Source organism: Electrophorus electricus, chromosome 6 (genome assembly GCF_013358815.1).
Source record: "Electrophorus electricus isolate fEleEle1 chromosome 6, fEleEle1.pri, whole genome shotgun sequence".
NCBI classification, from domain to species: domain Eukaryota; kingdom Metazoa; phylum Chordata; class Actinopteri; order Gymnotiformes; family Gymnotidae; genus Electrophorus; species Electrophorus electricus.
The window spans coordinates 4,443,978-4,504,925 of NC_049540.1; the positions used below are offsets into that span (position 1 = coordinate 4,443,978).

The 60,948-nt window shown below is 38.2% G+C and overlaps 2 protein-coding genes across 4 annotated transcripts; both read left to right on the forward strand.

The window, feature by feature from the left end:
- Positions 1–8,958: 8,958 nt before the first annotated feature.
- On the forward strand, positions 8,959–26,139 carry LOC118241529 (nuclear GTPase SLIP-GC-like). The gene is made up of 10 exons (XM_035526872.1): positions 8,959–9,062; positions 9,147–9,369; positions 9,692–9,862; positions 10,025–10,229; positions 10,376–10,541; positions 11,077–11,134; positions 12,565–12,661; positions 22,866–23,067; positions 24,802–24,890; positions 26,084–26,139. The coding sequence occupies exons 1-10, from the start codon at positions 8,959–8,961 to the stop codon at positions 26,137–26,139; spliced, it is 1,371 nt and encodes a 456-aa protein (XP_035382765.1).
- Positions 26,140–30,029: 3,890 nt separating this feature from the next.
- LOC113567825 (nuclear GTPase SLIP-GC-like) lies at positions 30,030–48,495 on the forward strand. Of its 3 annotated transcripts, XM_035527677.1 has the most exons (20): positions 30,030–30,128; positions 32,613–32,633; positions 33,057–33,080; positions 33,156–33,254; positions 33,962–34,067; positions 34,165–34,387; positions 34,541–34,756; positions 34,890–35,084; positions 35,669–35,847; positions 36,122–36,164; positions 36,280–36,384; positions 37,020–37,116; positions 37,235–37,368; positions 43,935–44,105; positions 44,185–44,339; positions 46,429–46,573; positions 46,991–47,099; positions 47,184–47,317; positions 47,432–47,516; positions 47,647–48,495. In XM_035527677.1, exons 3-20 carry the CDS (start codon positions 33,068–33,070, stop codon positions 47,700–47,702), a joined length of 2,265 nt encoding a protein of 754 aa, XP_035383570.1. In that variant the 5' UTR covers positions 30,030–30,128; positions 32,613–32,633; positions 33,057–33,067; the 3' UTR covers positions 47,703–48,495. The 3 variants fall into 3 exon arrangements, with proteins under 3 accessions (XP_035383570.1, XP_035383569.1, XP_035383571.1); XM_035527676.1 differs by lacking the exon at positions 32,613–32,633; XM_035527678.1 differs by lacking the exons at positions 30,030–30,128; positions 32,613–32,633; positions 33,057–33,080 and having other exon boundaries at positions 33,169–33,254; positions 33,978–34,067.
- Positions 48,496–60,948: the final 12,453 nt, after the last annotated feature.

Below are 60,948 nucleotides of genomic sequence, written 5' to 3' on the forward strand. Positions count from 1 at the left end.
TTTTATGCACTCTGTGTCACGTTACGGCCCCGTCCCCTCCTCAAATGTCTTTGTGTGTGTGTTAGTCTGTGTTGCCACGCCCTCTCGTGTCGTCCACCTGTTCTGTATTATGTGTAATCGTCTTGAGTGTATATATGTCTCCTGTGTTGTAGTACGTGTTGTTGGTGTTTAAGGTGTGCACAGCATGTGTGCTGTCATATATGTATCACTTGTGTGTAAAATAAAGCGTCTGTCTGATCGTGCCTCTTCCCTGCACCCTGTGAGCCCGAATCGTCACACTCTATAGTGCCCAACAAATGTTGAACTGAAGCAGAAGTTGGAAGATTATAAGATAATATAACATTATGCTAATATAACATTTTGAGTAAGGAGGAAAAATACTCTGTAGGGGTTTCAATGCTTTTATTTAAACTTGCATAATAATTCTATAAAAAGGTTTAATCTAATGACCTTAAATTTTATTTAATAATAAATGTATGATTTCAAATGTAATAAATACAGTTACTTCATATTTAGAGTACCAGTCAAAATTTTTAAACCTAAGTGAATGTGTTTTTCATAGTCTTAAAGGAATTTTAATCTAATTGTTTGTTTAAATTTGTTTCTGATACAAACATGGTTGATAGCCTCTATATGAAATGATTTCCAAAATATGTATACATAATTTTATTTATTTTTTAAGTTTATTTTAAATACCCCCTCAACAAATATTTTTCTTTCTGAGCTTTTGCCCCTTACACTACAGATGCTCAATGTCATGCTCCCTGCCAACCCTGGGATTCCTCACTTCGGGTTCAGATGAGACTGTACAATCGTTTCTTTGACTACATCTCCCAGAATTCACCTGCCATGAACCTGACTGACACGCTACCCTGTTCTACCAATCCCAACATAAAGCCCCACTCAGTCTCCCCTGAATATTGATCATGCTTGCCTGTATCCAGGGTTTCCTATGTTATTGCTTTTCCTTTGTATTGGTCTGTTTTGTCTCATGATGTTTGATTTAGTCTTTGCCCTTTTTGGTTGGTGCTCGTTTTGATTTCTCTACTTGTGCTGTTTTCTTGACTGATAGAAAAGTATCATAGGTGGCTGTCTCGTGAAGCTGGTTAAGAGGAGGTCTCAAAAGGTCTGAAAAGGTCCTACATATGTTTTGTTGTTATAATACTTTCACTGATTTTCTAAAATATAGAAAATAGTTTACAAAAATGTCATGTTTTCTGATCCCCTTTTGAGCTTAATTTCTATATTCTAGTCTTTTACCACCAGAGCCTCTCTCATCAACCTCTGGTTGTGGTTGTGCATCCTATTTGGGAACACCAAGGGGCGGGTCCATATATACAATTGCAGGCTTAATGGACTGGACCCAACATATGGCACTGTTGCTCATCCTCAAGGCACCAGCATGTCCTAGGTCTGGTCTGTGGCCCAGGCGTCGAAGATAGCCCTCATTTTGACCGGATCAGAATTTCATCAGGGGAATAATTTTTAATCTATCTTCACTACATTATCTATAAATTGTAAGTGTAAGCCATTATTAAATGCTGATGTTTTAAACTTCACAATAAAGCTCCATTTTGGTAGCTATAAGAGTTAGTAAGTCATAATACATTCTGATGTGTTCTAATCAATTCTATTAAACAATGTGGGCAAGACATTCCATCTCACTATTGCTGCACTATTATTTTTGGCTGTTAGTAGTTGATACTGATGAAGGACTGTATTACATTCTGCTGGAGCAGGCCTTAAGAAGCACAGTGTTCAAGGAAGCAAAGGAACTCATGCTTAAAATGTTTGATGGTTTGTATTTCTGCCATGAAGGTAAATGAATAGCCTTCAATACATATGAAATCCAAATTCTATCTAAATGTAGTATTTAAATACTGACATGTTCCTTTAAAAAAAAATGAAACCTTCATGGAGATAAAAACAAGACGAAAGGAAGCAATGGAGTATTCACTGCATAATGCAAATACCTTGCTTTGCATGGGTGATTCTTAAATCTATATGCATGGCCATTTCTCACCATAATATTATTATAAGAGCTGTTTCCCACTTACAGTCAACACCTGCCATCTGTGCATGCCTGGGGTTGCACATTACTACATAGTAAATACCACACCCAGTTGTAGACAGCTATGAGTTTTATATTAGTTCAGCAAACTGCCCATCACCACTTATATAGCTGTTACAACTGCTGTTCCATTCAACACAACTACAGTAGCGAATTTATGTACTTTGTTTCTATAAATGGTTTAAACCTTTCTTGTTTAAACTTTGCTGCTGTTTTTGTGCTGGCCAATTTGCTTACTTTCTATCTATCATTTCATTGTCACCATCATTGTTACCACATTAGTGTGTAAAGTGGTATTTTCGCTATTGTCTGAACAGTAGAGTAGTGTTAAGAAATGCTCTATAGTCCAAGGTTCTCAGTACAACACTGTATGCCCACCACTCATGACTGATTATGCTGCTTCCTGCCTTAACACTCTTTGATCAGAGGGACAAGGTGGTGACTTGATTGTCCACATCCTCACTAAAAAATAACATAACTCTAGTTAAAATTTTGAATATCTATAAGCTGTGTTAGTAAGTCATTCATAAATGCTGATGTGTTTTACATTTTACAAAAACACTCCTTTTGGTAGATATATGTGTTAATATCCCGTTAACAAATGGTTATGTAACCCCAGCAACTTTGTATCTCAAAGCAATACACTTTTTAAAGAGCTTTAACTTTGACAAACAGATCAACACTTCTCTTTCAGAAGACATTCTCTCAGAGCACTGTTATTTTGGCCTTTGTTAGAAGGAATTTCTTAAAGATGAGTGTTTGAGAGAGAGAGAGAGAGAGAGAGAGAGAGAGCTCTCTTGCAAATTTAGATGAATACATAAGCATAAGTGTATAACTACACTTATCTGATTCCTTATAAGATAATTACTTTTCAGTCCATTTTAAGTTTCCAAGAGAAAAAGAGGTCAATATCCCTGGTCTGGTATAGTTTGTCGTGTCCGTTGATGCAGGAAAGAAGAGACAGGAAACAGTGCGTTACCTTGTGGCCTTTTATTAATACAGAGCTCTGGAGATGTCACTTCACAACGCAGTGCGAGTGAGATCTAAAGCATAACTTTGCAACAGACAGACTTATAGTTTTCTCGCCTTGCGCCAATTCTGCTTTTGTACTTTTCCATCTCAGCCGTCGCCTCTGCCTGACTGTCGCTTACACATGTCTTCTTGCACAATCACACATATGCACATCTAGGGCATTTCCTGTTATGTCTGGACATATAGTAATTATTTTAGTAATTCAGGCATTAGTCCTATTCCATTTTGCACATTATTCTCTATTAGTATAAGCTTAGCATTCATTTAATTTATGCAACCCCACAAGTTCCATATCAAAAACTAAGTTCAAAAGAATCTAATTTGTATTTATTAAATAATCAACACAACTCAGATTTTCTGTGTTTTCCTTTAACTTGATGAGCAAATTTTGATGATGCTTGAATGGGATCTACATTTGCATTTTGTGCTTCTATCTGCAGTTTTTATGCATATATTTTTTGAGGGAGGAGGGGTGAAGGGTCAAATCTTTTAACATTTTAACTCGGAAGCAACCAGAGGTAACCCTGTTTAACTGTTTTTTTGTTTGTTTGTTTGTTTATTTGTTTTACACTTTACATCACGCTGCATTTTAAGAAACCTAAGCATTACTAATGTCAGTTTACACAGTTATTCATTTTCAGATACTAGCTTTTTCATCATCAACATGAAATGGCAACAGCTCCCAAGAAAATGAAACTTAAGGCTTGTAAGCAGAGCTCTTTGGTTGGTTGTTACACAAAGCCTTTCCCCAGAAATGGTGATTACTCATTACTACTTAGTAGATAACTACTACCCATTGTAGTTGACCATGAGTTTTATATGAGTTCAGAAACCTGCCAGTGATCATTTATATAGCTATTACAATTATAGGAGAATTCTGAACTATACAAACAGAGTTAGAAGTACAAACTCACACAGACCTAAATATGCCTCATCAGTACCAACATATTGAATGTGTGAGCTAGGTAACAGTTAAATAGCACAGAAAATAGCATCCAGTGGTAACACTGGGTCCCTCACTAGGAGGTCATACTTAGTTTAAATGCATTTATTAACAAACTACCAAAAGAAGAACAAAGCAATTAGTTTGTGACGAAACCTTTAGTGTTAGCAGTGTAAAAACAGTAAAATTCTCAAAAGACTTGGCCCTTTAATGTCATATGTACTTAAAGATATAACAGGTCAGAAAATAAAAAGGGTTTTGGTAAACAGTTTATACTGCCTCTGTTGTGACTGGAAGAGAGTCAGGATACTCAGAAATCTGCAGTATATTGATCATCAACCGCAAACAGTTGCCCCTCCCTCGCATCACAATTCCCATGGCTAGACTACCCGTTTGTTCATTTCCTGGTTTTGTTTCCTCGCGCTTCCTTGTTTCCTGGTTTCATCCCCTAGTTAGTATCTATGCCTGTTTTGGTAATCACCTGTATTTTGTTAGTCCTCGTTAGTCTGTTTATATAAGCCCCATGTGTTCAGTTTGTCTTTCTAAATCTGGTCAACTTGTGTTAAGTTTCTGAGCCATTAGTTTTCATGTATGTTTCGTGCATGTTTTGGACTACGACATTTGCGAGTATATCAGATTGTGTTTGTGGAGTACCCTCTTTGCCTAGATTTTATACTCTTAAATGAACCTGGTTAGATTATGGTAACAATAAAAGTGTTTTTTATTGCAAATATTTGTGGATTCATCTTCATTGGGTTTTCTATATATCCTACTTAAAGGGACACCTAAAATACATTTATTAACCATTTACAGACCTCCAAAATATTCTGCTGCTTTTATTACTTTTCTGAACTGCTATCTGCCATCTTCACTGACTTCAACAGCTTGTTAAACTGTAACTGAAAATGCTCTCTTGATTATCTGAAAATTGACAATGAGAATCAAATTCTTATTTTAGAATAAAATCAGTTAGTCTAGGAAGAAAGTGGTCATGTTCTTTAGGCATGGACTGGCCATGCATCCTATTATCTGATGATGTAGCACTCTTCTGTCCTTGAGCAGTGCTACTTTTTGTTTTAAGGCAATTACTTAAGAATCCTAATCACCAGTGGCAGCTGGCTAATCTACAACAGCTCCCAACCAACATTTATCACTTCTCTGACCTTTTCACCCACCCACCCACTGCAACACTTCCATCATCCTTACATTCTCATCAAAGCCTATAAATACTTTCCCTTTGCTATTCTATAAACTATGGTTTCTCTGACTACAACTAACTCTGGTCTCTTGATTTGGGCTTGGTCTACGAGTTCACAGAGGGAACAGACTTAACAGAGAGCGGTGGCTGTTAGAGTGAGGTTGAGCAAGAGGCTACACAGCCTAACATTGTAATTCAAACAAAACCAGAAAACAGGGAGGAACTTGAATGGCTAAGGGAAGCTTAAGGAGAGAGACAGACTCAAGAGGGAAAACTGGAGAGGGGAGGGGACTTATAAAAACACAAACACCCTCGCAGACAAGAAGTGAGGTATAGCACAAGGGCTCACAGACCTCAATACCTGAAGTTACCAGCTAGGAGCTTGGTTCAGAACTTTGGCAAAGGCCCAGCACTGAATGACTGGGTCACTGGGCTTATATAAGGTCTAGCCCAGCTGTTGGGTGCTAAGCCTGATTAGTGGTGTGCCTGACTCAAGGCCTTCTTCTGGTGGCTGGAGGGGGCTTTGGCCTGGCACCAACCCTTACAGTCTGGCTTTTCTAATATGCTCTGACAACTGATTCCATTTAAAAACAACATAATAGCTAAACACTCTTTGTGCTTAGTTTTTCCCTTAGGCAGGACTAACTGACCGGATCCTAATGATCTGAGGGTTCTGCCAGGCTCATAACATTGCAGTATATCAGATACACTGGCCCTACAATATTAAGTAATATATAGACCAGTAATAATGCCTTAAAGTCAATTCTGTAATAGTTATCCTATTGCCTCCTATTAAGAACTCTAGCAGCTACATTTTGAATCAACTGAATCAACTGTATAAATTAGTTGCTTGACAAATAAATTGAGCACTTTTGTAGCTTGAGTTTATTCTAAATATTGTTATAATAATTAATGTTACACCAGGAAGGTGGAAGCATTTTGTAAACTCATTTATTAAAAATGATCACTATGGGTTAATTTTATGGATGCACCAAAATAATTAAAACCTGGTTGTGGTTGCCAATATTAATTACCAATAAATTTAAACCAAGTTCAACCTATAATACATATATAAAGTGCAATGAAAATACGACATGTTCAATTTCAAAAGTGGATCATTGATTCATTGATTCATAGCCATGGCATAAGTAAATCAGAAATGGCAGTATTGGAGGCATAAGTTGAAATTATCAACTTATGGGAAAAGAAAATCCTTCAATGCCACTTTATTGTCTAATTTTCATCTTTATATATTAATTGTAACGGTGAACAGTAAGGAGGCAGACATGTGTGAAGCAGAGCGATATTTATTAGGGGCAAATCCAAATTCAGAGTCGTTAAGGTAGTCCAGGGTCAAATGACCAACACAGAGAGTTTGAGAATACATGATAACAAAACAAGGGCTAGGATAGTATACACAGTGGCTAGGATAAACAAATGCTAGGAATAACAAACAAGGTCTAGGATATTACATACAGAGGCTAAACTTAACACACGGGCTTACAAACAGTCTTATATTCACAAAGGCATGAATTACACTTTCAAACTAGGCGTCCAATGAACAGATATGGGCTTTCGATGAACATCCCTGAAACATGGCAAACACAGGGCTTAAATACTTAACATAAGGCTAGATATGAGGAAGAGGTGAAAGTAATGACAGGCGCAGAAAACCAAATAAGGGACAGAAAAAAAATGATACTAAAGAACGAAAGCAAAACGCTAACAGGGACCAACCGTGACAATATCTAAATTTTTGGGGGTTTTTTTTCCTTGAAATGGTACTGGCAGCAACAGCAACAAATAAGTGGACCTCCCCCATAAAGAACATAACTATAAATCTCTAAGATTACCAACATCAGATTATTTGCTTGATCAGTAAACAGCAAAAATTAAAATTTCACAATGTCAAATTGGATGTAAAAATGATTGCACTTGCTAAAAGTAAATATCTCTGATTATTAGCTTATTTTAAGTGTGGGAACTAGTTATAGAAAGACGTCAGGCCTCCCCCTCGGTGTACCTCATTTGTTGCACACTGCAACACTGTTCTTAGTGTCAACACAAACGCTATAGACAAAAAGTATTGGGACACATATCTTAATCATTGAATTCAGGTGTTTCATTCAGTCTAGGTGCCACCATTTGCCACATGTGTAAAATCAAGTACCTAGCCATGCGGTCTGCCTTTACAAACATTTGTGAAAGAAAGGGTCATTCTAAAGAGTTCACTGAATTTGTGTGTAATACTGCAATAGGACACAGTTTCGCAAATGACAAGAGAACATTACCTGCCTGTGCAAAGTGTAAAGTTTGGTGGAGGAGAGATAATTCTATGCATTGTTTTTCAGGGGTTGGCCTAGGCTCAGTAGTTCCAGAAAAAGGAGATCTTAATGCCTCAGCAAATTAAGACAATTATGGTCAATTGTATGCTTCCAACTTTGTGGGAACAGTTTGAGAAAGGCCCCTTTCTGCTCCAGCAAGACCTTGCCCCAGTGCACAAAGCAAGGTCCATAAAGGCGTTATTGGGTGACTTTGGTGTGGAAGAATTGGACTGGCCCTCATAATACCTTGACTTCCACCCCACTGAACACCTTTGGGATAAACTAGAACAGAGATTGGGAGCCAGACTTTCTCATCCAAGATCAGTTTCTGACCTCCCAAATGCTATTCTGTATGCATGGTCAAAAATTCTCACAGACACACCCCAAAGTCTTGAAGAAAGCCTTATCAGAAGAGTGGAAGGAGATGTTGCTGCAAATTATTAATATTAATATTTATACCTATGGCTTTAGAATGGGATGTCATAAAAGCTTATATAGGTGTAATTTGTAGATGTCCCGGTACATTTGCACATATAAAATATAGAAAAAAAACAGTAAAAACTCTCACAAACAGGATATTAGACTACACTCACATTAAACAGTTAAGAGATGGTAAATTTATTGTGCAGGTTGTTGACATATAGACATAGATCAGGTTTATACAGCTTTTCTTATTCAACATAAAAAAAAAAACATACAAGTTGTGCAAACATGCACCTGAATATGAACCAAGCTCAAAATCCATCTTAGGTGAGGAAATGTGTCTAGTGGGACAATGAGTTCAGACCTGGGCATAAGACTGAAGACATTGCCAAAGGTACATAAAGAACAAAACCTACATTTTTGAAACGGGAGACTTTGTGAAACTGGAGCAAGGCACAAGTGAGGAACTCAAAGTGTTTTATTTGCAGCTAAATGCAAACAAAGACAAAAAGCAAGCAAGTCTTTGGAGAAGCAAGATTGGCGAAGTCTGTAACTGGTGGCACCTGTAGGGATTAACAACATATCTGTCATCTAGTACCTATAATTCAGCTCTGAGTGGTCCATTTATATGATTTCAAAGTGCATATTCTATGTGTTTCTTCTGGACACAAGGAATTAGACATTGGATATAAAATCAAACAAATGTAAAACTCGAGTCTGTAAAACACAGGCCATACAGTGCCCTGGTGGTTTTAGTATTCAGATATCTCATGATTCTTAAGTTTGAGAACTTATACTTCAGTTTGCTTTGGCAAATTTATACTAGTTGAGATATAAATCTTTTATAAAAATATTGATTTGATAGAAGCAAATATGCAAGGTTCAACATTAGATCCTTTGCCATTTTTCTTTGCATAATTTTACATTTTTTAAATTTTCCTTTTCTCGATAAGGTAAGAATGAATTAATGAAGAATTTTAAAAAGGTCAAAGAAATTCTAAGAAAAGTTCAACGTAAAGTTGCAAATGAACCAGAAACATCTTCCAACAAGAAGCTCCTTGCATATATCAGGTACAGTAACTTTACAGTAACTTGATTTATTAGGCTTTAATGTAAATTATAGACACGGTGTAATTGTGTTAATTTCTTGCACAGGGATAAGATCTCAAAATTGAGCAAAGACATAAAAAAGAAAATTACCATTGGAGTGTTTGGAAAGACTGGGGATGGCAAGAGCTCACTGATTAATGCTATTTTGGGAGAAAAATTCCTGTTGCCATCAGGATCAGGTAGTGCCTGTACATCAGTAATCATACAGGTGGAAGCCAATGTGAAAGACTCTGAATATACAGCTGAGATTGAATTCATTTCGGAAGAGGTATAATTCATTTATTAATTAAAGCGCATAGAATAGAATGTTAAACTTACTACATGTGGACAAAGGCATCATTCATATTTTTATAATTTAAAGATAAAATAAGTGTTTAAATGTGTTTTAAAAAGTAAATGACACTTTTCACAATGAGATTGTACATGGGGTGTAGGCCTTTTTACAGCTATGAAGGTAAGATGTTAGGGTTAATGTTAGCATTAGGGTGAACGTTTACTGTTTATTGTTTATTGTAACAAAGGTGGCTATGCACAAGCAAATAATCTTAAAAGTAAAATTTGCAAATCAAAGTGGTTTTTTTTAACTTTAGGAATGGAAACTTGAATTCAAATCCCTACTGAGTTTATCAGAACCTGGAGGGGAGACAGACAAGGATGAACTCCATGCAGCAAAGGAGAAGATTAGATCACTGTATGGAGCTGATTCAATGAACTCTGAAGAGTTAAAGGAAAAAGAGAATTCCTTTAAAATTGGAGAGCTTGTCAGATCTAGAAAACAAGAAATAAAATTTACATATGTAAGTACATGAGCTTGTTATGAAGTTGTGTGTACATTTTGTCAGTCTAAAATTAAGATGCAAAAATACTACATATGTAAATGAGGCTTTGGGGCTCATGTGTGTAATTTATGTTTGCACTGTCAGGCCTACGATCTGTTTAAAACAATTAGACCTTATGTTCGACATAATGCATCAAGTGCAGGAGCATGCTACTGGCCAATAGTGAAGATTGTGACCATCAAGGTTCCACACTGCAAAGATTTTCTGGAGCACATTGTCTTATTAGATCTCCCTGGAACTGGAGACCTCAACAAGAGCAGAGATGAGATGTGGAAAATGGTGATTACTGCAGCTCATTTTAGAATAGGACCAAATGTTCATTGATTTTTAATGAAAACAACATCACTCTAGCCCAAAACATCTTAAAAAGAATCACGTAGCTCATTATTAGTACTAGTAGCATAATAAAAATATTCATGCATGACCATGGCAAAAAATTGCCACTATTTCCTATAGTAAGTGACATAAATCGTGCTGATTCTGACAAGTTGGCCTGGGATATTGTGTCCACCAGTATAAGAGACTTAGCACAAGGTGGAGAGTGCAGCAGTATGTCATTTATCTGCACCAAGACTGATCAAATTGACCCAGAGGAGTACATGTGAGTTTTAATTATAATTATAGTTAATTATAGTTTTAACAGTTACAATTCATATATCTACCATAATTTCTATGACTTAATGACTTTGGAAAAGAGATTTGTTATTAAGCCTGTTTCATTACACATCAGCAAAAGATTGATTCAAATGACTATTTTAACCAACTACTGAACCAATCTGACAACCTGATTAATGTTCATTTCAATGCATGAGTTAATTACATTAAAAAATAAATGACATTTATTTGCAATATTAGTAAAATTGAGTAAGAATTGGATTGACTGCTTTTTGCAACAAGAAAAATGACAAACATTTAAAATATAGAGGCAACGAACTTGCAGAAGGTAACTCTCAACATTTCTGGGGTAAATTATTTTTTTTACATTTAGAATTATACAAATATTTCTCATAAAATCCTTTAAGTAGTTTTTTACAGCATTGGCAAGAGCTATGTTTTGTGCATACATAAATAATTTTTCCACCATTATAGGGGAATCAGTCTGCAGATACAATAAAAATTGAATGCATAAAACACAGAAACGACAAATCCAAGAAAAGAGTGAGGAAGAATTTTGATTTGCAAGCCACAATAAAGGTACTTTTTAAATAGTTTTTTTTTTCACTATTTAAAAAGCAGGAAATCCTACAAACATCAAGGTCATATTTTATTTGTTTCTGTTTGCATCATCTGTATTCATACAAACTATGACACATGTAAACATTATTGATCTGTCTTAGGTTTTTATAAGTATAAAGTAGAATAGGAATAGAAGAGTTATCCTATAGAAAGTTATTAATGAACTGAATATCAATAAGGCTCAACCTAGGTGACACGCTTCACCCAATAACAGACCTCTGCCTTTGGATCTAAATCACCATCATGGGTATTAAAAGCACTGTAATATATTTTAGACGGGTTTACAGTTTTATATGTATATTCAGTGTGTTTCTGCAGGAAAGCAATTTAAAGGCACAATAAGTACTTTTTTTATCACCAAAACGTAGCAACAAATATTTATGAAAGTGATTATTTATTATTTTTGTGTAGTGAGATGAAGAAGAATGAGATTTATTAGGTGCAAATCCAAAGTCGTAGTCGTCAGAGTAGTCCAGGGTCAGTTTACAGATATGGAGATTACGGGGATACATGATAAACCAAATACACATGAAGGCAAACAGGGGAAGCTGCCTATAACAAAGGCTAGGAAAAATAGTCAGACTAGGACCCATGGAGTACAAACTTACAGATAGGGGCTTTCAAATACATCAATACAGACATTCTACATTCATTGAACAGTATTAATACCCAATACCATGGGTATTAAAAGCACCATATTATATTTTTAGATGGCTTTACAAGATGTTTTATATGAATATTCAGTGTTTTTCTGCAGGAAAGCAATTTAAAGGAGCAATAAGTACTTTTTATCACCAAAACATTGCAAAAATATGTATGAAAGTGATTTATTATTTTTGTGTAAAGTGAGATGCAGAATCAAATTCTTTTATACTACTCAAATGAACCAGTTTATGCTCCATAGAGATATGATCCATAACTCCATTTGGAGACAACCATGTTTAAAATAGATTTAGTACAGAATCTTTGAAACATCCAGGCTACTATGTATCAACAGTGTTTCATAATGTGAAGAAGAATCATTGGAAAAATTACTTATTGCTCCTTTAAACATTTTTTTAAACTCCATGTCTTAAAAGCCAAATTTCATATAATGTTTCTTTGCTCACAAAGGAAGTACTGCCAGCATTCTCATTCAATTTGATGCATAAGTGTGCAGGTTACATTGTAGTCAATTTTCTATAGCTATTTTAAAAGTGTGGAGATCATGTGATCATGATTAAATCTCTAGCATCTGAATAACAATAGTGAAAAGCTTTACAGTAAAGAGCCATGGATTTATATTTTTTTAAAAACTAGAAGTGATGCTCACAAAGTAAAAACAAAAGCACAATTTTACTGTGTTTAACTCTCACTTAGTGTTTTCTTTCTTTATGCACCTCCACTAGCAACATTTCACTGGTGATGATGGCTTCTTTTCTGTGTTTACTGTGAGTTCTAAAGAATTCACCAATGAAAATTCTATCTTGGAAAAAGAGCAAACAGGTATGTAACAAGACGTGACGAGGAATTGGGACGCCGAGGCAAGGCTCCGTAACAAAGAACGTGAACAGAACAAAACACACTAAACCAAACCAATGTAGCAAACAGCACAACTGCAAATACTCAAGAGTAGCACAACATGTGTTCCACATTGGTTAAACACCAACACCAAACAACAGTAAAACATGGTTTTAAATACATGTAATAACAAAGACCATAACTAAGGACAGCTGTGACATGATCAATGAACAACACACACACACACACATATACACACACGGGGAGGAGTCTAGGAAGAGGGGGCCATGCAATGAAAAGGTAAAGCACTGTGGTGGAAATTCAATGAAACGGGGAGTCAGATGTGGATAATAAGTAAAAAAGGTTTTAATAGAAAAGAAAGATTCCACAGAGTGTGGGGCTCACAACCAAGAGAAGCCCCGAGTCATACAGAGCATTGCTTGATATACAATTCTAACTGTATGCCTTGACCAATCACAGAAGCGTTGCTTATCTCTTTCAGGCCGGCTGGTAAGAATCTTGCTTGACTGTCATCTCTTAATTGCAGGCAATAAAGTGATTGCAGGCAATAAAGTGATTGCAGGCAATAAAACGAGAGACATCTTCCTGCTTATCTAATCTACGGTCTCACTCCCTTAAAGTTCTTTGCTTACATAAACATTTTTCCTAGGGAACAGGATAGTGCTGAATGTATGTGAATCACTGAAGCACATAGTATTTCCTTTACATTTCCCCCCTTTGATTCTCATACAATCATTAACTAAAATCTTCAGTTATGGCAAAAACATGGAAGTTATCCTTATCCCAACACAAGTATGTATCATATCTGTGATATGATGAATTCTTTCCTGCACAATTAATTACGTCACATAAGTCAAAAGTCCATGCAGTAGAACTGCCCACCATATAGTCCAATTCTACTCCTCCATACTTCTATATACACCAATCTTTAGATGTAATGACACTGATGCGTGATAGTATCAGGCTGATCCACAGGAGGTGCTGCATCTTGCTAGTCCTGCGGTGGCGTTTCTGGTGCCTTTTTACAATGCGTGTGATGCACCCATGTCGCTCTTCCGTCGGTCTTGATGGCGGTGTTAGTCGTCAGCAGCACTTGGAATGGTCCTCTCCACCTGGGCTGGTTCCACCGCTTCCTTCTGAAGTCCTTTATCAGCACCCAATCACCTGGTTGGTGGGTGTGGAGTGGCGTATTCGTCACCTCGGGAAGAACTGCCTTCACCTGCTTAGACACATGGGAGAGAGATTTGTGCAGAGACACACAATACTGCAAAAGTGATTCATTAATCAGGTTAGTATCCCAGTCGGGCGGTCCTATCCCCGTGTTGGGAGGCCGTCCAAACACTATCTCAAAAGCTGATAAGCCTGTTCGTGCCTGCGGTCTGGTTCGGCATTGCCACAGGACGAGGGGAAGGCATTTTACCCAATTCATGCCTGTTTCCTGCGTTAATTTAGCTAGACCTCCTTTAATGGTGCCGTTTGTCCGTTCTACTGCCCCTGCACTAGCAGGGTGATAGCTGCAGTGTTTTCTCATATCTACCCCTAGGTATTTAGTCAGAGCTTTTAGTCCTTTGTGTACGAAGGGTGTCCCATTGTCACTGGACACTCGTTGTGGTAACCCCCACCGGGGAATAATTTCTCTCAGTAGCGCTTTTGCTACTGCATCACTATCTTGTTTTCCCGTTGGGAAGGCCTCCACCCACTTGCTAAACATGCACACACACACAAGCATGTACCTCTTTCCTTCAGCTGGTGTTAGTTCCACAAAATCTATTTGCCAATGTTGAAATGGCTCACTAGGCGGCGGGTGTCCGGCGGGTGCGTGTTTGGTATGATTGTCCCCGTGTGGTGTGTTTTGTGCACATACCAAGCATCGGGAACAAAAATTTTGGGTGTGTGTGTTTATTCCTGGTGCATACCAATGTCTCGTTATACTCTCCACTATCCCCCCTTTGCTCATGTGACTCCTCCCATGAGCAATCTCAATTAGTCCTTTCATATAAGCTGTGGGGAGACAGGGTTTGTTCATTTCTGGGTGTACCCATATCCCGCCTATTTGTTTACACCCCCCTTTTTTCCATTTCACATAATCTTGTGGAGTGGCTTGTTTTTGGATATCTTTAGTAGATATTCTGGTTTCGGTATCTGCTTGTGCCATTTGTGTATGGAGCGGTTGTAACGCTGTGAGTTGAGCTACTTTATCCGCATAAGCATTCCCTTTTGATACGGCGTCATCCGCCTTAGTGTGTGCAGCGCACTTTATAATTGCTACTTCCTTTGGTAGTTGAATTGCTTCCAACAGCTCTGCTACTAGGTGGTGATTCTTTATCTTTGCTCCTGAGCTGGTGAGAAAGTTGCGATGTCTCCAAATGGCCCCAAAGTCATGTGCTACTCCCCACGCGTACCGGGAATCGGTCCAGACGTTCACGGTCTTGTCTTGTGCTAGTTTACACGCATGTATGAGTGCAGCAAGTTCAGCTGCCTGCGCTGAGTAATTAGATGGGAGTGGTTCTGCTTTCACCACTTCTGTGTGTGACACAACAGCATATGCTGCTTGATTAGTGCCTTGAGAGTCACGTTTAGCTGAACCGTCCACAAAAAATTCCAGGTCCGCATTAAATATTGGTCCCTCCTTTAAATCTATTCTGGGAGATGTTGCAATTTCTAACACCTGTTGACAGTCATGGGGCTCTCCTTCCTCCTCTGTAGGCAATAGAGTGGAGGGATTTAGAGTTGTGCATCGTTTCACAGTAACATTTGGCATGTCTAATAAGGCAGTGTGGTACCTAAGCCATCGCTGAGTGGACAAATGTGCCACTTTTTGATCTTGCAGTATTCTTGACACTGCATGAGGCACATGTAGGGTAAGCTTGGCGTAGCCTACTATATCTCTGGAAGCCACTAGTGCCTTCTCGGCGGCTGCCACAGCTCTTACACATAAAGGTAGGCCTGCTGCGACTGTATCTAATTTTCCTGAGAAGTAGGCCACCGGCCTTTGTTTGTCCCCATGTTTTTGTGTCAATACACTTGTCATATATTGCCCTTTAACATCCACTGTCTGTTCAAATGGTTTGTTTGGGTCGGGAATGCCTAACGCTGGCATGACTTGTAACAGCTGTTTCAGTGTTGTGAAGGCCGCCTCAGCTTCCGGTGTCCATTCCGGCTGTGAGGAATTTGACCCTTTTGTCGGTATTATATCTCTGAGTGGTCCCTCATGTTCTGCATAGGATGGTATGAATGTCCTACAATAGGAACACATTCCTAAAAAGGACAGCAGTTGTTTTTTCGTCATGGGCTTTGGTATAGTCAAAATGGCATTCACTCGGTCTTTAGTCAGCATGCACGTTTGCTCAGTGATGTCATGTCCTAAAAAATGCACTTGCTGCTTACAGAACTGTAATTTGGATTTGGATGCCTTATGGCCTTCCCCTGCTAAATGATGTAGCAGTGCCACCGTGGCTTGTTTACACGCTTCTCGTGTTCTCCCACAAATCAAAAGATCATCAACATATTGCAGCAAGGCTATTCCCTCAGGGAGTTCTAAAGCCTCTAGGCTTCGATGTAAAGCGGCATTGTAAATGGTTGGTGATTCACAATACCCTTGACACAATCTCGTGAATGTGTATGGCTTTCCTTCAAAAGTGAAAGCAAACCAAAATTGGCTATCCTTGTGCACAGGTACGCTAAAGAAAGCGTTGGCCAAATCAACTACACTGAACCACTTACTGTCTGGTGGGATCTGAGAGAGAATGGTGTGCGGGTTTGGAACTTCTGGGGCTCTAGGGTGTACTGCCGCATTGACAGCCTGCAAATCCTGCACAAATCTCCATTCATCTCTCCCTGGCTTCTTAACTGGGAAAATTGGAGTACGTACTGGTGAGTCTGGGCATGGTACAATAACTCCTGCTTGTTTTAATGATTGGAACACAGGCCTGATGCCCTCCACTGCCTCTGGTTTTAGAGGGTATTGTTGCTGGTGTGGTCTGTAATCAGATTTTGGGGTGATGTGGACAGGCTCACATCCTTTTATTAAGCACACATCATTTTTTCCCTGTGCCCATAACCCTGCAGGAACTGTTTTCAGTTCCTCTTCCTCTTCCTCTGAGAGGGTAACAGAGGCTACCATAATTACTATATTTGGACTTACAAGCTCGACCCCCCTTCTGCAATTTAGCCTATACGGGGTTGGCATTTTCCACACTTCTATGCTTGGGCTGTACATAATTTTACACTGGGGTTCTTTTATCCAATCAGTTGCGCTCAACACGCGTTTTGTCCACAACCCTACTCTCTGCCAGTCTGGGTCAACATGTGCGCTAGCCAGCGACACATGAGGTGTTGCATGTGAGATTGAATATAAAGATTTCTGTTTAGCTGAGAGCTGCACCACTCCCGCAGCCCACTCGCAGTCCCACGCTATGGCTGTGATAATCAAACTTTCGCTGCCTCCTAAGTCAAATTTCTGTTCAAAATCAACGTCACATCCCTCATGGACCTTCATTGTACAGTGAATAGAATCACTTTGTTTAACTGTCAGCTCACCAGGTAGCGTGTTAGTAACTTCAGTCATAAAATGTGTTAGTACTTCCCCCGCAGTGCACTGCAATTCATATACGTACAAAGGGGCTCCTGCCTCTAGCTGGACTCCCTGTGTAGGTGTTTCCCACGTAACAAACAACCCCTCTGGGTTGCTGCTAATTGTGCACCCAAGTTTACACATTAAATCTCTAGCTAACAAATTAATTGGACAGGTTTCTGATATCAAAAAACTATGTTTAAATTGGCTTTTCCCTAAACTACATCGGAGAGGCTCGGACATCCTTTCATCAATGGGATGACCTCCCACTCCAATTACTGTTATCCCATATCCTTGTCTCATTCTACATTCTATTAATCCTTCTTTTAACACTGAGTGGGTGGCACCACTGTTAACCAAAAACCTAACATTTTTTCCCTCTACTTTCACAGTTACCTCGGGGAGGCCTCTTGGCCCTTTACTAATCTGCTGTAATAGTTGGTAATTTAAATTTGTCACTTCCCTTTTGCTGTCTTCACTCAGTGGTCCACTGCTGTCCTGCCTCTCCACCGCCCGTCACTCGTGGATTGTGGGATCCTGATCTGTGCCCCCGTCATACGAGTTATCCTCCTCCGGACAGTTTCTGGCAAAATGTCCAAGCTTTCCACAGTTGTAGCATTCCTGCTCTTTCATCCAATCAAATTTCCCTCCTTTTCCTCTTCCTCTGCCTCTTCCGCATCATCAACAACCGTCTCAGTTCAGCCTGTGTTGGTCTGCAGGACTGCACGAATGCCATCAGTTCTTGTCCGAAGCGTCGTCCGCCGATGTCACCTGGCTTGCTCAGGCCATCGGCCGCTTTCATGATGTCGTCTGCAGTCCAGTGACGGTGGACCATAATCACTCCCTCAGGCCCTGACACTTCCACCATCGGGAACTGTGGGGCATAGCCTACCTCAGGCTCTGCAGATGGCTTTATAGTGGTGTGACTTCGAGTGCGATGAGCCACTGGTGAGGTTATTGCCTCCAGTTGTCGTCTTAATTCGTCATATGGAGACGGCTTTGGTGTTAATGAAGTTCCTGGTTGCGGATAAGGAGGTGGATTTGCTAGCGCTTGTGGTTGCTGAATCAGCTGGGGGGCTCTCGGCGGGGCGGCATCGAGGTCAGGATCAGCTAAAGAAACACACTGAGACACTTCATTATTACCTTTTCTATGTCCTACCTGCTGCTTCTGCCTTTTCTCAGCTTCTTCTAACCACATTTTTGCCTTTTCCAGCATGTTTTCACTGTTCTCATCAAAATATTTCCGCGCTTTCTTATCAGCTTCCCTAGGCTTAACCTTAACTCTTTCAATTAATTTTAACAGGTATGCAACACTTAGAGTCCCTGAGACATTAAAACCGTAATATTTAATCCAAAATGGGACATGTTTGTTTACATGTTCCCCGTAGTCCTTATTCATTTGAAAGAGTAGGCTACTGGAGAACTTGTCCTTACTGAACTCATACTCCTTACTGTTGCCCGCACCCATAATAATAATAATAATAATAATAATAATAATAACCAATTTTTTTTTTTTTTTTTTTTTCTTGGATCCAGGCAACAAAAGAACAAAGGAAACTTACCTACTCTCTACAATTTTCCTATTCTTATCTTATTATCCACACCATCTACCCCCGATATGGATTAGTTCCGCTCCAGCAAATCGTGCTAGTATACTGAGTCCACTCCTTTCCCTACGGGGTGTTCTGTCGGCCCGGGCCTATTTCTTACACTAGTACGTCTACTCAGTGTGCCTATTCTCTTAGGCTGGCGGAGTCCCAGACTCCGGAGTCCTCTAGACCCTATTTTTAAGCCCTAGTATCTCATGTACTATGCTACTTTACAGACCCACCCCAGGGTAGACTCAGGCGGATCACTATGTCACTTTCTTCTAGGATTAAATTACTGAACTTCACCACTTACTTTCTGTTCGTTAGATCAGGCGGAGCACACCACCGGAGTCAAGCAGGACGTCACTCCCTGGTTAGGTACTTTCCCGTATTCTTGTGGGTTTCCCTCTTTCTCCAGCTCAGTTCTCTCTCTGAGGAGCGTCCTCGAAGTTTAGTCACCGCTGCTCCGCATGGTGCCTCTCGCTGATCCTGCCGACAACGCCAAATTCTGTGGTGGAAATTCAATGAAACGGGGAGTCAGATGTGGATAATAAGTAAAAAAGGGTTTAATAGAAAAGAAAGATTCCACAGAGTGTGGGGCTCACTACCAAGAGAAGCCCCGAGTCATACAGAGCATTGCTTGATATACAATTCTAACTGTATGCCTTGACCAATCACAGAAGCGTTGCTTATCTCTTTCAGGCCGGCTGGTAAGAATCTTGCTTGACTGTCATCTCTTAATTGCAGGCAATAAAGTGATTGCAGGCAATAAAGTGATTGCAGGCAATAAAACGAGATACATTTTCCTGCTTATCTAATCTACGGTCTCACTCCCTTAAAGTTCTTTGCTTACATAAACATTTTTCCTAGGGAACAGGATAGTGCTGAATGTATGTGAATCACTGAAGCACATAGTATTTCCTTTACAAGCACAAATAGTTGTAAATATGTTCTGAAATATTAAACGTTAAATCGAATATTTAGTGAGAGCTCATTTAGCTGACACTTTTATCCAAAGCAACTTACAATTATGAATGAATAAAATCTGAGCAATTGAGGGTTAAAAGCCTTGCACAAGGGCCCATAAGTGGCAACTTGGCAGTGGTAACCTTCTGGTAACCAGTAACCTTCTGATTAATAGATACCACTGTCCCTAATTGAACATGTTAATTGAACAACACAAATTGACAAAACACCTGCAGTGTTAATAAATGGCTTGCATTACATTCTTGTAATGTAGTTATCCTTTTATCTGTTCTAACATAGAGATACCTGCTCTCAAGAATGCCCTGAAGACACACAACAAGAAATGCACAAATGATCTGGAAAAATACTATATCTCTGCAGTGTTTGGAATTGTCTCATTGATTCAAAGTTTCAGCAGCACTGATATGGTTTGTCACATTATTTTATTAATATTAGTATTAATTGCTATTATATATATATAATATTTCATAATTTAAATTATGGCTTTTCTTGATTATTCATATTTACTTTTGGTTTACTCATTATTGTTGTTGTCATTATTATTATTATTATTATTATTATTATTATTATTATTATTATTATCATTACCTGGTCTTAACCATCAATATTTACTCATTTTCTCAAAGTTACAATAGCTGACTAATAAAAAAAACTGCTTTCACTTTAATCAAACAAACACTAATGGTATGTATCATAAGCAAGTACAGCTACACAGGATACAATACAAATTTACAATAAATGACTACTACATATAGTAATGCTACTCTCTACATGGTCACATGCATTACTACAATGATTGACACTTTATGGAGACTTTAAGTGGGATTGTCAAAAATGTCTGTTTCTACTTGATACAATTACTGAGACTTTTTAGTAAAATATTATTTATTTCTATAACAAGTTTCAGTGCAAATTGATTTATTGATGTTAACGTTACCTTATCCTGCAAAGACGTCAGTAACATTAGCTAGTCAACATGGTGGGTGTTACAATAGTATCTTAAGTATCTCATCAACAACAGATGAGAAAACTGACAGGTCCTAACATTGTACTAGTGACTGGAATATTTTTATTTTATAAATTGATATATTGGGAAGGAACATATCTGAATATTCGTTGAGAGGGTGGGGGAGCTGTCCCTCCCAATATGAATTGTGACTAGAGCCTACAGAATTGTTCTGGGAACAAAAGAAATTGCTGGCACAAAATAAAATATGAAAATAGTTGGCCCAAAGGCCTAAGTTAAGTTTCAGTGGCAAATGAAGAGTGATTTCTTTCTATTTTTCTATTTATTCTTCGTATGAATAATGCATACCAAGATGATTCTATATAAATAAATACTTCCCCACTCACCCTCTGGGTGGCCTTTTTCCTTCAAGCATGGCTCCTTTACCTGAAGCCTGGGAGCTTGAGAGTCCTGCATATTATGTTAGCTGTTCCCAGGATCGCACTATTCTGGATGTTGTTTCCAGGATCTGTTGGAACCATTTTCCCAGTTTAAGGGTTACAGTCCCTAGTGCTCCAATTACCATGGAAACCACAGTTACCTTCATCCTCAACATCTTTTCTAGCTCATCCTTCAGCCCTTGGTATTTTTTGAGCTTCTCATATTCCTTTTTCCTGATGTTGCTATCACTCAGGATTGCCAGATCTATCACTATGGCCCTGTTCTGCTGTTTATCCAACATTACAATGTCTGGTTGTTAAATAAGTTAAATAATTTCACATCCACTAAAAAATAATAATCTTAAGTATTGCCTCAGATTCGTAAGCACTTATCCTAACCTAATCATCCACAATAGAATTATCTAACACGCTACAGTTTAGCATTCAAATGTTACATGTAACACGGTTAATAAAACTTTATTCTTGTCCCACCATCAGTCAATAAAGTAATTCCACTTTAAACACTAGGATAAAAATAAACACAAACCTACACAACTAAAAGACTCAGAATCAATGCCTGATAAAAATATTAATTGTCAGGATTGCACTCAAAAGCGGAGTCACACACAAGTAGAGTTCAAGGGGTTTAATACAAAAGCAGGAAGGGCAATCCAAAGACAAATTCAAATGCCAGGCGTAGATTGGCAACAGGACAGGGTACAAACAAATAACTGGTTTAACAGTCATTCAGGGTTCGTTCATCTCTGCCATCATTGCTTTCTCCAGTTTCCCTTCCATTACCAAGATAGACTCATCCTCTTGCTTGATAATTAACTTAAAGGGCCTATTGCATTGTTTCTAGTCTGCCCTTAACCCTTTCAATCCTTCCTGCTTCCATCTTTTTGTTGTTAGAGATGTTATAACTTCTCTTCTCTGGTTTTCATTGCCTTAGAATTGGCATTCCCCAATCTCCTTTTGAGCATGTACCAATGCTTTTACACTTAAGAACCCTTCCGATGCTTTCTCCTAACTAATGTTTTTTTCTGGTTTTGTCTTGTCATTTTTCACCTTTGTTACCTGCTGTATTAGTAGGCCACTGTATATGATGCCACTCACTCTGCATGAGTGATGTCTAGGTCAACGCAGTATGGATGTGGTGGCTACAGAGTCCGTCAGTCACCAAAAAAGATCCACTTTAGCGACTGATGCCAATCCTTTAAAGTATACCACTGAAATAATGAACAGTACAGACCAAACAGACCAAAACCACTGCAACAAAGTAAAATTTAAAACTATTATAGAATTCTCTGATCACTTCTTATGCTCATTGACCCATCTCAATAAAAAACACTGTACATTATAAGAATAAAAATAAAGGTTCTTGCACTAAAACTGGCTTTATATTTTATAATTTTGTTTAAGATGGAAGAGAAGTCTGCATTACAAGAGATATTGAGCAGAAATCTTGACAATGCAGTTCAGAACTTGCATAAATATTGTGATGAAGTTTATAATTCCCTGGAAGGTCTTCTTTCATATGGAGCATTAGAGTCTGAAGAAAAATGTATTGAAACTGCCAAAACAGAAATAAAACCAGTAAGTAGTTTTCTCTATGTTTACTCTTTATTCTTAGTTTTAAAGGGTCTCATTATTTCATTCCTTTATTCATTTTTTAATCAGATGAATAGAGACGGTCATGGATTTCACCAAACATTGACATCACTGTGCAAGAATGATGGCTTCTGCAGATCAAAGGATAGACCATTAGATCTAAATAAATGCTTGGCTACACACATGTATGACCAAATTGATTACAAATTCATTGACATTTTCCCGTGAGTACAACTCAATTTTGATTATATTCTATTTGTATAGAATTTTATAACTATTACTGAGTTCTGCTGTGAGATATTAAAGGCAGAATGATAACTTTCGTTTGTGTTTTGTGATGGTATACTGTGTGTCAAATCAACACTTCAAATAAACCTGCATTTTCCACTCTAGACTTTTCGAAAACAGACATTTTCATTATAATATTATAATTTTCATTATAATTTCATTATATTTATTATTATTATAATTATATTTATTATTATTATTATTATGATAATTTGTAGGAAACAATGAATAGTCTACAACATTTACCCAGTTAAGTGCTCAACAGTTTCCTTTGCCGTCATATTGACTGGACTGTAAATGTATGATAAGTGGACTCTGGCTTAGTTCAGTAACCATTATTTGGGACCAAATTGATATGTTCAATTAATTGCACAGTTTGTCAATCCTTCTGTAAATGAAGCTAAACATGGCACAACAAAAGCTGCCTCTATGTGGTGTTCCTACCATTTATGCTTGTTTTTGTTGGTTAATGTCATCAAGAGTGAATTGAAATTTGATCACTTGGAGCACAAATCATTTGTTCACCATTAGGACAACAATGCATCTTTACTAATTACGGAAATGGTTCCCAAGAAGCTCATTTCTGTATTTTTTAATTTTTTGCCTGGGTATTGTTTTTACAGTGCATTTGTGTATTTTACGCAAATTCTGTTTTATTTATAAACCTATATCTATCTATCTATCTATAAAGAAAATTCTTGGTGAGTAACTGCAGTGTACTATAGTAAGAGATGTAGAGATAATAATTGTAGTAAAGTACTGTAATAGTGTTGTGACGTTTAACGGGTTAAGGAGGATGCGGGGATGAGGCACATTAAATAGAATATATGTTTTAATAACAAGCACGACTCAACACACAAACACAAACCCACTGCGTGGGTCAAACACTGACAACCTTGACGATATGACATAAGACTTATATACACTCATGATATTTACACACAATAAGGATCAGGTGCATAACACAAGAGGGTGTGGCAATACAGAGACACGCGCACACACACACACACACACACACACACAGACACAGACACAGACATACAGACACGGACAGACACACACACAGACACTTGAGGGGGGAGGAGCCATACTGTGACAGGTGTGGCCCGAGTGGCCCAGGGCAAGGGGCAGGATGACCAGACTCTATCAACGTGGACAAACATTTATTAATACACAAAGACAATGGCACTCACATATAAAACCAATGATGAACATGAACAGGTTAACATTAAACAAAAGTGATGAACACAAATACATTTAACAATGATGATAAGAACAAGCATTCAAGAACGACGCTACATTAACATCAACACCGACAATGACCAACACTATGATGCACACTATGATGAGGGTTTAAATACGCACAAACAAACAAGGTGCAGGTGTGTGCAGGCGTGGTTACAAGCAAACAAAAACCCTCCCACTGCATGTGCTGGGCCAAACCACGTGACTAATGAGAGGTGAGCGTTCTGTGACAGTACACAGGGTTTCCAGGGAGAACATTTTGGACAAATTCCTCTTATCAACTCTCTCTCTGTTTCTCTTTTTATATATATATATACATATACCTAATGGGAATACTTGTATCCTAATTTGGGTGCTCATACAAAGGTTTGTTTTTGTTGTTTATGCTCAGTTCTTGTTTTATACCAGCACACTTTACTTTTCAGAGTCCAGGAGGAGGTAACTGAGATGTCACTGTCAAAAAACATTGATAAGTTCACCATCATCTCAAATGACCTGAATGACATTTCAGCAAGTCACATGGTGGATTTTTTTAAGATGCAGGTGAATACAATATTATTCTGTATGAAAGGATTAGTGAAAACATGCTTAGAGTCTGGGGTTTGCTTTTTGAGCTCTGTAGTTATTATTCAAATGTAGTTAACAGGTTAAGGAAATTACAGATATTTTCTGTATATTTCCAGTAAATAAAACTGTACAGAGTTTAATTATGTTTTTATAATAGATAATATATTGAATATATATTTCATGAGATCATACTCATAATTCAGTTATACATTACTCTGGATGAAGGCATCTGCCAAATGAGTAGCAGTAAATGTTTAAATGTAAATCTTTAATTAAACCTTTTAACATGTGTGTAATGAATGCACACACATAGAAGAAGATCCAGTTGCAGAGGTTTTATTTTAGCAATCAAACATATGCGTGTAGTAGGACGGGTAAACTTGGTCAGGTCGGTCCAAGGTCGATACACAGGGTAGCAATTCCGATGAGTCAGATCGATGGTGTGTGCGAGTGGGCATGGCTGTGTGGGGCTGATGGTTGTTCCTGGGGTTCGTAAAAATGTGTTAATAATAATGTGATAATATGATAACTTTCTGTACATTTCCGATCTTACAAAAATCTCTTTTAATAGAATTTTACAGTTGGATTTAATATAAATATAGTAAGAACTGGTTTTAATGTAATCAATTTGGATTTTTAGATCTAACTGTAGAAATTTTGTAATGAAACCCCACAGATAATAAACAGGACTGTACTGTTGTAGAAGCTGCTGCTGTTTCTGGAATTGGTTCAATGAAGATGAAGCAGGACATACTGCTGAAGCACATCAGTTCCTCAAAAAGTGAAATGTTCCAATAAGCAAAGAGAGAGATACTTGAATCTGTTAAAATGATGGTTTGTATTTGTTTGAAAGCAAGTTGACATCCATCAGTAGATATGACAATGCCAAGCAAATGTATTATGTATACTAATCTCATGACATTCTCTTTAAAAGCATTTCATTGTAGAAGAGATGGAAAACGTTCTAAACCAAAACTGTTCACTTCTTAACGAGAACACATTGCTTCATATGAGTAAGTTTTTCTTAAATCTGAGTGCACAGATATTTCTTGCCACAATACTATTAGGCATGTGATTTACACACAGTTTCAATTCTATAATTGACAAAGATATATTTTGAAATCTTCTGTTGTTTTGTAGATGTTCATGAAGAGTTGGAGGAACTGAGGTCAATGGATGAAGTCAATGAAATATGAGAAAAATTAAAATCCAGTGAAATATATCAAAAATATTTCTATTAGCTACAAAAATTTTGAATAATCTGTATTTTGTTAATACATATATGTTCTGTATAATAACTGGTATAGGATGATGAGCTGAAGACACTCTAAAAATTTGAAACCTGTTTAGACACCAAAGCTACATTTTAGCCTATCTGCCCTATCGCTTTGAGTAAAACATATATTAGTCAGATCTGAATTTTTATTTTCTTAGTCATTTAAAGAAGTGTGACTATTTGTGTAGGTTTTTGGAAGTTGCTTTTTTTGTTTCTAAAATGGTGATACATTATTTAGTGTCTGACATTTTGGGAGAAAGAGCGAAATAAGTGAGATTTAAACAAAATGAGTTTTAATGAAAAAACTGTAACAGAGAAACAAGAGCAAAAGGGTTAAAAGGTGAACTGTCATGATCAGTCCCTCCCGGGTTCCGTGTTTTCCCTGTCTTGTGTTTTTTTGTTCCGTTCCATAGTTTTGTTTTCTCCGCCCCTCGTTTGTTTTTCTACACCTGTCCCTCGTTCAGTTGATTGTATTTCAACCATGCCTTGTTCCCTTAGTTTTTGCTGTTCATGTGTTAGGCTTCATTGCATTTATGTTGAATGGTTGCAATTATGTGATTGTGAATGTGTTGGTTTGTACTCCGTGTTTCTTAGCCCTGAGTTTTCTCTAGTCTTTGTTATAGCCTGCTTCCTCCGTTTGCCTCCGTGTGTTTTGTTTTGTTAATCATGTCTCCCCGTACTCATGTCGGCTCTTTGACCCTGGACTGCCTTAACGACTCTGATTTTGGATTTGCCCATATTAAATCTCACTCCTCTTCTCACATGCGTCTGCCTCCTTACCGCTCAACGTTACATGAACAAAAGACTGAGTTGTCTTGAAGTTCATGGGCTTGCAATATGGGTTCTCATAGAAGGTCAATGAGTAATGAGAAAGTAATGAGGTGCAGGTGTGTCTGATAGTAAATTGGTAATTGTGAACATGGAAGTGGTTGTGATTGGTGGAGGGACTAGTGATTGATGGGCTGGAAGTGTCTGATTGGCTGGAGGAGGGTGAATGGGGGTGTCTGTGTTTTGGTTCGGTGTGGGACAGAGCATGACAGTTCCATTTCAATTATGATATGGAGAATTATATATAACTGTTATGGTACCTATATATAAAATAAAAGTGATGTATGCATGCCACCTTCATCCTTATGTTATTTATTCAAAGTCAATTATTTGTGATTTTGTTTAGTAACATGACGATTCCCCCTCATCAGCATCAGCCTCTGCTTGGTAATGTTCACCACATGGGTCTGTGGTTTTGACTTCCTTTGTTCCTTCTTGTTGTTCTCCATGTGCTCCATGTTTTTGTCATCCCTGTTGCCAACCCCTCTAAACTTGTTCACCAACACCCTTAAAGAGAAGTTAATATACCTCCTTTAAACAGTTCATCACAGTTCCCTGAGGTCTTACTGACATGTCTGTGACATGCTTTGGTCAAAATACCACAAGGATCAAGTACCACAGCAACTTTCTCACACTGTCCTTTTCTAGGTGAAAAGGAGATGCAACATGGCATGTTTTTGTAAATCACAACGTGTGTGTGTGTGTGTGTGTGTGTGTGTGTGTGTGTGTGTGTGTGTGTGTGTGTACATCAAGACATGGAGTGAGAAACGTACTTTTAGCCATTTAATGTAAACATCACAAAAAGAAATGGGACAATAAGGAAAGAAACAAATGCAAAGACTACCATGCCTAACCATTCAAATCTACCCTATCTGAAGCTACCCACCCCACACCTAGTGTGGCTAGACAGTGACCTCCTAATGTACATATATAGGCACATCTCTTCTTGCCTGTCCACACTGGGCTATGTAACGGCCCGAGTGATGCAGGCCACAGAGCAGGATGCTCCCTCAACAGTAACAAACATTTATTAACATACAACGGTGGCACTCACAACATAAACGGTGAACACCAACATTGACACTGAACAAAGGCACAAACACAGGTACCGTGAAGAAACATGAACAATGACCGACAATACTGCACACACCAGCCTGGGATTAAATACATATACATCACGAGACCTAACCAGGTGCATGTGTGTGCAGGCGTGATTACAAACACGATAAACAAACAAGACTCTCCCACTGCACGCAGTGGGCCAAACATGACTCGTGGGAGGAGAGCGTTCCGTGACAGGTTAGGAGGGAACGGTTATGTAATATAACATTATAACACTTATTATTTCTGTCACAGGTTGGCACTATGGGTCTATGAAAGAAAAATATCACTCTGTTTAATAAATCCATAACTCTGCAAAACACTATCCCAGAAACAAAATATCAGTGTCTTTGGAATGCCCATGAAGAGTTTTTATCTGGTGTTTACTTGGTATTTAATATTTACTTGTTAAAATGTGTATACTGACAGCCAACAGAACAGAGCACAGCGAGCGGACCAGATCTGGCAAAGACGGTGAGCTTTCAGGGTGTGTCTCTGGGACAACAGCAGAAACTGACTGATCAACACAGGAATTCAACAGCTCTGGGCTTGTAGGGAAAGATTGGCCACCAGCCATGGAGGTGCTATCTGTTTCTGCCTCACCTGCACCCAGCCACAGCAGCCTGTCTCACAGATCTGTAGCTGGAGAAGGTGCGCCATGTTGAGGCTCCGCCCCTGCCAGTTCCTCTGGTACTGTGAGCATTAGAATTCTGTGGGGAAGGATCTCATCACACACTACACATCTAGTCCCACCCTCCAGGCCAGCTCACTACACACAGAGCAAATCATGATTTACCTTGTCTGTTTATTAGAATGTATTAAAACTGAGCAACAAGACATTCAAGCTCGGTGCTCTATGATTTTGCCCTTTGTTATTAGTTGATACTGATGAAGGAATATATTACAGGTTAATGTGTGGTAGACCTCCCTCTTGCCTATTTCGATACATACACTTAAGATGGAATTTTGACTCATTAAAAATCAATTTAAATTTATTTCAAGTTTCTAAGATAAAAAAGTTCAAATTAATCTAATTTGTATTAATTACATAGTAAACACAAACCCAGTTTTTCTGTATTTTTCTTTAACTTGAACACATGGTAATTATGCTTGCTTGGGCTCTACATTTGCATTTTGTCACGATTAGTCCCTCCCATCTTCCGTGTTTTCCCTGTCTTGTGTATTTTATTTCCATGCCATAGTTTCATTTTCTCCGCCCCTTGTTTGATTTTCCACACCTGTCCCTCATTTAATTCATGTATTTAAACCCTGCCTTGTTCCTTATGTCTTGGCTATTCATTGTGTATGTTTACGTCATTGTGTTTATGTGTTTGGATAATTGAATCATTGTGTTTGTTAAGCTTGTAGTCCATGCCTTCATGTTTCCTAGCCTTTGTTATAGCATGCTCTCCCTGTTTGCCTTCGTGCGTTTTGTTTGTTTCATCATAGATCCGCGTAGTCTCTGTGTTGGCTCTATGACCCTGGACTGCTATAACGACTCTGATTTTGGATTTGCCCATAATAAATCTCGCTCTTCTCTGCACTTGCATCCGCCTCAGAACCGCTCACTGTTACACAATTTGTGTTTCTATCTGCAGTTTTCATGCATATTTTTTGAGCAAGGAGCGGTGAAGGGTCAAGTTGAAAGGAAGGAAAGAAACCCGAGGCAGCCCCATTAACACATAAGTTTTTTTTTATTGTATTTTGCTTACTTGTTTTTTATAATTTGCATCACACTGTATAGTATGAAACATAAGCCTTCTTCATGTCAGATTATAAATTGGCAAATAAACTTAAGAACTGTGGGCAGTGCTCTGTTGTGGGCTGGCACAGAAAGCCTTTTCCCCGGAAATGATGATTGCACATGACTACATAGTACATACCACACCCGTTTGAGTTTTATGTGAGTTCAGCAACTTGCCTATCACCATTTATATTTCTGTTACATCTGCTCTTCCATTCAACACAGCTACATACACAGTAAGTAGACCATTTATGTATTTTGTTGCAACAAGATGTTTAAAACTTCTTTTTCAAGCTTTGGTGCTGTTTGTTTCTGGCCAAGTTGCTTTATTTTTATGTAACGTTTCTTTAATTCTATTGTCATTATCAGTGTTGCCACATTAGAGTGAAATGTATCATATTATTATCTGGGAAGTGGAGTAGTGCTAATAAAAGCTATATTTTTGAGGAAGGAGGGGATGAAGCGTGAAAGTTATGAAACATACTGAGAAGAAACATGAGGCAAGTCCAGTAATGCAAATGGCTTGGGTTTTTTTTTTGTTTTTTTTTTACATTTTCCATTGCACTGCATTGTATGAAACCTAAACATTACTAATGTCAGACTATAGCGTTATCCAGTTTCAGTTATTCAGTTATTTATTATACAAGTTATACAGGCAGGCAGTTTCAGTTATATGGTTATACAGTTTATGTCTCAGGAAATGGGTGGTACAAACAAGGAAATGAAACTTAAGAATTGAGGCCAGTGCTCTGTTGTGTGTTCTCTTTCTCTCTCTCTAAATAAAAAACAAATTTGGTGAATCTGAATAAACAAAGCCTTTCCCAGAAATGGTCCTTCCAGGTTAGTCTTTAGTGGTGTAGTGGAAATACTCTTGGACAGGTTGGAGAAACAATATAATGATTACAGCAATTGCCATGAATCGACTCGGAGGCGAGGGGAAAAGAAGAAAAATCAAGTTTATTCAAAGGCAGCCTGAGGGCATCTCAGTTAAACACACACAAGCATCTGTAAGGGAGAGGTGACTTCCCCCCTTTCTCAGCCCACCTTTATACTGTTCATCGTAAGAAGTGAGAAAAAGGAACAACTCCCTACTAGGAGTTGTGTAGTCTGCACACATCTGAGTTAAGTAGTCTATTTATGTATTTTGTTTTAACAAGATGATTAAAGATTTCTTGTTTAAATTTGAAGCTGTTTCTATGTTGGCCAAGTTGCCAATGTCATTATCATTGTTGCCACATTAGTGTTTATGGTGTTATCCAGAAGTGGGTAGAGTAGCCAAAAAGTAAAAGTTCTGTTACTTTAAAATAATCATGTAAAAGTAGTCATTTAAATTATTTCTTATGTAAAAGTAAGAAAGCATCTTTTAAAAAGACTATTTAAGTAGCAAATTAATTGGAACTCATTTAATAACACAAGGCAACAATTTGTGTGTGTGAGTGTGTTTGTGTGTGTGTGTGTGTGTGTGTGTGTGTGTGTGTGTGTGTGTGTGTGTGTTTCCCACAAACTACAATATGAGGTCCTCATAGTTCTTTTTAGGCTGAATTCAAATCTGTTTTAAAGATGTTTCTCTCAGGCATGGTTTTTAACTAAATTTTACTTGAAGTATATGATATTATTCATAAATAAGACTGTTATTACACTTCAGATATGTTCAAATATCTCTAACATCCCTCTTAAGTGTCCAGTAATAGGTCTTATATATATATATATATGAAGGACACACACACACACACACACACACACACACACACACACACACACACATATATATATATATAGCATACATGTTTCTATGGTTTTCCTGTCTCGTGTGATTGTTTTGCTTCCATATTTCATTTTTCTACCCTTCATTTGTTAGCAATTATTAGTTCATGTACATTAACCCTGCCTTGTTTCCTGTGTGTTTGCTGTTCATTGTAATCCATGCCTTCGTGTTTGAAAGCCTCGTGTATGTGAATTGTAAGCCCGTGTGTTATTCTAGCTGTTTGTTTATCCTTACCTCTGTGTGTTTGACCCAGGACTATTAAAATAACGCTGACTTTGGATTTGCACCTAATATATCTCGCTCTTCTCCCCACATGCATCCGCATCCTTACCACTCACAGTTACACCGATCAAATTAAGTAGACTTTTTAACAGATACTTTCTTACTTAAGTAATAATTTAAATGATTACTTTTACTTCTACTTGAGTAATTATTATTTTAAAGTAACAGTACTTTTAATTGAGTACAGTTTTTGGCTATTCTACCCACCACAGTCTGTACTCACTTCTTACTTGCCGCAACTCATATTACACACTGGGGGAAAAAAAAAAAAAACATTTGATGAGCTTTAGATTCTTTACCAAAATATTGTGGCAAAATACTGACTGATTTCCTGACATACATCAAGCTGTGGTTCCCAATTACTGCTTCATTCCAGTAGTGGGTCTATTTCCCTGAATAAGGTGGGCATGGCTATACAAGCTGATTCTAAACCTAAATTCTAAATTTGCTTTTTATAATGTGTTTAAATTTACCTCAGCATCTGTGATGCTCCTTATTCAGGACTCCATTCTGATCATCAGTCTGTCTGTTTAAGCCTGTTTGTAACTCTCATCCTTTGTGAAGTATTGCCATGGATGTTGCATGTATACCCAGTGTTATCCATTTGTGTCTCTCTGGCTACCCACTTGTTTGTGTCCTGGTTACTGATTCTGCCTATTCCCTGTCTGGATAGTCCACTCTACTCTCTGACTTTGTAAGTTGGATTTTCTCCTGTTTACTCTTGTGCACTCCATCCAGCTACTGATCTTTAATTTGTATCTGATGTTAGATCTGGATTACTCCTTTATTAATAAAGCCTGTCTTACTGATCTTATCTACAAGCATTTAGCTCTAGCCTGTTCATTACAGCACACTAAAAAGTTTAAATATTGTATGCCATTTAGCAGATGCTTTTATCCAAGTCAACTTACAATTACGACTGAGTACAACTTGAGCAATTTAGGGTTAAGGGCCTTGCTCAGGGGCCCAACAGTGGCAACTTGGTGGTGGCGCTTGAACCAACAACCTTCTAGTCAAGTACCTTAACCACTGAGCTAACACTGCCTAAACCACAGACCTCAATTAAAAGCCATTTTGTTCTGTTTCTCATTTGAAATTTTTCTTCTTTCTTCCTCAGGGTAACAGCAAATGGATAATAAAGGTAACTGTTTAAAAACCTTTATTATGGATATTTTTACATTGTTGCAAAGGTCTTCATACTGATTTTCATTAACAGGGAACAAAAGACCATATGAACATGTTACCCCGTCTACTTCACATGAAACAACAAAAAGACAAAAACAGCAGTGTCCTAGCCCAGAGAAGATGGGTGACGGTAAGATTTACATTTTGCTGTTACTGCCAAGATTTTTAAAAAGTCCTCATTTATTACAAGTAAACAGAACAGAAAAAACATTCAGATTTTATTTTTAGCTTTTATTTAGTTGTAATGATTTGTAGTTATACCTTTAACAACCTATGCATGCGTAAATTCACTACAATAAATTCCCAATCAATTAAGGAAAAATTCCAAGTTATAAGTTGTATTAACAATTACAAAATTTACATTAAAGCCTTATTATGGCATGGGACCCCACCCAGAACAAAATACTGAGCAGATTTACAATCCAATAATAGAATTTCAACAAGCCATTGGCATTCTTAGCATGTAGCTGTTTTAAGAAAAACTGCTGCTTTTGAACTGCAAATGACCTTTTAAAGCAGCCAAAATGCAAGACGATTTCCAGCAGTACAATAGCTAACTATGGCTGCGACTGCAGCACTGCATATCTACATGGGCTCTACTTGATTGGAAGTGATGTCTTCCTCCCTTTCATGTTAATTGAAGCAATACTAATGAACCGTGGGTGTCAGGTCATGCATGAGAAAACTATGTTTCAAAAGCCAACCCCAACACTATAAAAACTGGTTAGATACACCCAAATAGTTACTATACTTATGGCTCAGTCTTATATTTATTGACATTTTACATTTCACATGTATTGTGTTTTTGATATTTGTGTGTCTTTCTGTCTTTGCAAGTGACACGGAATATCAGATTGGCCAAATTAATCATGACAAAAGTTAAATATAAACTCAGAAATGAATTTGAAAACAGCTCCACCAAGAAGCTTACTCAATATATCAGGTACAGTAGTAATAGCACCTTAATAGCACAAATGCCAAAGACTGCATAACATTTTTTGTTACAACAGTTTACTTTTCCTATGTATTTTGGTGCACAGGGAAAGTATTTCAAAATTGGATGAAGGCATAAAAAAAAAAACTACTGTGGGAGTGTTTGGGAAGACTGGAGCTGGAAAGAGCTCACTGATCAACGCTGTTCTGGGGGAAAGATACCTGCTGCCATCAGGAACCATTTGTGCCTGTACATCAGTCATCATACAGGTGGAAGCCAATGTGACAGATGCCAATTACATAGCTGTAATTGAATTCATCTCAAAACAGGTAAAAGAATATTTCTCACAGTGTATATGAGGGAAACTGTTTCCACTGCTCCCAATGGCGAAATACGATAGTATTCCTTTATTCACACAGGGAGCTCCTGTTATTTATATCCAATTGTGGTTTTTCTAATTAAAATGTCCCATTAACCTTCAGGAGTGGGAAGATGAACTTGAGACACTTTTGAAAGTTTTATCTGAAGATGATGAGGAGAGGGAGCATGAAATCTTCAGTACAGCAAATGACAAGATTACAGCACTGTATGGAGAGGAAGGTGTTTTTATGACCAAAGAATACCTCATGAACGATGAGCGGTTCTCAGAAATTCCTGAATTTCTCGCATGCCAAACAAAAAATATAACATGCAAGGATGTAAGTTTATGTGGACTTGTTGAGAAGTTTTGTAAAGTGTTTCTCAGTCCAGCTGTGCCTAAAAACAAGATTCTACCTATGTGATTAAGCATTTTTCCTTGTGTTCATGTCTGTATTTTGTTTACACCATCAGGCCTCAGAGCTCTCGGGTATAATTGCTTCTTATGTTCAGCATGACGATTCGAGCCCTGGAGGATGTTACTGGCCAGTAGTGAGGAGTGTGACCATCAAGATTCCAAACTGTAAAGATTTTCTGGAGCATGTTATGTTAGTAGATCTCCCTGGAACTGGAGACTGCAACAAGAGCAGAGATCAGATGTGGAGATCGGTAATCATTTCTTTTAATTTTAAAATGCAGTAAAAATCATGTGTAACATAAACTCTTGCTTAAATGCTTATAACCAGGTTATGACATACTTATTGCATGGAAGGATGGATTTTACATAAAACCATTTTCAAATGGGTCTAGTTTTACACGGGGAGGTGGGGTGATTGTATTTACATTACTCCAGCTCTAGTAAAGTTATTTACTAGTACATATTGTTTAATATTGTTTGATATTTCACTTAACATTGTTTTCATATTGATTTATGCTTATTTTACATTTCTTTTAGGTTTATGAGCATTGTATTTTAGCAGTATCCTAGTTCAGTGGTGCTTTTGACTCTAACCTACTGTACTATGTTAGAGATGACAGGCATTCAGCTACAAATATTTTAATTTCATCCATTTTAAAAGAGAACTCAAAAAATGAATTACGTAGGTCACCAACCTAATAACCTTGTTTTTTGGTATACCTTAAATGTACTGACAAATAAATATCCATATCTGAATGGCCATTAATTGACTGCTTATTACATTATCACATTATGCTTCGTTGTACTAATAAAGTTTAACTTTGATACTCTACAGAAACTGAGAGATTGTTCTACAGTGTGGATTGTAAGTGAAATAACTCGTGCTGGTTCTGAAAAGGAGGCCTGGGAAATTCTGTCCACCAGTATAAGAGACATGGCACAAGGTGGAGAGTGCAGCAGTATTTCATTTATCTGCACCAAGACTGATGACATCAACCCTCAGAGCTACATGAGGTTAATAATGGTTCATAATTCTCATAACAATGTTACAATGTTATATCTACTGCTTTCATATAATAGAAAGGAACTGGAAAACATTTAGCACACTTCCTGTTTAGCATTCATTATTTAACAATTATCTGAATTGAAATAGATTTGGTTTAACATACATTAATGAAATTATATATATATATATATATATATATATATATATATATATATATATATATATATATATATATATATATTCACTGGAATCTTTAAACTAATAAATACATTTTGAATATAGATCTGCTAAGCTCATAGATGAAGACTTTCATATCACATCAGAGGTAATAATGTATTTTTAGTATTTTTAAATAAATAAATATGCTGAAAAATATTTTAAAGCCAGCATGGATGATGTTACCATATGTAGTGCATAAACAAACATTTTCTACTTTACAGGACCCTCAGTGTACCAATAAGAGAAAAATTGCATGCATAAAACACAGAAATAACAAAGCTAAGGAAAAAGTGAGGAAGAATTTTAATCAGCAAGACACAATAAAGGTACTTTTCTTCAGTTGTTTATTGTAGAATCACAATGCAGACAGATATTTGGTATGAGAAGCTGTTTCATGTTGGCATTACGTATAATGATAAAATACATAATATGATAAACATTATCAAATGCAGTTTCTATTAAATATTTAAGACTTCATAGTATGGTAATTTATGGTATATATGCTATTATATAGTAATCCTTCATGTTATATTCTGTAGATAGTATTGCAATTATATGTATGTGTGTGTGTATATATATATTCCAATCATGAGGAAAGAGGAGGGCACAAACCTTGTGTTAGTATACTCAGTAAATGCTGTCAACTCCTGATCCCTTTGTTGGTTTTTTTCATGACTTTACTATAGACCAAAATAAAATCCACCCGCATTCTTCTTCCATCCTTCCTTCAACAATCTTAAAACTTCCCAGATATAGGAGGACTCTTTCCTCAGGCTTTAAGGAATTTTCAATTAATTCACCAAATATTCTCTAGTTTGTCAGTTTGTCAATAGTCCTACTTTTACACAGTTAAGAGGCATTTTCAAGGATAAGATAAATGCCTACTATATAACGCAAAAGTTGTAAGCTTTAAAATATGCTTAACTCTCACGCCGTGGTTTTCCTCTCATCTTTCCATTAGAAACATTTCAATTGTGATGACAAATTCCTTTCTGTGTTCACCGTGAGTTCTGAAGAATTCATCAAAGAAAGTCCACTGTTGAAACCAGAGGATACAGGTAAATACATACATTCTTCTAGATATGATGAGGTTTATGAACAAATTAACAGCATCAACACAAAAGACATTGATAAATAGTTGGACTGAATGGTATTGTGTAACCTGAACCTATGCAGAGATCCCTAAACTCAAGAACCTCCTGAGGATGTACAATGATACTCACACAAATGAAACAGCAAATCTCTATGTCTCCGGTGCACTTGGAATCCTCTCCCTGATTGAAGGATTTAAGGACACCGACACTGATATGGTAAGTAACATCACTGAATTAAAGTCTTGGCACTACTGTTATAGGAAAAGATGTTCCACATTCACCACTTACTGTATCTCTACACATTTATTTGGAAACATTATTTATGATGGCAGACCCCTTTGGTGTCTACTCAACACAGCAGAGACAATGACGCACATAGATTTTTTTTAATCATTTATTATTTTATTATTTAGCAGCAGTGCTCCAACAGGTCAGCTGTGTATAAACTACAAGGCAGCATAACATTTAGTATGACAAAGCAATTATCATTATACCATTATCTGTAAGAAATGTTAAAACAGCTACCTGGTACATCATCTGGAGAAGAGAACTATATGAAACATATATAAAATATGCATACTCTGGCCATGATGAAGACCAGGCTATATTTTTCATATTAGTAGGTAATCTAACATTTCACATAATGTCGCTGATTAAAAATCATCTTATGTCGGCAGAGGTGTCAACACTAGTAGACCTATGAAACATTTCAAAGCCAAGTTTGGAGATGAATATATGTATAATGACATATGTATAATGAAAGGCAGAAAAGAGCAATTTTGCAGAATGTAAGGTGGAACTTTTTGTAGTAGAGACTGAAGTGAAGGAAAAACATGTTTGGTGGCCTCAACAGTGGCATCACTAATAATCACAAGTTTGAGTCACATTGCAGTTTGGGTTGGCTGAGATATCCTTTCCTGTTATCTAATTACCTCTGGAAGCAACCAGTTTCCAGTAATCTGAGGGTTTTTAAGACCTATAAATGGACAGGTATTGCTCAATTTTGAAAGGTTGATTTTTCTAAAACCGTGTCCAACTCAGTACATAGTTCCAAGAGAATAACTCCTTGTAAGAAAATCTTAGTGGTCTCTAAAAACACATTGTCACCTTATTTAATTGGTGTGGTCTTTTAACAATGCCCAAAAAGCCACTGTGCTCTTGACAATGTAGAATCCATTCTAGCATTTTTATAAATCTATGAATCTGTGCAAATGTTTTACTCTCAGTTAATCCAAAATGTTAATAAACCTCAAACTTGAATATTTAAGAACGTAAAAGTGAGGTTATTGTCACAATCAGTCCCTTCCATCTTCCGTGTTCTGTGTTTTCCCTGTCTTGTGTTTAGTTCAATTCCACGTGTTTTACAGCTGTTTTCAACTTATAAATATCCTATTACCAGCCTATAATGAACTAAAATTTCATTAAGAGAGGGGACTCTCAAATTCTAACCAGTTTCTAACAGCTGCAAATAGTTATCTAGAGCAATAAATATGAATACAAAGAAACAGGCTAATTCACTGGTCTATACAAATCAAGAAAAATCAGACAAAACACTGTTTAGGCTTGAATGTTTTTCATGAATAAGTAGCCTATATGCAGTAATTATGGAGCTGCATAATTTAAAAGGGACTGTAATGTGTGAGGGTGATGAATTTCTTATATTGCTGTAATTCCCTACTTTGGATATTACCTCTGCCTGTTCACGACCACGCCTTAGATTACCCCTGTTAAACTACACTGCCTGGCCAAAAATAGGTCACCACCTGGATTTACTAAGCAAATAGGTAAAAACCTCCCATTGGATAATTACTGCATGGGTGATTGTTTCAGCTGGCAACAAGTTATTTAACTCTAACTGATGCAGCGAGTAGCTTCTCATTTGTTAAAAAAACATCCTGTGGGCATGGAAAAGATGTTAATCTGTTTCAGAAGGGTCAAATTATTGGCATGCATCAAGCAGAGAAAACATCTAAGGAGATTGCCGATGGTCCAAATCTCCCATCATCAATACAAGATCTTGGGGAAAAATTACTGCAACTCTGGACAGAAATAAATGTTGTGACATTGCAGAAGCTTGTGGAAACAATGCCACAGCGAATGCATGTTGTAATCAAAGCTAAAGGCGGTCCAACGAAATATTAGAGTGTGTGACCTTTTTTTTGGCCAGGCAGTGTATATCCATTTTAATGCACACAACACCAACTCTGTTCACTCAGCCTGACAGAAGATTTCACCACCTATGGAGTCAGCAGGTACAAGTATGTTACCAGATACCTTAGTTGCACAAAGCCAGCTACTGAGCCAGAATCATGAGCATCTCAAGTGCCTGAGCAATATGGTGGAGGAGCTCATGAGGCAAACGCAACAACTCACCTCACCTTAATTGATGCATTGCTTTGCAACGCTAACTAGCGTGAGAGCCCCCAGCCAGCCATTTGACGCTACAAGTGCCATGTTGACTATAGGAGGGCACCAGAACCAAATTTCTCACACAGAGAGTATGGCTATCCACTCAGGCTCTGTGTATTAAGGGTTGCAGTAATTTGAAATCACGATACCTAGGTCCCCAGGTCCTCGGATGGTTCCCTGGCTTACATCATTAAAGCCATTCTTGATTTGAGATGACGTGGTAACGAGATACAGTACCCCATAGACTGGGAGGGTTACAGACTGGAGGAGCGGTGTTGGGTTCCCAGTAGGAATGTGCTGGACCTACTGATGTGCATCGATTTTCATTTGCATCCTGACAAACCCAGTCCTCATCCCAGAGGTTGTTCTCATGGCTGTTCAGCCTTGCCTGCTGACTAGTACTCCTTGGGTACTGTCACGCCTTCTGCTAGTACACCATCTACAGCATTACCCATAAGCCTCCTGTGTGTTCCCAGTCACCTGATTATTAGCCTGTCATGTGCTCCCTAATATGTTCCATATATAAGCCCTCCTGTTTGTGTGTGTCTTTGTGAAGTCTCATTTGCCTGTCTTACATTTCTGAGCCATAGTTTATTTTTCAGTCTTTTCCTTGTGTATTGGATTTCTGCCTGCTTATTTGGATTACTCTATTAATGACCATTAAAATCAATAGCAAAGAAAACAAAAAACCTTTATTACACATGAACACGTACACACAAAATTCTTCAGTTCATCAATTAGAAGCATATGTAGCCTATAAATATGCTCAAAATTATACATAATTTCCATGTATGAATAACAAAGAATGGACATACATAAAAGAAGGCATAAAAGAAAACAGAAATCAGTTGGTGGAGGAGGATTTGGAAATACAGAGAAGTGTTGTTTACTAAAGCTAGTGGTACTTTAACACAGACAAGAAAAACCAATGGAAAGACATTGCAAAGAGCCTTAGTGCATGCAGTGGTAGGAACAGAATGAATGTCTGGAGAAGTAGGTGTGTGCCTAAATGAGTTTCCATCAACCTCACCACAGCCTGCCTCTCCAGCTTCTCCTACCTTCAGTGCTCCCTCAACTGCAGGGACCTCAGAGGCAAAGCCTTCAGACACAGGGCCATCACACGCAGGGACTTCACACACAAGGCCTAGTCCACAGGCTTCACCAGCGAATGCCTGTGGATGTAGTGCTGAGTTGATCACACTGGACAAAGAGAAGCTTCAGCTTGAAAAAGAACATCTCCAGATGAAACATGAAGAACTCCAGTTGAAATGGGAAAAAGTACAGCAGCGAGAGAGGCATCACCAAGAGCTGGTTCGACTAAAAGAGGCTAAAAGAAACATCCTAGCTAAACAATTAGCACGTGCAGAAGCACAGTTCAACAGACCCTCAATTGCCATGCCAGTTTTCTTGCCTTCAGGGCCAGGTGAGTATTAATAATGTAAATATGACCATTTATAGGCTTTGTGCAGTATTCCTGAATGATAGATCCAGTAATTAATAACATGATATGTTTTAGATCTTACAATAATTAATGTATTCTCTTGCCAGACACCAGCCCAAGAGACCAAATGGAGACTCCTGAAATATTCCATGCTATATAGTTCCAGTTATATTTATGTATACATGTGCTTATGTTTTACTTTTGCATTATTTCAATTATTATTTATTTATACATTTTTGAATCTCATGACTGGAAATGTGACAACCCCAAAAAAATGTTGTAAGAGGAATAATACAGTGGCAAATTCAGTGAGCATATTACAGTCATAAATGTTTTTAAAATGGTACACAAATCAATTTTAAAAAGTATTGCTGACAATATGCATTTCTCCCCATGTAATTCAGTTGCATCTTCTGCCTGTCTCATCAACTTTGTCCTCAATGTCATGAAGGTTAATGCCAGCATGCACTGCAATGGTTGCATTTATACACACACTGATAATCCATGTTAACTGAAATGGAATACATCAATGTATATACTCAGTTAAAATCATCTATTCCAAATGATGCTTTCCAAATCCAATTTCTATCCAATTGAATGACGTGGGTAATCCTATACATAAATCATTAAATAGAAGAATAAAAGCCATGTAAATGCCTGTGGCACAGTAACTGGGCCCTACAGTTCCAGTTGAGCCCTTTGCATTAGGGTGTGAGCTCTGCAGTGACGAGGCAGGAGACAGTGAGGGGCGTGAAAGGAAGCATTTTAATGAGAACAAAAAATAAATCAAATGAAAAAAAAACAAGGGGTCTAACCAAAGCAAACAAGAAACACAAGGAACGAGTAAAAAAGATGAATCTTAGAGCTTAGCTAAAACACAACATGAAAACATAAAGGATAAGATAATGAATGAATATTCATTATATTCATTTATTTATTCATAAACAGCAACAGTGATAGACAAAGAACAGGAGAAACGACAGAGTAGTGATAATGACAATATCCAACAAACAGAACAACAGATTACATTTACATAAAACACAAACAGGAAAAGCTTTAGGCAGATTACACAAGAGAGGTATAACAAAGCATACAAAGGGGAAACAATCAAGTATTTGACTGGTAATAAACCGGTACAATAGGAAGAATTACAGAGTGAAACCAAAACAAAACAACACATGGCAGGCCACGATGCCAGGGGAGGGGCAAATGTGACACAGGGCTTATGCTACACAACTCAAATAGATCCTTTAACTTACCAATGTCCCTCCCCAGCCACTCTAGGTTGACATTAGAAAAGACTTTAACTTTTTATGTATTCAGTGTTTTACTGATGGTAGCTATGAAAATACTCAGTAAATTCAAGAACAAAAGTGGAGCTCAAAAATTACTTTTACATTTTTTTCCCACTAGAGCCCAGAAGATTTAGGCAACTGGTCATGTTAAAGTACACTAACTGTCACTCTACGCATGCACATAATTTTGGATCTGATTACTTGTAATGTGCATGTAAATGGACATTTTTATTAGATTGTTGAATAGAGTGTGCATACACTGTGTGCACAATTATTAGGCAAGCTGTATTTTTGAGGATTCATTTTATTATTGAACAACTACAGTACTCTCGGTCAATCCAAAATGTTAATAAACCTCAAACCTGAATATTTAAGAAAGTAAAAGTGAGGTTATTGGCACAATCTGCCCCTTCCATCCTCCGTGTTCAGTGTTTTCCCTGTCTTGTGTCCATAGTTTTGTTTTGTATTCACATTGTTTGATTACTTACACCTGTCCCTCATTTCTAGTTAATGTATTTAAACCCTGTTGTGTGCCTTGGTCCGGGCTGTCCATTGTTTGAATTTGTGAATGTGGTTCATTATGGTTGTTTCTTTGTACCCTGTGCCTTTGTGTTTATCTTAGCCTTTATGTTTCCTAGCCTTTGTTATAGCCTGATTCCCCTGTTTGCTTTGGTGCCTTCATGTGTTTGTTTTGTTTAGTCATGTATCCTCATACTCTCCATGCAAAATTACAGAATTAACTCACAGTTCTGCTATTGATGGCATCCAATATGATTGATGGCATGTAGGCATGTACCCATGCAGTCAAGCCAGGCTAAAAGACTAACCCCTAGTTGCCTAGCTCTGCCATTCTCCAGTATGAACTTAGGAACTGCTGCATTAGTGTGGGGGGTAAAATGCCACCCATACTACCTCCCCAGAGAATTTACCATTGTGTTAATTGCAGTGGTGTACATTCCACCTGTCACCACCATGATGGATGCACGGAATGAATCTTGAATTTACCATCAGCATGCAGAATATTGTGCAAATAGTATCACTGACTTTTACTCCAAGCACTGCATCCACTGCATCACCAGCATTGTGAATGATCCCTCCCACCTTCCTCTTAAATTTTTACAAATAAACTAGGGTGACAGTGTCTTGAATACACAGATAATGATTAGACAACAAGGAAGAGCTAAAACAGGAGAATGATAAAAAAGAAGGAGGCAGCCAAAGGTGGTTTTGTCTGGAAGTGCTATGACAATACAATATGCATAAACTTTTTTTTTTTTGCTTGTTTTTTTTTTTTTTGGTTTTTTGGGTTTTTTTTTTTTTACCAGGAGAGAATGTACATATTAAAAAATCAAATAAACATCTTAAAACACTTGATGACCTCTACATAATATTTGAACCACTGCTAGTGGGAATTTCACATTAAATTACCACAAGGCCTTTTTGGAGTCTTCTTGCTGTATTATACTGATGTAGTTAGACACTTTAAAGTTCATTTACAATATTGTTCCCATTATGACATGGCTAAATGATGCTTTATTTCCTTACATAATTTGCTTTATTTTACAAACAATAATTATTATACTATACATACTTGCACTTACTAGGTAGTTCTCACATTATGTATATTTATATTCCAGAGAGAGAGATTCAATTTGTATGAGAAGCTAAAAATAAATCTTCAGGATGCAGATCAACACATGCAGGAATATTACATGAATGTTTACCAGTATCTGAAAGAACATCTTTCAAATGGAGCAACAGAATCTGAAGGAAACTGTATTGAAAATGCAAAAACAGTAATAGTACCGGTGAGTGGTTTCTTTCAGTCATCTATGCTTAGTTTAAAATGCCTTATTTCATGCTGACAAATTTCTTTTATCTACTCAGAAAAGAAAGGATGGTCGTGGATTTCACAGAACCCTGACGGCATTGTGCAAGAATGATGGATACTACAGGTCTAAGGCTGGAGAAGCAGATCTCAATGGATGCTTGGTCAAACGCATGTACAACCACATTGATAAAGAATTCAGTGACTTCTTCTCGTGAGTACTGAATTGAGTTTAGTTTTTATTTCTCTAGTGTTTTATAAGACTTCTGCAATTTGATAACACAAACGATGTTGTTACACATCAATATGGGCAAAGTTAGACCTCTTTTAGGGGTTAGGTTCCGTACAACAGCCTGAAACCTGAATCATAATTTGAGTCTGAAAGATTTAATGTTTGGGTGATCTGTTAGAGTATTACCGATCGCTCTGCCCTGCTTTGCTACAATTTCAATCAGATTGTCTCATGCTATGTGTGAGACAGAAGATCTCTGTCAGAGAATGTTGCTGAAGCCTGTAACTTCAACATAAAAGTACATAAAATGCATAATTTGGATATCTGTTACAACAGTCCCAAATAAAATCACAATGACATACATGCTAGTGAGGAACTCTAATGACTGATGCACAATTACTAATGTAACATTACTTATAAAAAATAAAAAAAACTTCTGCCTAAACAATTCAACATTTAGGGTAGGTGTTAATGAATGGCTTGTTCTTTTTCATTTTCGCTATTCTTCTAGAGGGCTTAGACCTCCATTCACAAATGTGTATTTATGCCTGTGTCACTGACTATTGCTCTGCACTACTTTGCTAAAATCCCAATAAGTTTGTCACACTATGTCTGAGAAAGAATGTGTCTGTGTAAGAGAATGTTACAGAATGTCTGTGTAAGAGAATTTTTGCAATGAATGGGGTCCCCCCATTCATATATTTCTAGTGACACCCCAGCACATTCATAAGGTTCAGACATATAATTAATGTGCAAAGTTAGAATGTGCTATGTATAAGACCAGTGACATAGGTTTCATTTAAAATTATTGGGGGGGGGACATGCCCCCACGCACCTATGTGCTCTAGATAGATAGATAGATAGATAGATAGATAGATAGATAGATAGATAGATAGATAGATAGATAGATGAAGAAAAATCGTGCGTACAACAAGCAGGCTGATTATATGAAACATTCATAAACGGTGACTGATGGAGATCACATACATTCAAACATCGACCAGGAGAAGACAAGAAAATGGGGCTTAAAAACAAAACTAATTAGCACACAAACAAGGAACAGGTGACCATAATCAAAGCACGACAGGGAATCAAACAAGAAGGTGGAGCTAATGGAGAGAAAAAAAGCAGGAACCAAACCAAGCAACACATAGAGGCGTCACCATGGGAAACCGTCACAAAGGGATAATGTGGTAACCAATGAAGTTCTTATGATTGGACAGTTTACATAATTATATAATTTATGTAATATATATTTCACATATATTTACATAAAAACAACTTTGTTTGCCAAAAAATGTAGAGCACTAGTATGGGAGGACAAAAAGCAGAAATCTTAGCTTAATGACAAGGCAAGGCAACACCAACTTAAATACTTAACTATTGGTTAATCACAGAACTAGCACTATTTTGACTGCAAAAACTGGCTACACAAGGAATTATGGGAGGTTGTAAAAAGGTCTTTCAATGCTGCTATCTAGTGTCAGCCAAAGCTCAATCTGGCTTCTCCCAAGCGTTTTCCTTATACTGTCTCAGGGAGGTTTTCTTTGCCAATTTTGCTTTTGCCTTGCTCATTAGGAGTCTTGACCTGAATATCTATAAAGCTGCTTTGAAAAAATGTATGACATATAAATGCTATATAAATTAAACAAATAATTTACTTGAATTGTAGTATCAGTAACTTAACCGAAACCTAGCTGACAGATAGACCTAGTTATTTCAAGGATAGCAGCTTTTTAATTCTGTTAACTTTGCATTTATTGTGTGTTTACATGTTCCCAAGTATGGGGGATTGGGCCCCAGGTCCAAAAATACACATATGTTTCTTCTAGAACTTGAACACATATCTGGTGTATCTGGGGCTAGAAATAGCATACATCTCTTAGGGGGAACTATTCTTGTAGAGTCTTTCACAATATAAATATAAATAATCTAATAAAGATTTCCTTTGTCACATCAGGAAAACCTAGACTAAACTGAGAAACAAATTTATGAAAGGGTTTGACCTTCATGGACGTGTATATCATTTTTACTACTAGATCATTAGTATCTCACTCTAACTTTTTTACAGGGACCTCCAGGGGAATGTAATTGATGTAACTGAGAAGTCACTGCAAGCAAACATTAACAGGTTTACTATAATCACAGATGACTTGTTGCATAGCTATGAAAATTATCCAGTGCTGAGCCACATGTTGAAATTCCTTAAAACTGAGGTAAAGAAGTCAGTACAATCTATCATCATAATATACAATAATTTAATTTACACAGTATTCCATACTATCTAATCACAATCGTCTATATGTGATGTTACATGATAACCATGATAGATGTCATACATTTTTAATACAGTTTTCAGTTACTTCCTGGAAACTGCTTGCTCCTATAGTTGTTTTTTCTTCAGCCCCACTGCAGCATGTTGAAAAGCAAACACTGCTAGACCTTCAGTCTCCTGTTTTTGGTTGTGATAGATATTGCATCCAAATGTGTATATTTTTAGTGATATTGGAGCATGATTATCTTACAAGATCCTTTCTCCATTTTGCATTTAGTTCATACAGTACTAATATTGTTCTTGAACTGTCAGTTATCTAACTTAAAATATAACTATTTTTATTTGGTGATTCAAAAAGGAAAAGAACCTGAAAGTGATGCTTAAACCACATATTCTTCAGCGAAAAAAGAAGATATATGCTTCGCTTGCTGAGTCCATTAAAGCTTCAATGCAGCCTTGCTATCAGAGTAAGCTACTGCTCATGTGAACAGTTAGACTTCTGAATCCTCATGTAATCCTGTGAAGAAGTGAACGCTGTTATACTGCTTTAGGAGCTGCTAAAGATTTTGGACCGGGCTCAATGAAAAGGAAGCAGGCTGTCCTGTTAGAGCACATTGAGTCATCAAGAAACACAATGTTCAAGGAAGCACAGGAGCACATGCTTAAAACATTTGATGATGAGATGGTATTTGTATTTTTGCACAGAATGTAAATTACTAGCTTTCAATACATAAGAAATCTAAATTCCATGTAAATGTCTTATGAAAATACTGAAATGCTGATATGTTCCTTTTAAAAGAATGAAACCTTCATGGAGATAAAAGCAAGGCTAAAGGAAGCAATGGAGCATTCACTCCGTGATGTAAACACCTTGCCTCGCATGGGTAAGTGATTCTTTAAGCCTTTTCAAGTGCAAGGCCTTTTCTTGCCATAATATTATTAAGAAATGGTACCCACTTACAATTTAGATAAATAACAAGGTGATATATTCTGAAATATATTTTTATCTTATAGATGTTTGTGAAGAGATCCAACAGCTGAAGAAATTAATTACTCACATCGATGACTAGTTGGCTACAAAAGAATTATATGAATGTTGTCTGTGCATCTAATCAAACTCCACTGGTGCTGACACACCTGCTAGTGTTATTCTTCAAATATGTTGTCTGTAGCCCAATATTTTAATAAGAAAATATTTCTGTTCCTTTTAATTATGCCCTCATGAATTATTACCTAAAGTTCTGATAATCACCTAATGCTTAAGATTTTTTATTAACTATACAAACGTGTTTGATTTCTATTTTGGTATTACATCTTTTTGGCCTTTAGAATGATATGTGTAGGTTGACTATGGTTTGCTTAGTGAAACATGATATCTATGTTTTGGCACAATAATAAGTCAACTGTTGCTCCTAAATTCCCAGATTGCTAGTTTTAAAGTTCAAAATAGACAATAAAGATGCAGATTACATAATTAGTTAGAAAATAGCTGGGTTAAAGATAACGTGCATTTGAGACACCATCCAGAGATTGTCTGAGGATGGTACTTTTTCAAGGCCAATTATATAATTTCCCACCTTTTTTACATACAGTTATTTGCAGTTTCCACCATGATGTCCAACTTATACATTATTTACCATTATGCAAATTGATTTTCAATACCAATACCATTTGCAGCTTGGTACCATTACAATCCAAGAGAAGACTCTTTAAAAAAAAAGAACAAGCCAACTCAATTAAGTTATTTATGTTTGTATGACAGATGTCTGTCATTAAAGTTATGTTGGCTTTCTTTAGTTCTTGTTAGTGCACATTTATGTTTGGTTTCCTTTCATTACTTAAATTAAACGTTTTAGTTGGCGAGTCATGTTTGCTTCCTTCTCTTTTCATGCATGTTCTACACCTGTGATAAGGCTGTGACAAGAATGGCCAGTGTTCACAGTGGCTACAAAAGGCCATACCCCAGACAACGGATGATTAATACGTTCTACTGCAGGTTCGAAAAGCCCAGCACCACACGCCTATTCAACCACAACACACGTCATCAACACCCACCTACCCGCTCAGTCTGCCCTGAAGATCTGCGAAGAAGATGTGTGCCGCCTCTTCAAAAATCAAAAAGTGAAGAAGGCACCTGTCACTGATGGAGTTTCACCTTCTTGTCTGCCAGCCAGTGCAGACCAGCTGGCACCTGTCTTCACAAAGATCTTCAACAAATCAGTGGAGTTGCGTGAAGTACAATCATGTTTCAAACGCCTCCACACTAACACCTATACCCAAAAAAGCCACCATCATTGGGTTGAATGCCTACAGACCTGTTGGTTTGTTTTATACTATTTTGAGTGTCTACCAGAGAAGGAGTTTCTGTGTTTTTTAAGGGGTAGACACATGATGGAATGTAGCCAAAAGCCATCCCTATTTCAAAAAGCTATTCAGTGTGTACATTTAACAATAAAAAATAAATAAAAAACATAAATCATAAATCAAAATCCAAAAAAAAAGAAATGCATGTTCAGCTTTTCAGATGGAAATATGTAACATAATCTTATTTTAAATTTTAGAGTATTTAAAAGTCATTTAAATTTGAAGGAAAGCAAGTGAATATACTATATATTGTGGTTACTTCAAACAAGGTTAAGTGAGTATGAAACGTTTCATTCCAGCACAGCCCAAGGTGATTTCTTTTTCATTAGTATTTTTTGTAGTGCTCGTTAATTACTTGTAAGGCAGACAGTGAACAGCAGATGGCGCCATTTAGAGTAACGTCATTAATGCGTTCCTTACTGCAATCTCTCAGGAAATGTTAACTTCACTTTTTCAGCATTTGGCATATATGCTTCTCAAGATCCACTTACATACATTCATCAGTATGCCAGCATACCTGCTCCCTGGGAACTAGTTTCTTGCTCGACCTCCACATTTCCTTATGCAATGTTGCATGTCTTCTGCGACAGGCATGATTGAGTGTCAGCAAATTGGTTGGGGTGACATGCGGAGAGAACATGACAACAGCTTTCTGTGGTATCGTTCCCTTGGGGAATATGACCCAGTGAAGTAGATTTGGCCTCTGTGAGTTGAACCCCAGAGAACCTTAGTGTAAGTGGGAGAGTCAGAAGGAGATTTGCCCCCTCCGATATTCCCCAAAATTATATGCTGTGTTTGTAGCATGGAGGGGGGAAGGGGGTCAGGCCCACTTATAATGTCACTGAGGCCCACTCATATTAAGAGGCACCGCATTTGCCTGAACCTTAAAGACATACTGATAAAAATGTGTGCAGAAGGCTATACAGAAATTGGGTTCTATCCATTTTAAAGGGTTTGTGTTCATTTTTATTTCCCCTTATATTTCACTTGCAGTCTTCAAACACAGACTGAAGACCCATCTATTTGTGGAATATCTAAATGACCACTGAACCTGCACTTATGTTGAGTAACTGAAACTCAGCTCTAGTACTTATTGTAGGGTATTGTTTATTGCTCGTATTGTTGTTTGTTATAGCGCTTATGTGTTTTGCACTTCTAGGCATCAGCACTGATCCCTGTATTTCAACAGCATTCTGGTTCAATGGTATCTTGGACTCTAACTTACTGTAGTGGCTAGGATACATTCTGTGAGTAAATGACAAAGCAGTTCTGTAAGTCTGCTGTAAGAGCGTCTGCCAAATGCCATAAATGTAAATGTAATTGTAAAGGTGTTTGGGCAAAGTATGAAAGTTGGATGTGCCCCCAACCCCACCTTTGCTTCACTGTCAGCCAGCTAGACTGCACATTTGCTAATTGGCATATGATAGATGCTTTATGGCACAATAACACATGCTTGTCACATGTTCAACAGTAACTCATACTTTACCACTAGATTTTGAGCTAGATGTTTGGTTTCTTAAAAAAATGTGGCAATTTCCACACCAAAATGATTAAATCCTGAAAGGATTTAATAATAAAAACATACTTTATAAAGTTTAAATGGTTATATGAAGAATTATTTGGGCCCCCTTATTCATTTTGAAGACCATTCCATATGCATATTACATAGTACTGTAATTCTTACCCTAACATTAACACATCAATGTTTGTGTCCTACAGCTGTGTTGTGTCATGTGAGTTGTTATCCTATCTTATCTTACGTCAAGGCCTGTGTAGGATGGTGATGGATGAGATCTCAGATCTTCATTCTCAGTATTCAGTAACAGCTTATGAAGCAGTAGCTGTCAGAGATCTGCTTCACTAGGCTAACACTACCCTGATGATGGGGAAGTTATAGCCCTGCTATTCCGGGTCTGTTGTCCACCACTAACAAGGCTGCCATCCAGTCTCTCTCTCACCCTGTCTAGCACACACACTCTCAGTCACTGGGACGCATACACACCTGCCTCGTGCTGATCCTTCAGTAATTCAAGTGGTGACACAACCATAGCTCAAAGACTCAGTGATTAGAGAAGCCCTGTGGAACATTTCGCAAGCATCATTTACACCCTGAACGCGTGACACAGCTTCATTCTGGGTAACAGGGCTCATGACCACGTGCTGACATAAAATGCATCTATGTATGAGTATAGCACAAGCTGAATTGGATCACTTGTTTCCGGCGGCGCCCATGTGCTCGTCCTTTCATCAGGATAGCATTAGTCAGCATGCGAACCCTCGTTCTCTCCCTCAGCCTGCCTGTTCCTGCCCTGGCCTTGCAGCCACGTCAGGCATCTTCATTAGAGGCAGACGGCTGCTCTTTTGTCTCCTGCTTGCTGGCTGGCCTCACGGCGTCTCCCATTTCAACCGATCGGGCGACAGAATGCAAGTTATGGCACTGCACCCCCCTTGGTGGAGCGCCTGGCATCTGGCACCCGCGAGGGCATGAGATGGGTTCAGCCATGTCGGGCAATGCCAGACAGTTTGGATAAAGTGCATGAACTTTTGCCCTTGGCTGTGAACATGCTCTGCAACTTGTGGGCTGATAGCCTTTGGATTGTGTGAAATGGTGGGATGTTCTTGAGTGCTACTTCACGCATTAGTTTTGTAGATGAAAATATAGCTCTGGTGAGATTTTCAGAAAAAAATTATCTTACTTTTTAAGAACAGTACCTGTTGACAGGGTTATTGGATTTAAGGCCATGCGTAATGGCCATTCTTAATCTGGGATGGAATTAAAGAAATGACTAGGCAAAAAAAAAAAAAAAAGGTTTTTCAGAAAAGATAAATGAATACAGGAAAAATACTAGTAAATTGTGGCAGTCTCTCAAACAGATAGAGTACAGAAAAAAGTTGAAAACTAAAAAACAGTCATATTAATTTGGAGTTTGAAACTAAGATGGTATCAGAAAAAAAAGGTGGCAGAGAGTTAAACAGTTGCTAGGAGACTGATATAACTGGAGGTATGGAGAGAAATTTGACGATTATAAACAACAAAGGGTTATGGTTCATAGTTTTTCTTTTAAATATGTGACTAAGGAAGTTGTAATAGAAGGGCGTAAGAATTTAAGTTGTCTAAAGCTACAGGTATTGATAATATTCCCGCTAGGTTAATAAGAGATGCTGCCGAGTTAATTTCCACAAGCATTATGCATATTATAAATTTGTCATTATAATATTGACATTTTCCTACACAGTTTAAAGTTGCTAGGGTGATTCCTCTATAAAAAGGTAATAAATTAAAAGAGAATCATAGGCCTAAATGTATTTTGAGTATTTTATCAAAGATAAGTGAAAAATAATTAAACAGATTTTTATTTAAGTGGTTATTATCATATGAATGTCAATCTGGTTTTAGAAAGTTTCATTCTACTGATACATGTTTATTTAACTGATTTTGTTAGGAGTGAGACAGATAAAGGGAATTTGTGTGGTATGGTAATCTTAGATTTGCAGAAGGCTTTTGATATCATTGACTGTTTAATTATTTAAGTTAAAAGTTATGGATTTTAATGATTTGGTGGTTAAGTTTATTTTGTGCAGGTGAAAGACAATCATAGTTATTCTACTAGAAGAAGAAACACAGATTTGGTTCCACCTGGATTTAAACATAGAGTGGGTATGTAGCTGCATCTCTGTGGAATCAGTTGACAAGGTGTTTTAAAATGACTACTGAATTTGCTGCCTAATATGGGATTTGATGTTGTGTAAGGGATCACAAGTCTTTGGACTTTTGTGTGTTATCCATGACTTTTATTATATATATTTTTCATATCCTTAATGACATTTTAAATTGTCATGGTAAGACCACACTTTCAGAAGTTAAGTTTATCGTGGTGATTCCTTCAAAATTCATTTTAAAGCCTCTAAAGTGTAAGTTCAATGTTTAATGCATCTGGACATTTTTGTACTTATGTAACTTTTATGGACTACTGCAGAAAAAACACACCCCAGCGATGTTGGCCAGCATGTGTGTGTGTTAGTATGTTTAGGGTGGTAAAAGACAGCGATGGTGGGGGATGGTGGTAGGAACAGCTGTGAAGGAGGGAGAGTGGATCTCACAGCTGTGGAGGGCCACTACGTTCTTCATTTGAACCAGGGTAGTGGTTTGGAACCCCAACTTGCTCTGCTACAGCTGGGTCCTGTCTCCAGCGAGCACATGACAAGACAAAGGCGTCTCACAGTAAGTGTATGGCTCTGTGGTGTGTAGTGGTGGTGTTATGATGAGACATCCTTTAGGAAAAGAGCAGTTTTTAAAAGACACCGGTTTGTCGAGCTGGCCAAATTTAAAAATATTGCTGGTCTATGAGTGGAATCTGATGATTATCTTCAGATATATATAAAAATGGATCTAATATATAAACATAAAATATATATGTATATAAGCATAAGGAACAATTATTTATTCGAAACTTGTGAGTGTACAGCTAAATATAAGTATAGATGCTTATATTTTTATTATTTATTATAATTTTTTATTAAAGATTTTACTAACCAGCAGATGGCACTCTTATTTCAGATATTCAAAAAAATTTCAGTTGTTGATTGATTTTTTGCAAGCAATCTAGACCAAAATAAAGGAACGGGGAGGCAGTTATGAAAAAGTGTAACCTAATATGCACTTGACCAAGACACAGAGGACAAACTCCACCTGAAAATAACCTGTCTGACCTCTCATAAGGGCATGTCGCCTGTGCTTTGTTGTCCAAGCAGTGAAGGCCAAGGTCTTGGAGAATGACCCCGAACTAAAGAGCAGCTGCCCTGGTCCCCTCTGCTTCATCAGCCAATGCCTTTATCACTGCAACCCACTGAGCATTGTTTTGCTTTTGTTTTGCTTTTGGTAGCGCTCACAACTCCATCAAGTCCTCTCCTTCTAGGTTTCTCACTCTTGTAGCTGAGGACAACTTTTTGGTTCGCACTTGGCTAAAGAAGCTGCCCTAAGCCTTTGCTTGAATAAAAACAGGGATAATCAAAAAGCAAATATTGTTGTCTGGGGAGTATGCATTCCTGCTTCGACAAATCAGCTTTTGCAAATAAGCATCATCTGTTTGGGCTCAGAGATCCATTCGGTAAGGTAAACAGGGGGATCAAATCTCTGTTTTTGGGCCACACAATTTAAATTTACGTTAAGTCTGGCTCAGACTGGGCTCAAGCTGTTCCAGTAAAATCTTCTTAACAGCAACAATACTCTAATGGTCTCACAGAGGCCTTTTCTTTATTCATCTCTTGTCATAAGCAAAACACCCCACTGAGATGTTGGTAGTTGTGACATTCCAAGTCTTGAGAATGAAGTGTGAGCACCATAAATCCACAAAAGAGCCTGACCAGCTTCTAGCCACCAGCACTAGAATAGCCAGATTATCGATTATGATCTTTAAAAAATAAGCAGGGAAGTGGTTAAAGACAACAATAAACAATAATTGTGATCTGCATCAAACAATAACAGATCCTAAACAAAATATATTTTTTAAATGTGTAAATGGAATGCTGCAAAGTTAACTTCTTTGTAGCAGGTTCACAAGGCATGACAGCAGGACCTATGTCTGTGTTGCCAAGGCCATGTGTAATCCCTCTCTCATAAAAAAAACCCTCCTCAACTCTCAGTGCCATATGACCCTTCAGTGTGACTTAATCCTATTTTTGACAACACGCTCACTCACTCGATCTGTCCCTCTCACTCTCTCACACATGCACGTGTATGGACTCGCTTGGTTGCTTGTCACATGATAGTGGATGGCCATGAAAGTGCATTTGAGAGAGGTGGCTCTGTGTGTGTGTGTGTGTGTGTGTGTGTGTGTGTGTGTGTGTGTGTGCGTGTGCGTGTGTAACACAGGGGCCGTCTGGTAATGTGTTGTCAAAGAGCAGATTAAAACACCCTGTGCCAAGAGTAGGACCTGTTCCCTGGCACCTCTTCCAGAGTGCTTGTGTAACATTTCCGTGTGCCAGTCTTTATTACTCTAACACTGGACATTTCAAATCCAGTCAGGAAAGTATAAATAAAGTGTTTCTGCTCTTTTTTAAAAAATAAAGAAGCTTTCAAAACATCAGTCAAACAGCCACAGTCAAAAAGCACATTACCCATAATTCCAGCGGCTGGTCTCGTCCAGCTGACTGAAATGAAACAGACGTTTTCACTCCATTCGGCATACCTTCAGATCGCCACCATGTGAATTAGCCATTGAAGGATGACGCAATGACGCAATGGCAGAAGAATTCTAAGGAGTGCGTTAAAAAAGTCATGAAGTATGGAATTTGACTCCCACCTTCTCCATCCTGATAAATACATCTACCAATCGTAGGTTTTTTTTTCCCAGTCCAGCAGCTGTCTGGCATGTGGTATGAGGAGCGAGAATCGAACTGGGAGATCCATTTTTAGCGACAACTGCACTTGCTGGAGGCAGACTGTCTTCCAGATGGTGGAGGTGCCAAAACGTGGGAACTCACAGCCGTGTCCTCCCTCTTCCAGGCATAGATGAGAGCACCTGAGCTGTCCCTTAGACCCACTGAAGATGGTCCTCTAACGGCAGTGCTCAGGGTGAGACGCAAGACGGTCAGGTTTTACTTTTGTCTTGTTCCAGGGCACTCCCAGGTCTCCTCCTGTCCCTGTGCCTGGAAGAGGGCAGCAGGTAGTGGGGAAACATGCTGCCCTGCACTATGGTTCCTAAAGACGCAGCACAGCTGATGAAGGACTTCTGTCCGAAACATTCTGTCTCTCTGGAGACTGTACTTTACTACAGTTTTGAATATCTATCTATAGATATTCTATCTGATAGATAGATAGATAGATAGATAGATAGATAGATAGATAGATAGATAGATAGATAGATAGATAGATAGATAGATAGATAGATAGATAGATAGATAGATAGATAGATAGATAAAAATCTCCCCCCAAATGTCAGTATATCAGTATATTATCACATTGAAGTCTGTTTATGTGTTCTAATCAAGACATTGTTAAATTGTCAACAACAAAAAAATAACTGGTTGAGCTCATGGTTCACATGGTTCTTCAGTTACTGCTGCCATGTGTCTAAAGAGATGTGAAACATCCCACTGCAGATTTAACGTCTCACTTTCCACTCCAGACTGCCTAAACTAGATAAATCTGATTACATGCAAATCTGATGAGATGCACAAACATCCCACCCACCCCCTAGCAGGTCTATCTGTTGTTTTAGCCAGCTGGCCAGACAGATTGCTGAGAATACCCAGGGGTCTGCTGGAATGTTGTCCTGTGTCTAGCTGTGTCTGTTTTAGCTTACTCAGCAAAGTATGTACGTGCATGCATGCATGCATGCGTGTGTGTGTGTGTGTGTGTGGGTGTGTGTGTGGGTGTGTGTGTATGTGTGTGTGTGTGAACTCCTATCAAACTATTTCATTTGACTACCACCAGATCCGCCACTAGTTCCGCTGTAAAGACAACAATCACATTTATGGCTCTAGATTCCAAGCTTATCTCTCAGACTAAGACAGGAGCAATCAAAACTCCCCCCACACACACACCAGGGTGTGCTGATGGGATCTGCGGGTCTCCCCAAAACTCACAAAAGGATTAACTCAGTCTGGTGAGACTACAAAACAGACTCAAACTAAGGCCATGTAACTACAACATGTAACAACATGTATAAAAGAACATTAAAAAAAGAAGGATACAAAGACTTATTGATGTATCTGCACAATTTAAAGGTGTGTGTCTACGGAAAAAAAATCCCTGCTTTCCACCTCTTAGTACCTTTGCTTGGCTTGGATCTTCATAGAAATGATCTCCACTCCCACTACCGCACGTACCCTATAAAAAAAGGGAGCAGAGTAGAAGTGTCCTGCCAGTGTGAAGCAAGATCCAGCTCAAAGGCGCTGTCCTGAGAGTGGCCCTTGTGCCTGGGCATGTTCCTGCTGTCCTTCTCCACCATCACCTTCTCTCAGCATAGTACAGAGACCACAGACACACCCCACATACATGACAAACATACACACATGCCCATAACAGAGGCCAATTTTTTATCTACATGAGCTAAAGATGCACAACATAAGGAGCTGCTTAATGTGCTATACTTTGATCCAGCGCCTGGCGACACACAGGCCCTGCTATCGACTTAGCTAGTTAATTTGACCTTTTGAAAGGGTGACAGCTGACTGTGCGTGTGTGTGTGTGCCCACACCCACTTGCATGTGTGTGTGTATGTGTGTGTGTGTACAGGGAGGGTAATGACAGGGAAACAAACAAGACATGGCCCCAAGGGCTCTTAATCCAGCCCCGCACTTCCCGCTGACAGATGAGCTAACGGGAAAACACAGGCCCGTGGCTCCGGCGCCAGTCCGCCTTATGGCCTGCTGGGCGCCCTTGCTCACACCCCCCCAAATCCCCCCTGAACTGGGGGAGCCACAGTAGCATGGCTACCAGACCACACCACTTGAGCAGTTGCAGAAAAGGGGGCGTGAATGGGTGTGAGTGCAGTCTCGTGGGGCCCTGGCACATGCCATAAACCCTTCTTACATGAAGCCTTCCTCAGCGATGTGATGTTAATGCTATGTGTGCTATAACGGGTAAGGCTAAGGATGTAAAACTGACATTTCACGTGTGTGTGTGTGTGTGTGTGTGTGTGTGTATGTGTGTGTGTGTGTGTGTGTGTGTGTGTGTGTGTGTGTGTGTGTGTGTGTGTGTGTGTGTGTGTGTGTGTGTGAGTGAGTGTTTCTGGAGACAAGAAGTCTGTAAGAGCATGTGAAGGTTTTCAAATGAAGATTAATATGAATATGTAATCGCTTGCCCATATTTGACCTCAAACTTGAATGTTTGGTTTCTGGCCAGCTCTGGAGGTAATGTTCACTTCATGCCATCACACACACACACACACACACACACACACACACACACACACACACACACACACACACACACACACACACACTTACTTGTCCAATAATCACCTTAAAGTAAAGAAAGCAGTTTTGCATTTTCTAGGGACAGGACTATTGTTTAGTCAACCCTGGTTTATAATATTTTTGAAATAAAGAGAGGAGAATTGTCTTGTGCACCACATCCCACCACTGGCCCCCACCTCATCTGGAGCACAAACATCTCCATCACACAGCAAAAGATAGCAGGGGAGATCCTGCCAGCACCAAGGGCACCAAGGCACGTGAGCCTCAGTCAAACTCGTGGCACATGGGCCTCTGTTAAACCCATGCACTGAGCTGAGCCTATGATGCTGCCATTGTAACAGGACATTCAGTGCTGTATCTGGAGTTTCAATTAATTCCCTCATTCAGTCCTATGCAGGGCTTGATCAACCAGGTTCATCAAGCCCTCTGCACTCTCCACCTAAACAAAACTGCTGGCAGAGAGCCACCTGTCCTGAGACACCTGCAGCCTGCAGTCATAATGGTATTTCCAGCAGATATTTGTGAAGTGATACAGTTCCTGCTGGCAGAGGGGCTCCTGTTTTTTTTTTAAGGACTGCCGGAGTATTCTTTATTTCCATCTGTTTCCATAGGATATTTACAGCCATAGGATATTTACAGCACGGCACTCATGAATGATTTTGAGTTCTTCAAATATTTCACCTTTCCAGCATGGCCCTTTTAACTAAACCTGCATTAAGTGATACAAAAGCTTTGTTTCAAATAAACATTCAAAGAGTTTTTCCTACATGTAAGAATATATACAATAATAATTATATATACAGTACCATGAAAGTGTTTAAATCTCCAGAAAATGATTACAATTATTACCCAAGTTTGTGTCAGGTACTTTATGTTTCTTTGCCTATTACCTAAATAGTCCCTTAAATAAAATACCCCCTCCCATCCAGCATAGCTATGGAAAAATATGCAAATGACCATAATATTTCACTGACTGACCTAAAAATGAGAAAGAAAGATCTTTTCTGATTCATTATTGGGTTTGTATTATTTCTGAGTACAGATTTTTGTTATTTATAACTTTTGAAAAGAAATACAATTTCTTAAAACTATAATATAATAGGATAATAATGTATTGTGTAATTGCTGTGCTCACTTATCCCACACATTCTGTACTGTTGCAAGTTTGTCATTCTTGTCAGCCGTACCTTGTTCTCTGTCATCAAAGTGTATGAGATGGGGAGAAACATGGAATATCTTTATATTGCTGGAATATTGCCCTCCCAAAGTCAGCATTCCACCTTTTGCTTCACCTTTTTACTTGAAAAAACCAACCCATTGTACATTTGTAAGTGGGTCACATCCAAGTCTTTCCAACTGTCTCCATACATACGCCTCCCCTCTAAGTTTGTCATCTCAACTTTATAGCCTTTGACCGATGGTATTATGAAGAGGCCAGATGCTTATTAATGTTTTGGACATGCTTGAAAGCACACTTTGAGGGACCTGGAACGATTTTGATGAGATTAGCAGCACTAAGTCTACCACGTCATTCAAGAGGGGAGAGAGGCCATAATGCCTTGGAAGGTTACGTATCTGCTGGTGATTGAGAAGCAGGGGTGTCAGCACAATGGGTCTCCTTCTCATCACTGGAGGGACCCTCATACTCATGGTCCTCCTCAGTATTCCGCTCTGTCTCACACACCTTCTTCTTTGTCTCACACACATTGTCACACATGTTTACCCAGTTGTCCCCATTAAACTAGGAAAGGTCATTAAATAGGAAGCAAAAATATCAATAATTTATTAAAACACATTAAACATTGAATTAGGTCAAATGTGGCTCCAAAGATAATAGGAGGGTTAAGAGAAAATATTCAAAACCCAATACCCCTGTGTGAAAAACCGATGGGCCACCCTCCTTTCAATAGCTGGTTATATGCTGGTTACAAAAATTAATCAAATGTAGTTAGTACAACATCTTCTAATTGTATGTAATATATGCCAGAGGTAATACACTGGACATTGTCCGCTAAGCAAGACCCTGCATTCCCATGTTTAGCAAACAAGTATTAATATTTAAATATTGTTTTTAATACTAAAACACAAAAAGTGGTTTTATTAATGCTGATGTTCTGACATTTCTGTAACTGCTTTATTGCATCACCCTTTTCATTATGATTCATTGTATTCAGTACAGGTGGCTTCAGTGCCTTATTGGAGAATGGTATATTAATTGGCTTTGATATGCATTCACTCCTCATATAAGGGTTCTGTTGCTTTTGCTGACATGTTGAATCAGCATCAGATCAGTCAGCTCTGCTGGGAATCAGCTATGAGACAATAAATAAACAAATGCATTAAAAATCATGCACAGAGGTCAAATGCTTCTGTGCAAATTGCTGATGCAGCATGGCAAGATTATGGCCATGTGTGCTTGATTTAGCTCAGCCAAACACCACTACCGCTGCACCCCTGCCTCTCCCCCCTATTCACTCTCCCCAACCCAGCAGCACTGCTTTTCCCAATTAGTCAGCAGTGTTCCCAAGGCAGAGTGCGGGGGGCACCAGAGAAACCACATCCTGTTGGCGCGGGTCAGGCTGGAGCCGACACCTGTGGGAGCCTAGGTACTAATGGCATCACGGTTGCCTAACCCATGGAGTGTTTTACAGTAAGTGAGCGCAAGATTCTGTTAATTAAACAAGAACTTCCCAAAAACATCTCTTTCCAGGGATGCAAATTAATAATGAGACAAAGTTCTTTCAAAGAAACTTGAACCATTAATGCAGCAGTAATGAGATCTCTGGGTGAATGTTAACCCATCAGTCTGGTGCTGCACTATGCATAGGAAGCTAAGAGGATCTGTTCATGTCAGCTGTCTTCAGAGGTGGCAAACCACAGCAAGAATGCTGCTGGGTCTGCTATAAACCTTTCCACCTCACTAACTCTTTTCAGTCCATGGAGTGCTTTCACTAATGCCTAGACAGTCTGCTCAGGTAGAGCCTGTGCACTGGAGGTGATGCACACATTATAATGTGTGTCTTTGTCTTG

Bases quoted from the DNA above. Each gene is read 5' to 3' on its own strand.
- LOC118241529 (XM_035526872.1), top strand. From the start codon at position 8,959: ATGAAGAATTTTAAAAAGGTCAAAGAAATTCTAAGAAAAGTTCAACGT. The intron at 9,863-10,024 runs GTCAGATCTAGA...TTGCACTGTCAG, and splicing joins CCTTTAAAATTGGAGAGCTT to GCCTACGATCTGTTTAAAAC. The intron at 11,135-12,564 runs GTACTTTTTAAA...CACCTCCACTAG, and splicing joins ATTTGCAAGCCACAATAAAG to CAACATTTCACTGGTGATGA.
- LOC113567825 (XM_035527677.1), top strand. The intron at 36,385-37,019 runs GTACTTTTCTTC...TCTTTCCATTAG, and splicing joins ATCAGCAAGACACAATAAAG to AAACATTTCAATTGTGATGA. The intron at 46,574-46,990 runs GTAAAGAAGTCA...TGATTCAAAAAG, and splicing joins TGAAATTCCTTAAAACTGAG to GAAAAGAACCTGAAAGTGAT.